Source organism: Podarcis melisellensis (genome assembly GCF_964234715.1).
Source record: "Podarcis melisellensis genome assembly, chromosome: 2".
In the NCBI taxonomy this organism is placed as follows: domain Eukaryota; kingdom Metazoa; phylum Chordata; class Lepidosauria; order Squamata; family Lacertidae; genus Podarcis; species Podarcis melisellensis.
The window spans coordinates 85,350,198-85,415,909 of NC_138529.1; the positions used below are offsets into that span (position 1 = coordinate 85,350,198).

The 65,712-nt window shown below is 43.0% G+C and overlaps 1 long non-coding RNA gene across 1 annotated transcript; it reads left to right on the forward strand.

The window, feature by feature from the left end:
* The first annotated feature begins 34,608 nt into the window (after positions 1–34,608).
* LOC309365411 lies at positions 34,609–36,160 on the forward strand. Its single transcript, XR_014166118.1, has 3 exons — positions 34,609–34,850; positions 35,899–35,990; positions 36,081–36,160. It is a non-coding gene; the product is annotated as an uncharacterized lncRNA (long non-coding RNA).
* The last annotated feature ends 29,552 nt before the right edge of the window (positions 36,161–65,712 follow it).

A 65,712-nucleotide genomic window follows, 5' to 3' on the forward strand; every position in this document is an offset into this window, starting at 1 on the left:
GGATCAGGCCAATGGCCCATCTAGGCCAGCATCCTGCTCTCACTTGCCTTCCCCTAGCTGATAATTGAAATAACACACAAGAGAAGACACACATTGGATTTGAAAATTTTTGTCTGGCTTGAAGACATCATTGACTTATGAGGACATAAATCCTGGTCCTCTTAGGTCCCTGCCAGGATGTTTTGGTATCTCATTTTGCAAGCAATTTAATTGACTAGCTGATCACAGGGTTGAAATGGTTTTCCAGAATGCCTTTGGGGGGGGCAAACCTTTGTTCAGTTTAAGACTGAACATAATGCTAGATGTGGTATGGTTTTATTTGTAAAGCATATTCTTTTATTAGATCTTTGCTCTCCTTCAGGCCCAGCGCATGAGATTGCGCCACCATCCCTTCCTCTCTGCTCCCGACCCCATGGCTGCATCCACTCGCTGCTCCACCACTTGTCCCCTGCTGCTGCTGTTGCTGCTGCCCCCATTCTGCTTACACACACGCCCCCAGCACTTCTGCCCTTCATCCCCAGCTCACGCTGAGGAACAGCAAAGGGGGTCCTTCTTCAGTGTGAGGCATTCTGGGTGAGGCGGCTGAGGAAGTGCCTGCGCTGCTGCCATTGCCACAGCAACTTTTTCCTAAATTTGAACTGTATTTCTAGACACTTTGTCAAAACACAGCGGTGGTGCAGGTTTCCGTCTGGCCACTTCACCCAGAATGTCTCACTTTGAGGAACAACCCCCTTGACCCTTCCTCTGGGGCTAGAGAAGGGCAAGGATGAGGTGGAGAGGGTGGTGGACAGCCTTTCTGGGAGATGGCAAAAATGGAAGCTGAGCAATAATGAGGCAAGTGAGTGGGGATCCTACGGGGTTCCAGTTTGCTGCTCCTGACCCCATGGCTGCTGCCTGAGAGAATTGTCACTACTTGCCTCACTATAGCACTAGACCTGCTGTCTCTTATAAGCATCATCACAAGCAACATTTGATACTTAACATTTTGGGAGAAAGAAACGTTCTTTTCCAGAAGCACTAGCCAGTAATTATAAAAAAACGAATTCTCCAAGGTTTGGAAAATTCACCTTCTCATTAGTGTCTAATTGTCTGCAAATGGGTTTAGGGCCAGTATCCATTGCATTGGCTGCCATAACTGGCAAGTTTCATATTTTGTTTCTTTTTATTGGTCTTGGGAATTGAAAACAGGGAAAGAAGTTGGAATAGTTCAGAACCCAAGTGGAAAAAATACCCACAGTCCGAGGACGAAACTAGACGTGATATTTTTCATGTAGTTTGCTCTTGCGTAGCTGATTTTCATTTAACAATTAACAGGATGGAGAGAGAGAGACCATGGCCTATGGGAAATGGGGCTTTAACCTTTCCCCCTGCCATAATCCTATTCGGAACAGTTCCTTGCTGAGTCTGCTATTTGCAATGGGAGAAAAATTGACCTCTGACTCAAGTCATTTCTATGTCAAGATGAAACTTCACTGAAATGAATGGGGATTCCGCAAGAGCATAGAAGTCTTGTGGATTTCAGCAAGTTATTTCTAGTGGATTGTGCAAATTCCACTTGAGGCCCCTTTTTGTGTGCTCCCCACAAGAGGTCTGGAGGGTGGCAACACAAGAATGGGCCTTTTCTGCAGCGGCTCCCCATTTGTGGAATGCTCTACTACCCAAGGAGGCTCACCTGGTGTTTTCATTAGGTGCCAGGTGAAAATGTTACTCTTTAACCAAGCCTTTCGCAAATTAACATCCTATACCCCTTTAAATGTGTTTGTGGGAGGCTAGGGGGTTATTGTTTTCTTTGCTATTGTTCTTGTTCTTAGTATGTACTTTGTGTTTTTAAGTTGTATTTTAATGCTGTGAACTTTGGATGAAGGGCAGGGAACAAATTTAATAAAAAATAAAATAAAAACAGAGCACTTTATAATGTTGCCATCTGCCTATAACTCTGCTTTCAGACATCATTGCCGCAACAGCCATAGAAATAAGCCCATTTAGCTTGGTGAGTGGGAAGCTGCTTAAAGGACACTGAATGGGATGCATTTCCAACAGTGAACATTTCAGAGGGAAGGCTTGGCAGGCACCTGCAACATGAGCGGTAAACTATACAGGAAAGCAAACGCACGAGACATAAACAGATAAAATTATTATTATTTTACTATTATTATTTAATGTAAAACGTGTTTTAACCACATTACTCTATAATGTACGTGTATAATATTTACCATCATTACCTTCATTTAAATTTTGGATTGTGTTGTGAACTGTAAGGGTCTGTAAACCACCCAGAGGTGAGTGGCATAAAAATCAAAAGCGTCATTTCTTTTGTTCCACTGCTTTCCCTGGGAAAACCCCTGTTTACTGCTGAATCAGAACAAACATCAATTGGCAAAACAAACAAACAAACAAACAAACAAACAAACAAAAAACCATGGTTGACATTAGCTCTGATTCAGCAGTAAACTGTGGGTAGGACCTGGGCTGTGTCTAGGAGTCATGAACCAAACAGAAGAGTGGATGAGCCCTAATTCAGCTGTGAGCCCTATAGTGATGGGAATTGTAGCTCTGTGAGAGGGAACTAACCTTTCCAGGATGCTTTTGGGAGGAAGGCATGTGCTCCAGAAGCACACTGAATGCACTTTAAATGCATGGTGTGGATCTGCCCCAGTGTCAAAGGGACAGGGTAAAGAGATATACGGTATCTTCAGCATTTGCCAAAAGCGATATAGTGAGAAGCAAGATGCACCTCTGTAGGGAGGACATTCCGCAACTTAGGAGCTGCCACAGAAAATGGGAATGGCAGCAATCCCACCTGGAAGTTACCAGAGCATGGAGTACCATGGCCAAATCATCGCTTCTCCAAAATGGTATGTTGCTGGCAAACCCATCAGAGATGGAAATAGGCATTCCTAGCCACCAAGGCCACTTGGGCCTCAAGTGACAATGTTGGATCCTGGAGGACCCACAAGATAGCAGGAGACAGCACAACTAGCGCAACAAGATAGCAGGAGACAGTCCCACTAGCGCAACAAGACTCTCCCTCTGTCCTTCTCCATGTGCCCCCACACCCCCATATTGCCTTGCAGGGGTTGAGAGAACCCCCAGAACTGCCTTGAGGAGGAGGAAGAGAGGAAATCATTCTGTTTGGCAAGTAGAGATGCTGATGTAATGATAAACTTAGGGCCACACTGAATTCTACCTATGTAATTTTACCCGCTTCCCCTGAGTCTGTCAGTCACAATGTATGAATCTGCCATCGCATTTCTCTAGAAGCCAGAGAACCCACTAGAGAAAGGCCAAACTCTGCTCTAGCACTTCTCTCACACATTTTTTGTCTCATTCTTACATACATACAAACAGAATAGAATGGGTTAAATGTTTAATAGAAAGAAAAACATGCACGCTACCTGTGACCACCTTGCAATGATAAGATAAGTTCATGAAGATACCAACAAAAGATCAAGTTCGAAGTTGTTCACAATACCAAGAGATGCTAGTGAAGTTGTAGATGGATGAGATGAGGGGAGAGACTTCATCAGGCAAGGCCTCCTTCCACCTGCCTTGCCCCACCCTCTGGCCCTGGGTCTCCTCATAAGGAAGCTATGCCTGGAGGAAGAACTGTGAGGGGAGAGACTCCATCAGGCAAGGCCTCCTTCCACCTGCCTTGCCCTACCCTCCAGTCTCTGCTTCTCATTTTGTATTGTATTATGTTGTGCACTGTGGTTTGCTGTTGTTTTATTGATTGGAGTTTAGAAATTACTTGTTGTAACTGTTGAGTAGATTTCTGTTTAATTTTGAAATGCTGATATTTAATATTATTCTATATTGTTTTAATGAATGTTGAACGTTATTTTATTTGCATATTGTATATTGTATTATGCATATTGTCTTATTTAGATGATGTTAGCCACTCTGAGCCTGGCTTTGGCTGGGGAGAGCGGGATACAAATAAAAATTTATTATTATTTATTATCCCAGTGCAAATGGGTCTCAGAATGAATGTAAGCGTGCTGGCTGCTCAACAAATTATTTGATTTGCTATGCATCAAGCAAGGCAGGAGCAACTTTCCCTTCCCGCTATTGTAGAACTAGCCCTGATCCGGCAGTGACAGCTTGCTAACTGTGCAACGTAATCGAGTTGTGGTTTCCTCTACACTGCTGGGAGAAAGCCGTACTACAAATTCCCAATTACAGCTGCTTCTGTTTATCCCATTCAAGTAAATTGAAGTGGTGAAATTAACTTAACTAGAGTACAAGGTCTTCTGTTCTAGTCAATTTCACAAGGAAGGGAAGATCTTGAGTGCACAGAGGGGAAGTGCACATTGTTTAATTTCTTAAAAACACAGAACTGAAAAATGAGAGCAAGCAGTCCTGCACTAGTTTTGTTTTCAGTTTAAAGGCCCATGTCAGTGATAGAGAAGCTGTGGTCCTCCAGATGTTGGATTCCAGCTCCCATCATCTCTGACCATTAGGTATGCTATAATAATTCAATAATAATAATAATAATAATAATAATAATAATAATAATAATAATAATAATTTATACCCTGCCCATCTGGCTGGGTTTTCCCAGCCACTCTGCTAGCTTTGGCTGATGAGAGTTTGCATTCAGCAACATGGATAGGGCCACAGGTTCCCCATTCTCGGCAGCACAGAACCAGTTACTTTGCCAGTTTTCTAGAATTAAAATAAAATCACTTGAGCTTCAATAGGTTTCTTACCCTCATGCCACCAGTTTTTAAACTGATGGCTCACAAAAAATCCTAGGGGGTAGGAACATGATTTCTATTTAACCCACCCCCAAATGCTAAGGCAGGAAAAGCACTACACCTATCATTTTGAAAGCCATCTGTAAATTGCATACAATTCGGGGGGGGGGGGATTAAGAGAATTTTTCCTTAGAAATAAACTTTAAAGATTCCCTGAATGAAAATCCCTGTATGGCTCTACCTATAGCGGCAGGCTTAATAAAATCTGGGTGCCTGCACATTTCATCCACTTATGTAAAAAAACCTGTTTTTAGATTCCCCAATATGAGGGAATCTGAATCCTCATAATGAGAATGAAACCGAACTTTGGATTTAACACATCAGGTCTGGACCCCAATTAAGGACTGAATAAAAACAACAACAACACAGAGCAGATCTGAAACAGACCAGGCTGCTTCCAAACATTACTAAAAAGGTGCAGCTTGTAGTCGCTGCTCACTCCTAGGGAATAATGACAGCACTATGCAATTGACTTCACTTCCCTGGGAATTTTCTACTCTGTATACTGCAAAGCCTGTGGCTAGGCTGTTTATTGAGAAGCATCCACTGCAACCGACTGTCCACTGGTGATTAGAAAGAGAGGTATGCTTTTCTCCACATTATGAGGACATTCGTTTTTTGTTTCTGGCTTCATTTTGTCAGCAACACTAGCCACTTTGAATGGTGATAGTAAAAATCCCATGTCCCCAAGGATGGAGGAAGTTGCCTACTTATTACTTTATAATTACCTGCAAATTTTGGATGAAGTTGCCTGGAGTCCACTGTCCGCTTTTTGTCCTGGCTGACAAACCTGGCAGAGGGATTTTTGTACCGGCAACAGAGAACGGGGAAATGTTGGAAAGCATGCTAAATCTGGAAAAGAAGCCTTTGAAACCACAGAGGAGCCTCTGATTAACTGGAGTCAGCCTTTGCCACTCCTGGTCTCTGTGAGCAATTCAGGTTTAGAGAAGTGAAACAAAAAGGCATTTCATTTGGGGACTTCTTGTGCCAAAGTGAATTAACATGAGGGAACTGTTCCTATTCTAACGGCGCCTGGGCAAACCAGGTTTTCCAAAGACAAAAGAGAAAATAAGTGCTAAATATACCAAAAAGCCTTAAGACACTGTGGGAAAATGAGAAAACAATTTTTTAAATAAAAAAAAAATTCCATCACTCTTGTGTACTGTATCTCTCTTTCCATCTTTTCCACATTGAGGCCTGGGTACCAATAATTCACGATTCTTATTGTCTGGAGAATATTCCCGTAACTCCAATGGATATCTTCCCAGGGTGTTGCCTTCTTTATATTTCTTTTTGGTCCTAGTTTTGCTTTCCATGCTAAAATTATGTTTTGATGAACTGAAATGAACCATTCCAGGTTAATAGTCAAGGACTTCTGATGCTCAAAAAGTGGATACAACATCTTTAAAAGATAACATACCGTATTTTTTGCTCTATAAGACTCACTTTTTCCCTCCAAAAAAGGGAGGGGAAATGTCTGTCTGTCTTGTGGAGCGAATGCAGGCTGTGCAGCTATCCCAGAAGCCAGAACAGCAAGAGGGATTGCTGCTTTCACTGCACAATGATCTCTCTTGCTGTTCTGGCTTCTGAGGTTCAGAATATTCTTTTTCTTGTTTTCCTCCTCCAAAAACTAGGTGCGTCTTGTGGTCTGGTGCGTCTTATAGAGCAAAAAATATGGTAAATATATTCCACTCCTTTTCTTTGTTTACGGGGTTATTATGCCCTCCTTTTTCTGCACTATGCCTCACTTCAAGCTTTTCAGAAAATAAAAAAGTGACCAATCAGTTTATCTACTATATATTTTCAAAAGTGGTTTGTCTGCTTGTTTTCAATATGTTTGGGCACCTCTTGAGATATCATTGCCAAACATGGCATGAGGGTTTCCAAGACAGGTGTGGCACTCGTCATTGATGTTTGGATGCTAGCCATCATTCTGATTCAAGTTGGTGGACCCAAACGTGACTTTGCCCCTTTTTTGACATATTTTTCACCACCTCTCAGGATATGGTTACCAAACGTGGCATGAGGGTTCTTGAGGTGGGGGCGGCAGTCTTTGGGTGCCATTTTGTATCAAGTCGGTGGTCCCAAACATGACTTTGGATTGACTTTACCTGATTTTTGGCCTGAGAGGTCCAAGCTCACAAGTTGCACTATCCATTTTAAAATCACAATATTTTTTTTGTTTCTAAAAATCCCCAGGCAGTGCTAGGCTCTCCCTGATAGTATATAAATAAAAGCAAAGTCAATAAAATTCAAATGCTCTTCTTCTTGTAACAGAATTTTTTTATTGCATTGTATGGACTTATACAAAGCTGGAGCTGTGGACTGGATTGGGTGGTGGTGTCCCTCTACCCAGCTTTCCTGGCTAAGATGGCTGCTGAATGTGCGAGTGGGTGGGAGTCTTGTTGGCAGGATAAGAACAAATGAAGAACCTCCTGGATCATGTCAATGGCCCATCTAGTCCAGTATCCTGTTCTCACAGTAGCCTCCCAGATTCCTGTCCATGTCCCCATTTCTGATGGGTGTTTTGTGAAGGCCATATCTAATACCAGCCAGTGTCAAGTAATAATAATAATAAATTGCAGCAATCCTCAACAATCCCAAACCTCTGTTGTGTTCCGAGGGGCCTTATTAGGGGTTGTGCAAGTTGTAAAAAGAAATTTATGAAACCCCAATTGAGCTAGGATTGCCCGCACACTGAGAAATATCAACACGTCTTTTCTCCGTGCAATTTATCATGGTCTTGATCCTCAGAATCCGAAATTAAACATTTTAAATGCCCTTTGCATGGAAATCTAAAAGCTGGAATCAAGCTATCCTTAACTGGCAATAATAGTGGAGTTTTATATTTTCCTAAACCAACCGGTGATGGCAATAATCAAAATAATGCAATGAGTCTGTTCCTTTTAGTGTTACCAGAATACCCCCCACAGGACGTTTCAACTTCTTACTGGCTGGTTTCCATTCCTCCATGTCCTAAGTGAAAACAGGCTTCCCATATGATATTAATTTATCTTCAAATTGAACACTTAACATTGCTGCTACAGAATATAGCTCCCACTGGAATCTTGGTGGAAAATAACCCAATACTTTATTAGAAGGATCCATTGTATTATGGCTAAGGACTCCCAGAATGTTATGAAATTTGATGATCTCTAAACAGAAGGTCTGGGAAGCATTTTCCCTCTGGGAAATATTTTTTTCCTCAGTTGTGCAAGGAAATAATTGCACACATTGTCCACTGATTTCTTTCTTTTTCTTTCTTTCTTTTTTTCTTTCTTTCTTTCTTCCTAAAAAGCAGCGTATCTTTTGAATTTGCTCCTATTGGTTTTAGAGAAGGGTCTGAGGAAGGCGTATAGGGTTTTGCTGGTGAGAACAAGAATGCCAATGGACAGTGCAGAAAGAAAGAACACTGTGTTAAGAAATGGGAGAGGCTATAATGAGCCTAACGAGTGTGATAAAAGAATCCAGTGCCCAGTTGTTCAAGAATGCATGTCTATCCAGTTGTAGTAAAAACAGATGAACTTGCTTCATGTTCTGTACTGGAATTCCACTCTTCGCCCCATTTCTGCACAAAATTGTTCATTAATCGGTTTCTCTGGATATTTCATTTCATGACGGTAGGTTTACATCTCAGGTCTGTACTCTCTCTCCCCCCCCCCTTGCCAGATCATGTTTTGCTATTTACATAATTTCCTTTCTTAGATAGTACAATGAGCCCCCTGTGTAGTGACGAAGTTTTCTTTCTCTGGAGATAGCTATGTCTTGAACAACTGAGGGAGAAGCAGCGGGGGTAGGAAGTGGACCAACAGCCAAATTGCAGATGACTCTGCTAGTACCTCAACACTTTACTACTTTACTAACAAAAAGAAACTACCACTTGCTCAGCAAGACTGATTCTTTCTAGAAAAAAAGCTATGGGGGAGAGGTGAATCTGTGCTGAATCCCTGGATATTTGAATAGGATTGTCACAATTTACTGAATGAATTATAAATCAAGTTTTAGAGTGAACAGCTAAGCAGATCTCTGATGACAGCGGAAGAATGTATTTATGTACTTTTTTAAAAAGAGGCTTTGACATGAAATTCAGGATTCAGTCTCTTCTTTTTGCTTGCGTCTTGAGAGGAGAACACAAAGATGTCAGCCCTTCACCCCCTCTGTTTGGTATCACACTATTCTAATTGTTCACAGAGAAGCAATCCTGATTCCAATTGTTCACAGAGAAGCAATCCGCTGATGAACCATCCCACAGCAAGAATGAAGCAAAAGGGCCATATGACAGAGACCAGAGGTCAGCAAACTTTTTCAGCAGAGGGCTGGTCCACTGGCAGACGACACATTCTACTCATGTAAAAACAAGCTGATTCCCGGACAGTCCACGAGTTGGATTGTCCCTGGGCCTTAGTTTGCCTACTCATGACAGAGACCTATGACATATCCTGGTGAAGATAATGGCATTAATACTTGTTTTACACCAGTGAAAACTCTGTTTACACCAGTGAAACTCCGTTTCAATTTTAATAGATTCCCTTTGGGTTTACCGGAAGAGCAAGCCCTGAACGCCATTGCTATTTGTTGAATTTCTGATTGCAATAGGATGCCAACATTGGCTAGTATCCCCCCCCCCCTTATGCTAGTGCATTCTTCTAATAGAAGAACAGCCCTTCAACCTTCACAATTTCACCAACTCCATGAATGATGAATTGGAGTGTTGTTTACCTCTCCTTCCTCCATTAATTCATCTGTGGTTTCATACATAGGCACGGAAGGAAGAGAATGTAGCCTGTCTAAGGTGTAAGCTTACACACACACACAAAATATACACTCGCTGATCAAAAGGAGGTCTTTTCCCTCAAGAAGCTATCTATCCTGGCATCAGCAGAAAGGAGGAGGGGGGCTGCTCAGGGAGACTTTGACAGAGAATTCCAAGGGGATGTCGACCACACAGAAGCTCTCCGGTCTGCAAAGGTTATGTACACTATAAATATGCAAACTGGACACGCTAATTTAGCATACCTCATTTGCGGTATGCTAAACCAACACTCCTATCCCCAACCCCTACCCCGCACACAAATATATAAAGAACGTGTTCTTGTGCACAAGCATCACTCAGATGTCTAACTTGATAAACCGGGTAGAAATGGGTAGATTGAATGCTCTTGGAGCTTGCTCCCTGTGGAAGGCAGCTAGTCCCTTCAATGATACTTAATTCTTCATTCTCCCGAGGCAAGCAAGAAGGTCTTCAGCACTGGGGTTCTTGTTGCCACCCACCAGGTGTTTCCAGGCTGCAGTCCCTTCTGACCTCCCTCACGAACTCAAATCAAGCGCGTAATCTCACAGTTTCATCATTGCATCATTTCAACGCTGCACCTTTTCACATTTTTCTTTAAAAACCAGGATAGCCCCTCCCCCCCACGGTGTGTTCTTACTTTTTAGTTTTACAATTATTATTATTTAATTTATTCAATTTGTATGCCACCCTTCATCTGAAGATCTCGGGGTTGTTCACAGCATAAAAAACCAAACAAGCCAATAACCTTAAAATGCCTCACCAGATTCCAGTCCAGAGAGATTGACGGAAATGCAGAACTCCAAAATCCAGGGCCGAATCTACTTCTGTAATCATCCCTGATTGAAACTCATGTCAGTCTCAATTTGCTCTTGTTACTTATTTATGTAGCTATCAGCCAGGATAAAAAATGCATAGTGACTGGCAGATAAAATCAGCCTAAAAAAACTATTGATTCTAACCCTGCTGTGGTTTCTTTAAATTGTGCCACTCACAATTATTTTTAAAAGCAAGTTTCTGACTGGAGATATGCTTGATAGCACCCAAACAATATGTTTATAGTGCTTATTTAATTTGTACATCTCTTTTTCATAGAAAAAAAATGAATGCTTTTCAAATCATGACTGTGCATGTGTTACTGTAATGGCTGCATACGCATCATACATTTAAAGGCTATGCCTCTCCCGCCCCCCATAAAACCCTGAGAGCTATAATTTGTTAATGGTGCTGAAAATTGTAGCTCTGTGAACTAACCAGGATTCCTCTTTTTTTGGATGGAAGGGGGGATGTGTTTAAAAATGTATTTTGTGGGATATACACTGTAGTCCTTAATACGCATTCTGAGTTGTCACATCCAATATAACTGATATTGGCGTATAGTTAAGGGAGAAGGAGGAAGAGTAAAGCAGCAGGGAAAGCGGATCTGAAAAGATTTGCACTCTAATAAGAGAATGGAAACCCTCGTGGAACACAATACAAGGTATCCAGCACTGGCCTTCTGCAAGTGTACATTGAAAGGCTTTAGCAACAAAAAGTCTTTGTTAGTCTACTTAGCGCTACATTCTGCATTTGAAGCAGACAGTGTTTGGAAGAGCTCCATGCTGCTTCTTTATGTTCCCAAGACCAGAATACTCTCTAACGCTCTAATTTCCAGCTCAGCTACCCCAGGGCCAACTGGAGACAATAGGGACAGATTAATAGCCTCAGGAAGTTGGAAGAGAAAAACGTGGAAGATCTTCCGACGAAGGAAAACCTGGGAAAACATCCCTAAATGTATAACTTTCAACACTGGGTGTGTACTAATGAATTGTACATGGAAAACAAGTGCGCGCACTGTTTTATCTCGGCTCCAAGTTCCCCAGACTTAAACTATTCCATAAGTTGCTTGGTTTAAAACAAAAAACCAACCCAAAACCATCAGTAGTTTTCATGGGGCAAAAAATGTCCGCTCTGATGATTTTCAACTGCACCAGTCTGAAGTAACATTGCTGGAATCATTTCAAATTTGTACTTGCTGTAACCGAGCAAGATTTGATCCCTTGTTTAGTTTCACAAGCGGCAAGAATCAGGTATGCCTGTGAAGATACCTTCTACTAAGTACAGTATAACCATTGGTCCATCTCAACCAGGATTGTTATCTCTTTGTGATAGCTGTTTTCTGAGATCTCAAGAAGAGACTCTTCCTAGCCTGGCAAGCAAAGATCATCTCACTCAACAGCCTGGGGGAGCCTGTGACCTTACACACACAACTTACGTGCGCCATCACTAAGCTTTAGGCCATTCCATTCCCTTTTCACTGTTGGCAGCACATTTAGAAAGTCTTCATATGTGAAAAAATAATAATCTTCTTATACCTATTTGGTGGTATATGGGATTTAGCCTTGATAAACAAATTAACTGAAAAATTCAGACATCGGAAAGACAGACACAGAGTTGTTTCTTGATAGATGGTTTGCGCTTCTTTCATATATAAATAATTCTTCAGTACAACATTTCTCAAGCAAGCATAGATCTTTATGACTTGACTGCTGCATGGATTTTGTGTGGTCGTTGATTCTATGAAGATTTGTCTTAATTAAGGACAATGTTCACGTTGAGTGATTGCATTTTTGTGGTCTTCTTTGAATTTATGCTTTCATTTTTGTTTGGTTTATCCGTACCATTTCTTTGAAAAAATGCAATGAAAATCATTTTTAAGATGAGGTTTTTTTAGCCATTTGTAAGAAAGCTTCTACAAAGAGGGATCAACATAGAATTCATCCCTCTCTGTGATTAAATTGGCCTTTTTTGGGTTGAGAGGAGCCAAAATGATTTGCTGTGTTGGCCAAATATTTCCTTGCTGTTTCTGCATTGCATTTATTGAAACACACAGCAGGGAGCTGCTAAGTCCCTTGTTTACACACACCTCCCACACTCATGAAATAATTGGGCATGTAACATGATGACCAAAGATAAGCAAAGAGCTGTAAGTTGCACAATATGCGCGCTTCCACTGTTGCAGTTGACAAAATGATTAACATTATATGAATAAGTGGCATGGCAAGGCATGCAACAGATCTAATCCAATGGAATACTTTGTGTACATTTGTTTATTAAGCATTGTTTATTATTATTATTTATTAGTCAGGAGCTAGAGGATGAGGGGAGGAGGGAAAAGAAGAAATCATTTATTATTGTTGTTGTTTTTATTTATTTAATTTATATGCCACCCTTCAAACAAAGATCTCAGGGCGGTTCACCAGATAAATATGCAAGATAAAAGCACAAGTAAATAGTTAGAACAAAAGAATAGCCCCCCTCCTAAAAGAACAATATTTATTATTATTATTATTTATTAACTTCAAAAAAATTGACTGTGTGGGTTGTGTAATGTTGAATACACAACCCTCTATGTTGTGCCACCAGTGACAAGGGAAGCTACTTCCTTCTCTGGGGGATTCTGGGTGTTAAATTGTGGTTGAACATATCAGACGACACAGCGATTCTTCAAACAGTTCTTGTTTATTCACAGGCTAGAACAGAACTGAACTGAAGGGTTTAGCCAGCCTGCTTATATAGAGCTCCACTACAATGCAACCGTAACAACTTTCTATAACTATCCAATCACTGAACGTCACTTTCAATTCCTTATTTGCATATATGGACCTGAGTGAAAACTATCTACAGTATCCCCCTGCTGGCCCAGGGTGAGAACTTCAGTACATAACACTGGGGAAAACAAAATGGTGGCCACCAAGAGTCAGGTTCTCCCAGCACTGTCATCAACAGGGGCAGCAAAACATACTTCCTGAAGACAAATGTGAGCACTGAACTGAAAAGTGAATGTCAAAACAAATGAACTTTTGCCAGATAAAACTTTAACTAAAAAGGATTTTGGAGTTTTTAAAAATAAAAATCTTGAAAGTAAAACCAACTCTTGCATACCACTCGTGTGACAGGGGAAGGCAATGAGATCTTTTGAAAGAGTGCAAGTCAAGAGCTCAGCATTCAAGAATGGTAAGCAGCCTCCATTCTTGTGGCATTCCTCAGCACAGGTCTCCTGAAGTTCTAAGAAATGGCAATAAAATGCTATGGCTGATTTATTACATCCAAGATGCTCAACATATTTTAGTCAGATGTGTTTATTGTCAGAGGGAAAAGCTGTTCAGTGTGAGAAACAAAGGGTTAGCTTATAGCAGGTGTAAGCAATATTTTGACCTGGAATTGAGAGGCCTTGTTGTCACCCAGTACAAACCTTTCCTTTCTTCAAAATAAATAGGCCTTATAAATAGTGGAATACTACAAAATGTGGCCAAACTGTTCTTCTGGAGGAATGATATGAGGTCCTTCCTTCCTTCCTTCCTTCCTTCCTTCCTTCCTTCCTTCCTTCCTTCCTTCCTTCCTATCCTCTGTTTTAAAGATGATCTTATTCAAGAGCATCCCCACTCCATACAACATAGTGTATGCACCTTGCATGCAGCAGAGAACTGGTAAAATTAATATTAGCTGTCTGCCACAGGAAACATCTTGCATGATTAAACATTCTATACCTATGAGTGTGTGCGTGTGCACACACTTCATGTGTTGGAAGACATTATGTTTTGTGTTAAGTATGAAAGAGCAGAATTGGAGACAGAAGAGAAGGAAATAGCAGAGATGTTAGGCATTTATTGTGCATCTGTCTTCAGAATGAAAAAAAAAGACGATTATGAAGCAAAATTAGACATCAGCTGTGAAGCAGAGTTGAAGCATGCCGGGTTGGGGGTAATGGAGAGAGAACATACTGCCAGCATCTGAAACTAATGTTCCAGTGTGTTCTAGGGAATTTTCCATTTTCTTTTCTTTTCTTTTCTTTTCTTTTCTTTTCTTTTCTTTTCTTTTCTTTTCTTTTCTTTTCTTTTCTTTTCCTTTCTTTCTTTCTTTCTTTCTTTCTTTCTTTCTTTCTTTCATAGAACCCATTAAAAGTGTGGGCATGTCACACAATGCACAATATCAAACAATAATTAGATATTTAAGAACACAAATGAAAAAGCCACCAATAGACCAGGACAGCCAGTACTTTGACAGAGAATCAAAACATTGGCCCTAATAGTTCTTTGTATTATCAGCCATCAATGTATTAACAGGGACGAAGACAACCGAAATGAACAAGGGGTTGGGAGCACCTTCTGTACCAGGAAGGGCAAAAACATTTGGGATAATTAAACTTAGAGGGGAACAGATAACTAAGGAATAGGAGAGGGATGGGGCAGAGTTTATAAAATTATGAATAGTATGGAGAATGCACAGAGAGAAAGAGAGCGAGAGAGGGGCAGGCAGTCAGGCAGGCAGATAAATTTTTCTAACCTCTTTACTAACTTGGGGTCACCAAATGAAATTAATTGCCAGTAGATTCAGTACATACAAAAGGAAGCATTGTTCCATACAATGTAGAAAACTAACTTATGGAATTCAGAGTGGCAAATAATCCATATGTCAATGAAAAATTCTGTCACCTGGTATATGTTTATCACATTCACTACCACAAGATGCCCACTGCCTTAGATAGTTGTTTAGAAATGATTAGAGAAACTCATGAAAGATATATGTATCAATGGCTATTGGCCTTTGGAACTGCCATTTCCAGAGGAACGATACCCCTGAATCGCAAATCCTGGGGAGAAATGACAGTGGAAGTCTCTTGTCATCATTCCCTGCTTCTATGATTCTCATAGCCTTCTGGCTGGTCATTACTGGAAGGAGAATGCTAGTCTAGAAGTACATTCGTAGCACATATGGAAAGCAGTATGATAACACGTTAAACGGTCTTGTCTTCCCCCAAAGAATTCTGGGTGGTTCTGTAGTTTGCTGTGGATGCTGAGAGTTGTTAGGCGACCCCTATTCCCCTCACAGATTTGCAATTCCCAAGTCAATCCCTCTTCACAGGTAACTGTGAAAATACATGGGGTAGATAGTTTAAAGGGTGCTGGGGAGCTAATACTTACCCGTATTACTTGTTAACATAAATGCATGCCTCAGAGAAATAATAGTTATTTGGATTTAGATGTGAATCAGAGGAGCAGGCAAGCAGAGGCGATTCAGTTCCTTGCGAGAGCAAACATTCCTACATTGTGTAAATGGCTCATCTTGAAAAGCCTGTGCCAAGTTGAACTTACTTAAACCAGGCTTTTACATCTAACAGTGTCCATTAAGTTTTTATTTGCTGTACCCAATTTAGCATGTCCTCCTCTCCCAGCTCTCCCCACCACACAGATAAACAGTGAATCAATGGAAAACTATGAATGGCATGGCTGCCGGGCCATGAGCCCACACTATGTGGGATACTAAGTATAAAAACCATATAATGTGTTGACAAATACCATCCCTTGATGCTGGGAATGTTCTATACAGTGCATAATGTTCCCAAGTTTACCTTTGGCCCAGCTCAGTAGAGTCTTTATGCGAGGAGTATCAAACGTGTTGTTCTTGCTTGAGACACAGAAAATGTATCACTTTCGAAAGGAGAATACTTGTTTTGCTATAGTACATTGTGGTTTCCTCCATACAGATGTCTCCCAAGGGGGCTCCCAAGGGGGCATTTAGTGGTTTGGGAGAAAAACTATCCCTATGCTGTAAAAAATATTTTTTATTATTTCTTCAACGCAAACGCTAAACCTTCACCACCCACCCTGGCCTATGTGTTCATGTGATGGACAGATTTTGGTGTTTGTTTGCTTTTCTTCTTTACTTTCAGTGAGTTTCACTGTCAAATGGAATTTCTACTTCAGCATTCATCAGTGGATATTGTCGTGCATTTTCTTGTACTTTGCTTGAACATAAGATCGCCATTGCAATTTCCTTAAACGAGGGGACGTGGTGAGAAATTTCATTGCCTGATACATTTTCCCTGTCGCCTGACCATACTTCTTTTTGTCATCTTTGTTTCCCTCAAAAAAATTCAGATGTTTCACACATGTGGGAACCAACAAATGCACCTCGATTTTTAAATTTTACTTTGGGCCAAACATGCGGAAATATTTGTCTTAATAACCCATGAACATTAATTTACTCCTAAGCTTATAAAGCAGCACTTACACAATGAAATATGATGCCATGCATTTAATCCTGTGAAGAGCTACCTTGTTTTGCTTTAGAAGAACAGGTGAAACTGACAAAACAGGTTCAGTTCCGATGGTCCAGATTATAAGCACAATAGTATCTGGGCTAGGTGAGCCCAGTTGGAACTTGAAGGCAAACATGTCAACTCTTTGTGCCAGCTTTTAAAACATTTACCTCAGAACTGCCTTCTTTTGCTGTGTCTCATGGGCTTGCTAAAGGGCCATACAGTGACATTCTCTGCCACTCTATTTGGTGTGTTTATGGGCAAATTTAATGCTTGCAGGATCTCTCCCCACCCCCACTAGATCCCCCCACTAGATCTGCCAGCTGGAGCCTGGTGCAAAAGGCATACTCAGAATTAAAGAAGTTTGAGCACAGGGGTTTGTTTTGAGAAGCAAAACTGACCTTTTTTGTGTCTTTCCACACAAAAAATCCAACCCTGGTCCCCCTCCCAGCTTCCTTCATGTCAGCTCCATAATAGAGCCAGAGTCATTTTGTCATTGCCTTGTTAAGAAATCATTACTGGTCTACAGCAAATCATCCAGTGATCTGTCAAATAGATCTACCTTCTGCCCACCCTGGTCCATAGGACTAAGTGTGACAGTGTAGAAATTTGCTATTATGTACGTATCTTAGAAGGCTGATTGGAAACTACAGCCAGTGCAGGACATTTTAGCCTAATTCTTTAATGGGGTGAATTACCAGAAACTCATCAATGCATTTTCATGTCACAAGAATGGCTATCATTACTTCAGTCTTGTATGCAATAGTCACCTATATATGCATAACCTCAAAGCGTCCCTATTTTCCAGGGACAGTCCTGGAATTATGAAAGCCATCGCAGTTTCTGATTTGATTCTGGAATGTTCTGAGAGATTTTTGCATGGGCTGGATTTTAACTGTAGAAGTTACCTTTGTACGTTTAGGTGTAGGAATTTGCATGTTTGATAGCAGTTTCATGTTTGATAATGCTTTAGTACAAATGCCTTTAAAAACAATTATTTAGATGCTATTTAGATATACATAATCAACAAATATCAGAATATCCCTTTACCAAAGAGAAAACCATACCCAGCACTGATGTTTTGCTTTTAGAAAAATAACTATGGGCAATAGTTAACACGGTGATCAGAAGCAGACAAGGGAACAGTACGTGTAGGAAGCTATAGCAAATAATTAAACATATTACCAAAGCACATGAGATTATTGGGTTAGCATGTGAAGTGACTACTGGAGGAAGGCATTGACCTCTGGAATGGCTTCATTTTCAACCTCAAGTTTAACTCAAGTTTGAAAAACAACATATTCAGCCATGACTATCCAGCATCTGTAAGAGTTTCATTGATCTGGGAGGGGTCCATACACAAAGGTCCAAGCAAAAATGCATAGAGGTTTGATACCTCTGTTCCAAACTGGCCCCCCAAGGCCCTCAAAATAATTATTTTTTCTTTTAAACAGGCAGTAACTTACCCTGCTCCTTCAGGATAGTTAAAAATAAATCTGAAGCAGATATATTCTTTAGTTTTCCCCATCCTATTATTACATTTGATTACTGAGTACTCTCTCAAGAACAAAGTCATGGGACATGTTAAACGCTAATAGAAAGAGATGGTGGCTTAAGCTTCTGTGGGCCAAAGCTTTAAATTCAAGGAGAAACTTTTTGCGTTCACAAAAGACCCTAATCCTGCTCAATTATCATGCAATGGAAAAGGTGCTTTGAAAACTGACCTGCTATTTTTTGAGATGAAGTGTGAACAGGGACTCCGCGATAAATCAAAACTCCTTGCTGGTTTTCAGGCAAGACACATTTCCTATCCTTTTGCCTGATGTTGTCTTGGTTCCTCCTCACTCCCCAGGCACTTGAGAAGAACAAAAGGAAGCCAAATCCTTGTTTTATTGCTTGGAAATGACTGAGATATGCATCCCCAGCCCTGTTCCAACTGTCTTAATTGACCCAAGAGCAACGTGTTTCTTTCGCTGTCGGGTTAAGTTTTTACAATGTGGCTCGGCGCAAAAGCCCTGGCATCTCCTGATGACAGCTTCTCTTTCCATGGGGCTGCCATTCAATTTGGACATATACCCAGGATAAATTTTCCCCACTCCAAACATCCCACCCCCTATTTTCACATTTGTGCAGGTTATCTTGCACCGTACTTTGTGTAAGTTACTCCCGGCTGGTTCTCCAGACAATCCCTTGGCAAGAGAGCTTCACAGAGCAGCTACTCAAGCTATGATTTCATTACTGGTCAACTAACTGAGTCGCATTTATAGTGGCATGCCAGAAGAACACAATGGTTTGTCTAGTCCAACAGCCTACTATCACAATGGCTGATCAGAAGTCAGAGCAAAACCTGCAAACTGGATATGAACACAGCAACACTCTGCCCACCGGCTAGTCCCAGCAACTGGTATGGCTCTGGCAATGGAGGGAGAACATAGTCATTGTAGACTAGCAACTGTTGATAGCATTGTTCCCTGTGAATTTGTCTAATCCCCTTTTAAGCTATTCCAAACCGGTGGCCATTACAGCCTCTTATCTAATGGGAAAGGTCCATAGCTCAGCGGTAGAGCACATATTTTGGATGCAAAAAGTCCCAGGGTTTGGTTTAGAAGTCACTGATCCCTCCCTCCCTTTTTATTTACAGAAGACAAATCACCCCCATCTCCAGATCCATCTGCAAGTTATTCAAGGGACTTCTCCAGAATGTAACATCGTTCCAATTGGAAACTCATACCAAGTACTTTATCAAACTGAGACAAGGTTTGGTGGGAGAATGAGAATTAAGTTGCCTCTAGACACAAGTCTATTTTATTTTGGGGATGTTATAGATTATATTTTAAGATGCGATGCCCATGGCCCACGATGGATGTGGAAACGTGGGAGAGCTTGCAGAGAGTTGCTTCCAGCTTCATTTGCCAGGTCACAAGTTTATAAACAATGGAAACTCACAATGGGGTCTGTTCTGGGCAGTGCTTTTTTCTGGGGAGACGCAGGGATACACCCCTAAACATTTTGTGAATCTTTGTACTTTTGTCCATTTACTGTATTTATTTTCCCTGATTTCAACTATTAAATGGTGATTTTCTTCAGTCAAAATGAGAGCACCCCTAAACATACATTTATTTTTAGGGGGAAACGCACTGGTTCTGGGTGTTTCAACAAGGGTAGAGAAATAGCCTTCTGAGGGGCACTTTAAGCATTACATTTTAACTACCTGGAAACAACTCCCACGTAGGAAGAAATATGAAATAGCTGATGAATTGTCTCACATAAACAGGATTATCACATAGGTATCTTTTTGCTGTGAGTGTATGCACAGGCAAGCCATGGCAAGCACATGTACACCTTTTATGCATACCTAGTGAAATAGGGGTCACATCTGCCCCCTTAAAGCACTTAAAGCACTCTTCTATACCACTTTCCCCAAAGAATCCTGGGAACTGGGAACTTCTGGTGAAGGGCAATATATAAATTAGACAAATAATATTAAATAGTACTGGGCTCTGCCAATAATTCTATTGTCATAGGACTCATTGGGTTCCAGAGCTTGACTGGCAATTGCCTCTGATTCCATCCTGAGCCCAACATGTGGCTGTTCCCCATTGCTCATGTCTCTATCCAATGTCAGCTCACGATTCAATTTATACATGCTCAGTAGCTTATGGTCCAGCACTGGCTCTAATCGTGTGAAATCATCACAGCTGGAGATCCGTGTGTCACTTTCATGCACTTAACTTTGCAAAAGTGCTTGGCATGTTGGAAAGGGTTTCTCTAAGAACATAGTAGCCTGCTGGATCAGGCCAATGGCCAGTCCAATCCATCATCCCGTTCTCACAGCGGCCAACCAAATGGCTGTCGGGAAACTGGCAAGCGGGACTCAAGCTTGAGGGCACTCTCCCCCCACTGAAGTTTCTAGCAACTGGTGCTCAGAACCCATAGTGCCTATGACAGGAGGCAAAGTATAGCCTCCATGGGTGGTAGCCAAGGATAGCCTTATCTTCCATGAATTTGTCTAATCCTCTTTTAAAGCCATCCAAGTTAGTGGCCATCAATGTCTTCTGTGTTCCATAGTTTAACTATGCACTGCGTGAGGAAGTGTTTTTTTTTTTTTTACCTGACCTCAATCTTCCTACAAGCAGCATCACTGAATGTTCATGAGTCTTAGTGTTGTGAGAAAGGGGAAAAAAGCTTTTCTCCACTTTCTCCATGGCATGCATAATTTTATAAACGACTATACAGTATTGTGGCATTCGTACGGTGCCCCCGGTCGTCTCACGGACTATCGTCTCACTAATCCGCTGCTACCATCCAGGTCCTCCCTGGTAAAATCACTTCAGTCTCAGTCAGCTTTTCAATTAATAAAGAAGAGTGTATTTTATTTCAGACACAAACAAACTTTTATGGCATTCCAAACGTTGTTGCTCTTTACTTTCTTAGTCTTATTTTCCTCTCTCTATCTCTTCTACCTCCCCACACTCAACAACCCACTGCCCTAACTGTCTCTCTATTACCAACTGCCTTTCCCAACCAGCCAACCCACTAAAACCCACCAACTACCCACCAACAACTCCCAACGAACTCCCCCCAGAACTTGTTTTATAGTCCCACTGACTCCACCCCCTGGGTCCTGACTGTGCAGCCTATTTAACTATTTTCCCTCCAGCACTCTCTCATATATGTTAAAGTCACAAGAATATACCCTCTTACTACAACTTATAATGCTACAACTTATAATAAACATCTTAGAGCTGTTGTAGAGTTAAACAGCCCTAAGATGTTTATTATAAGTTGTTGCATTTCCCCCACAATGTATATATGATTAGATATGAGAATCATGGTTCCAGGAGTCAGGAGTACTACTACTAACACAGTACTTTCAGCACAGGAATAGCTTTGTTCCTCCAAGGCAGCTGATTGATTCAAATATGGTCCCCTAATCTGATGGAGTGTGGCTCTGATTGCATCTTAGATAACCACTCTTTGGGGAATGCTAATGAAAATGCAACTAAATATGCACACCAGTGGAAAATAGTTGCCTCCTGCTACCATTTTCCAAGGGGTGAAATCAGAAAGGATTACAGAAGAGCTGGCCCATATGAAGAAACCCGTAATTAGTCTCATGGATGGGACTACAATTGGCAATAACTCCATTAAAATAAATGCACGCTGGAGAAAAGCTTGAGCCCCATAAAGAACTTGGCACCAATCTCCAATTTTCAGTTCTGTTACTAACAAGCTTTACTAAGCAAACATCAAGCCAAAGCTAGTGGAACATGCTGCACTTCACACCAGAGCACATTGAACACCCCTGGAATATAGAACATTTCAGTGGCACCCACTAATACTTCTGGCACAATATGTGCTTGGCACTGTGGACTAAGCAGGCAGTGCTGGGAAAGGGACTGTTTATTATCACCTTCAAAATTATGTTTGCATTATGTGGGAATTTCAGAAGGGTAGACATGGAATTGGATGCGAACAGCTTTGTAAGATTGGTTCCAAAAATGAAAGGGCTTGGGCTTAACAGATCTAGTTGTATCTCCGAGTTGGGTTCAGAGCCAGAAAGTTGATCCAGAAGGAGTTTCAAGATGGAACCCAGATTATAGGAAACACAGGCAGTGGCAAGGTGGTGGCTGGTCCCAGGGAGGTGCAAAAACTGTCCACTGCTATTTCCATTCTCCCTCCCTTTGGCATCATATATTTAGGATAGCTATCCCAAAAAACAGATACGTGATTTCCAATAGATGTGGCCAAATCACTGCTGCACACTGCAGGCATAATTCTCCGCAATATTTTGCAATGGAAAACAGAGACCATCCTGCAACTAATTGTTGCCAGTTACATGAGCAAGAGCTTGGGACGGACGACTTCCAAGGTGCCCTCTGACTCTTATGATTCAATTGATTTAAATTTCTTTCTTTCTTTTTTTGCATCAATGACCCCCCATTCTTGCGAAGGATAAGTTCTTATTGAACAACATCTTGTATGATTAAGCCACTGCTCCCTCCACTCTAACCTAACAATATTTGGAAACCCAGTTCTGGGATTTATTGCAATGGTGAATATGTGATCTTTGCCTTGGGAGCAGGAAATTGTGGCTATTCATAGCATCCCTAACAGGCTGCTTAGTTAAAGGATTCAGGGAATTACCTGGCAAGATATAAGGAGCCAGCCAGCCTCAACTAGTCAGGTGTGGGTTCCAAGAAACAAGTAATGAGTTTCTGGAGAGCAGAACTTAGTGATGGTTTCCCTAACCTAGGCCAGGGGTGGATAATCTTTGGTCCTCCGGGTGTTGCTGAAATACTTCCATCATGTCTTTGGCCATTGCCTGTGCTTGCAGGAGGCTAAGAAGTCACAGCTCTTTCCATCATTCCACATAGGACAGTCACTACATCCCTTGCATGGCTTTCAGCAGATTATACCCAACCCTTTTTGTACCTGACCATATGAACATCTTGCACATTTGATTTTTTTAATATGGAGACTTCCAATCTGGAAACAGATTTTGTGATGATCTGGTGTGTTATCACAGATGCACCAGTTTCTTTTTAACCCACCCCCCCACCTCGCTAATCTTTCTGTGGTGTGAACTGCACTGAAAACCTTAAAGCTTTGCATCAGGAACTGAAGAAAGTCAAGTTACTAAAAAATTCTCTTAGAACAACAAAGGAAGACAAAGATCTGGCTTGAGATGCCTAGGATGTTTTCAATTAAACTTGTTTTTCTTCTTAGAAGGCATCAGGATTACTTGTAAATCTCCTTCTAACAACAAGTGACTATGTTAAATATATAAGAATATATATATAGTAAAAACCCTGTCAATAATTTTAAAATCCCACTGAAAAGAAAATATTGTACCAGAATGGAGGGAAAGCTTGAAGCAATTAGCACTTATTTCATTTCATTGTTTTGCTGTTTGCAAAGCTGCTGAAAAGAATAGAGAAACACATTTGAAAATAATTTTTACTTCCATAAAAACATCAATGGACATTGACATAATTCATACCCTCTAACATTTCTCCGATGAAAATAGGGATGTCATATTCTATTGTTATTGTTGCTGTTGTTTCCTCATCCATCTGGCTGGGTTGCCCCAGAGCAAGGCACACTCTTGTCTGCCCATCAGATATTTAAAGGAGCAGCATGGAGCTGCCTACAAAGGGCTTTCAAGAAGCCGGACTCTGACCTTTGGTGTTCTGACAACTGGGGCTTCAAAGCGCAACTTCACCTGATGTCACTATTGTATCAGGCGATTGATAGGTGGCCAGCCCTATCCACCTATCAAATTTGGCCTGTTGAGGGTAGAGAGAGTACAATCTGGCCCATCAGTCAGAAAAGGTTCCCCACCCTTGCATAGTTGGGATAGTGTCACCTTCTAAGTAACCTGGATTAACTTTCAGGTAAAGGTAAAGGGACCCCTGACCATTAGGTCCAATCTGGCCAACTGTGGGGTTGTGGCGCTCATCTCGCTTTATTGGCCGAGGGAGCCAGCGTAGAGCTTCCGGGTCATATGGCAAGCATGACTAGGCCGCTTCTGGCGAACCAGAGCAGCGCACGGAAACGCCGTTTACCTTCCCACTGGAGTGGTACCTATTTATCTACTTGCACTTTGACATGCTTTCGAACTGCTAGGTTGGCAGGAGCAGGGACCGAACAACGGGAGCTCACCCCATCGCGGGGATTCGAAACACTGACCTTCTGATCAGCAAGCCCTAGGCTCTGTGGTTTTAACCCTCAGTGCCACCCGCATCCCTAACTTTCAAGTAAGATCATGTTATTTATTGTGTTTGAACACAGAGGTGATGCGATGTAACCATGACTGCATTTTTTTATTGACAAAAAGGACTGCTTTAACTGTCTTTATCACCAGCACATGCTGTTGGCATACCCAGTTTCCATCTAATGCTAATAGGTGTTCTCTATAACAAGCTTTGTTCCTTTATATAAAAAGAGTCTTAAAATAGCCTGTCATAACTCCCACTGTATGCTGGCAAACGCAACCTTTTGGCAGTCTCTCTAAGCTGACTGATGGCAAAAAGGGGGGTGGGGTGGAATCCCATAAGTCATCTGTTTGTCCATATTCTGTCAAAAACAATCATTTTCTCATCCGTAAAATCTGGAACTCCTCCAAGTAGATCTCTCTAATCACACATTACAATCCCAACCAGTCAATGATGTGGCAGAAATAAATTTGCATAGTGTTCTATAAATGACTAATTTAGAACTAATTGGAACAAGTTTAGATAAGCTTATAGGTGAGCCACAGGGCACATAAACCTTAACAGTGAAAGGTCTGTGGCTGTTTCCTCAAAAGTAAGCCCCACTGTGTTCAATAGACATTTTTCCCCAGGGATTTTGCAGAGGATGTGAACCCAAATATTTTCTCATAAGAGACCTACAGGTTCTGGTACATTAAAAAAAGATAACAGACATTCAAGCTGCTATTTTATGCATATGTACCTGAGAGTAAAGCAGTAAACATACATTGGATTGGGTTGTTAATGTCACAAGTAAGCATGGGTGTCTGCAGGAATAATTCAGGGTGTGGCAAGGACTGACTTGTAACTACAGGTTGTTAACTATCTGCAGTCTTTATACAACTGAACTCAATGAGTTAAAGAGGAACATTACAATGATAGGCATGGGTGTAGCTAAGGGGAGGCAGCTGCCCCCTCAATCCTCAAAAAGTGTTGAAAAGCATTAAAAATACCTAATTAACTGAGGTTATGCCCCTATAAGAAGCTCAACAACTTTTGGGGCAATCTCCCAAAAAAAGCTCAACAACATTTTGCCCCTCTCCCCCCCCAAAAAATCCTGACTACACCCATGATGACAGGCTGTGGCTGTTGGTGATTTTCTGCATTGTATGGGATTATGCGTTTCAGAATTAACGTCTAACAAATTACTTTGTTTGTTTAACAACAATACTGCAGGACTCTAAACCAAATTTAAAACCCAAGGCTAAGTTTCACACATCTTACACAGAATTTGCCCTGGCTGTGATATAAGCTGTGAAACCAGTCAGACTTCTTTTTGTTCACGCTTGTCTGTCCATGACATCAAGGAAACTATACTACAAAGAGGATTATTTTTTTTTAAGGAAATTGGTGCCTTCAAAAGTATTAGCCAAAATGGTCATTAGTTTCTTCTACAAATTTGGGATAAGTCCTCAGCTTTTCTCTACAGACACATAACTAACACAAGCCAGACAATTGATCTTCACTCATTGCCAAACATCACCATATATTCACCCTGAGCAAAGTGCTAAAGAATCATTCAATTATGCATGTTATAATTGGAAAAGTGCTGTCATTTTAATAGCACACCTCTTTGTGTGGCGAGGCCCCAGGGCCCAAAGTTCCCCTTATATAATAGACACACAGACACAATTTTTTGAGTTAATAGGATAAATAAGGCCACAACTTTATTGGTTACAGATGTGAGCGGTTTGGCTTAGGCATTGGGTGAAACCGACTATATCATGACTCCTGCACACCCGGAGGAAGTCTCTTAAGAGTCAACCACTGATAGGGGGTGCCCTATGATATACATTAATTAAGACAACCCCCAGGGTCCCCAGTGGGGTTGTGGCATGGCCCTATCCCATGCCCAGGCTTCGAACAGGATCCACAATCCGGATCCCGTTAACAGAATACCCTTAATGAGGATGCTGACGCAGAAACTTTTTAATGATGGTTTAATTGTGCCAACTCTATTATGCACACTTACAGTGAGATAAAGTTTATGGGATGAGCAGTGGGCAAAGGTTTCCTAAGGATAGGTTGTCCTGATTTGTACTTGAATCCCACCTGCCCTATAGTTGCACAACCACTGCATCTTTGTCCAACTAGCTTGGAGATCTAGTCCAAAATCAGAACAAGCAGATGAAATTTAGCCGGCTATGCCTACTGTAGTTTGGTCTGAGATTGAAACCAACCCAAAAATTCCTCCTGTGCATTCCCATCACTTTCTTCCATAAATCTTACACCTAGAGACAGTTGTTCTATGCCAGAAATACCTCCTATTTCATCTTCTAAAACTGAGGATCTTATGTAAGCGTTAGTCTTCACAACAACATCTTCCCTCAGAAACCAGCCACACTGTGCTATTACCTCATTCTGCATACTTTTAGGTGTGTACTTAGCATTCCCTGCCCCAGTTTCCTTTTTTTTTTAATTAAAAAGTTATTCCATCTCCTTCTTCAGCACAAAACTGTAAAAGGTTCTATCATGTTACCAGGAAGAGCAAGATCACCTGACCCACAACAATAGTTGATAGTACTGAGCACAGCTTCTGTTTATTTTCCTCTATAGCTCATACTTGTTTATTTTCCTCTATAGCTCATACTTGTTTATTTTCCTCTATAGCTCATGAGAGCCAGTGTGGTGTAGTGGTTAAGAGCGGTAGTCTCGTAATCTGGGGAACCGGCTTCGCGTCTCTGCTCCTCCACATGCAGCTGCAGGGTGACCTTGGGCTAGTCACACTTCTTTGAAGTCTCTCAGCCCCACTCACCTCACAGAGTGCTTGTTGTGGGGGAGGAAGGGAAAGGAGAATGTTAGCCGCTTTCAGACTCCTGAAGGGGAGTGAAAGGCGGGATATCAAATCCAAACTCTTCTTCTTCTTCTTCTTCTTGCTTGTGACTTACTAAGTTGTTGTCCAATTGACACCTTTTTCCTGTTCATGACAGAAAGGAAGGTAGAAACACTTTCATGTGAACCAGTCCATTTTGTGAGTGCTCTCTTGCAGCTTCACTGAAGGCTTTTCGCTCGGTGCAAATGTGGGTAATAAATACGCTATATTCCCCTCGTACTACTGGCTGGGAAAATAAAATGCAATAACAATATAAAGCTCCTTTCGTAACAGCGAAGTCAGCTAATTAAGCAGAACATTTAGAAAGTCAAGCATGGGGAAATATTCTTGGACCCAGACTATCATGCCTGGTCATCACTTTCTGCAGGGGTCCAGCATTGTGTAAGCAGGTCAAATGTTAACACATATGACAGAGGATTAGCTTTTTATATTTAGTTCCTTATATCCAGTTTTTCCTGTTATTCAAGATGCACAGTACTGGTAGCTGCCTCCACCTTTATTAGATTGCATTGTGCTGTATTTATGGAACAAAACTGGCTGGTTTGGGTGTGTTTTATTCAGAACTAACTCCTTTGAAATAAACAAGGTTCCTTTTATAATGTGAAAAAAAATGATAATATTGCTCTTCCCCTCATTTTCCATGCCCTTCAAACAGCCACTGCTGGTTTCCTTGTCATCACTGGGCTGTTGTTATTAATATACAGTATCCATAAAACAAAAAATTAAAGTGCAAAATGAATTGGCAAATAAAGCCATAACATCATCCAAGTTAAGATCCGTACAGAAACAGCAGTTCTTTCCCATAGATTGCTAGGGCCCCAATCCACACACAGTCTACCAGACCCAAGAAATTCTGTTGGCAACACTGCCTGTGGCCTTCAAAATGTTGCAGGACCAAAACTCACTTCAGGATCATGGAAGAAAACTTATTCTTGGCTCACAAATTTGCCTCTAATGTAAGACATTCTGTGTCTACAAAGTTCTTTCAAATTTACTTTTTTGGAACCTAGGAGTAGCTAGGACATCATTAAAAATGTCATCCCTGTGTGTGTTTTTATTTCTCAAAACAGGCAATTGCTTATTATTATTACTGGACGTATTGCGGATCTCATTCATTGTCTGGCAAAGACACAGGCGAGGGGCCGAAAGGCAGGATATAAATATTTTACTAATAGATGGATAGATAGTACAGTGGAGTAACTATCTTGGTCTCAAAACAATCTGAGACACCACAAATTGCACTCGGAATGGAGCCACCTTATTTATGATTTTGCTAAGCAATATATGTTTATGCTGCGGGCAGCATAACACAGGCATGCCCATAATATAAATCTAAGTCAGTTCCAGGCTGCTTAACTGTTATGGCTTTCAACCAAAGAATCCTTGTGGCTCAAATTCTACAAAAGGGCCAGGGAACTTTAAACACTGAAGTATCAGCCATCTAAGATGATAGTTTGCTCTAGGGGTGTGCACCAACTTCCAGCAAATCCCAAATCCTGAGATAAAGTGGGATTCTGGGCTTCTCCAAGGTGAAGCAGGATCTGGGCATGGCACCTTAGGTCAAAGTGGTGCACCTCTAAAGCACCTCTGGGTGCTTCAGTGATTTGGACACCAAAGCAGCTACAGGCAAGTGTCTACAAAGAACAGCACTGATATGTCCGACCTTACTGTGTAAGGAATTTTATGGGGAAGGTGGAGCAAATGCCAGGACAAGAGAGGGAGGAGGGAGAACTACATTGTGACTGACAGGTCAAGCTTGTATGCAGACTCCACTGATTTGGGGGAGCAAAGTGAATTCTCCTCTTCCAAATCGAATTTTAAAATGCCTAGCACGAAACCTGCTGGATCAATTGGTCAGCAATTTGGCAGATTTTTTTACTTAGGGACATCTCTTCCATATCTGCTACTTTCAGACCAAAGGCCCCAAAATCTCTAGAAAAGTTTATATGGTTCCTTTTTTACCCACCTCAACACTGGATGGAAACTGCTGCTCTGGCAGGATTTGTCACCACAGGAAGGGGCTACCATGCCTGCAAATTTTAATCAGTTTTGCCAAAAAGATAACATTATAGGCATTTCCTATTTTAAAAAGAAATTAAAATTTAAAGGCAACCAGCACATCACCTGCTGAACATATTTGTCTGGAATTTGGCAAGCTTAATGCACTTTGGAGAGGCCTGCAAATTATATCTGCCTCTGCCAAAGGGGGGGGGCTTTAAAAATGCCCATAATGAAGGGAAGAACTGAAACCCCTTTTCCAGTGCTATTTCTTGCTGCATAAGGATGAGCGTGTAGACTTCTCAGTTGGACAAGTTATTAGAAGCATAAAAATTGCAGAAGGCATGTAGTTAACAGATTGCTGTATCAGGCCTAAGGGGATTTGTGGTCTGATGGCTATTTAAATAGTTCGCACCCCATTTAAATTCCAGCATCTGCTTTCTAATGCAAGTCATTCACACACAGTAGGGGTTTCAACTGATTGATTGATCGATTTTGCTTTGTGGTCATGTTTGTCTTTGCCAAGAAACCTATGTCCTTCCTCATTCCTTAGAATCCGAGATGCACAGTCAGCGGCGTAGCGTGGGTAGTCAGCACCCGGGGCAAGGCAAGTAATTTGCGCCCCCTAACCCGGGGCAAGGCAAGTAATTTGCGCCCCTAACCCCTAACCATGGTCATTAATACTGACGGCTCTACTCTGGGGCAAACTTCGTAGTGACTACTGCCCTCCGTGGTGTTGTTTTTGCAATTAAAGGACCCCTGCCTCAAATAAAGCATCTTGGGGATTGGGCACTGGGATTTGCCAAGGGAGCTGGGAATTGCAGTTCAGTGGCGGGTCAGGGGGAGAGGGTCCCTTCCGCGTCTGGGTGCCGCGGGCCCCTTTGCGCCAAGACGCACGTCTTTGGGCGTCGCGGCGCAGCCTTCTCGGTCTCCCTCCCCGGCCCGGCTAGCCCCGACGCGGCTTCTTTCTGGCGCGGGGAGGGGGCGCCTCTGGGGCCAGTGGGTTGGCCAGCCTCCGGCGCGGGTGGGCGGGCCCCGTCGGGGCGGGTGGGTGGCGTGGCGCTTGGTGCCGAAGCCTCCGCCCGCACCACCCCATCGGGAGACCCAGCCGGAAGGAGCCTCGAGCCGGCTGTCGGACGCGGCTGAAGCAGCCAGGGCGGCATGGCAGGCGGCGGCGGCTCCCCGGCAACTCCATGCGGCCAGCCCTGCGCGCTGGCCGAGCCCCGCAGGTGAACGCTGCCCGTCGGTGAGGAGGGGCTGCCTGGCGCGCCTTCCGCAGCGAGCGCTGAGAGCCGCTGCCATGGGGCTCTGGGCGACTCCGGAGGCAGCGAGCGCGCCCCCCCAGAAGTTGCGCCCGGTGCGGCCGGCCCCCCTTGCACCCCCCACGCTACGCCACTGTGCACAGTCAACTATCTAACAAATATAGACATTGACAGGAAGTAGTTCTTTTATGCTGAAATATGCAATCCACATTATCTCTTCTTCTCAGCCAGAAAGCCACACAGACTTTTCAGTATATGCAGCTGGAGTCAGTATACAGTGGTACCTCGGGTTACATACGCTTCAGGTTACATAAGCTTCAGGTTACAGACTCCGCTAACCCGGAAATAGTGCTTCAGGTTAAGAACTTTGCTTCAGGATGAGAACAGAAATCATGCTCCGGCGGCGCGGCGGCAGCAGGAGGCCCCATTAGCTAAAGTGGTGCTTCAGGTTAAGAACAGTTTCAGGTTAAGTACGGACCTCCGGAACGAATTAAGTACTTAACCCAAGGTACCACAGTACATGGGATAAAATAAAGCAAAGGTTGGGGGGTTGGGGGGGAGTTTGGTTTGTGAATAATTTTCAACTTCATTCTTATGCTAGCTGTGCTGTTTTATAATCAACCTCCCTTAACTTTTCCAAACATTAATCTGCAAGTCATTCTTGTTGTAAAGAGTGCCAATTTGTCTGGATGGATCTGACCACCTCCTTTCATCTGACCATTAGTGAAGATCCATGAGGCATCCTATTTCAGATATAGCATCATTATTTATTACTACTACTACTACCATTTATTCCCCGCCCTTTCCCCTAAGGTCCCAGGTTATTACAATCAAAACACAATGTTGATATTAAAACAAAGATTACACAAGATTTTAAAGCAGCTTAAAACAACTACAGAGACTTCTTCAGCTTTGCCCTATTGTTTTCAGTTGTTGATACCCAATGCTGATAGTAATTGGAGCTGTGCTTTATAAATGGGATTAATGTCATCCTTTGTTTGAGTCTCATTCACAGGACGACTTTTCAGATTTTGCCCAGTTCTCTGGCCATTGCAGAGATCGTTTTATCCTAGATCTGTGAAATAAAACTGACATCTCTAGTAAAAGATGGGGTTTTGGTGCAATTGTTTCATTCATGCATTGATAATAATGTTAAAATCCTGCACCACTAAACAGACATACAGCAAGTCGCACATTCCAGAGGGTGTGCGTTAGAACAACATATAAAATAAAATACACTGTACACATCATTTTAAAAGCTTTTGATTATTCTGCTAATGCACACCAACAAATTCTGAAATGGCACACTTCTCGTATTCCCCCTCATCCTGCATGATATCAGCTGCTACCCAACATTCTAAGTGGGAGTCTGAGTTAATCTGTGGATACAAACCCCATTTTTTCATGTTTCAGTAAAAATAATACTGAGCACGGATAGTTCTTCTTGTTATAAGAAGCATATATGAGTCCTAAAAACATCTAAGATTAATTGCTGATGTTCCCACAGACATGGCTCCAGAAGCCATCTTTGACAGTAGCGTAAATCTAAAATTATCAATTCCGCTGAGTTCCATGAAGCTGCTCTGGATTTACTGCACCACAACCAAGGTCTGACTCTTCTCCAAGATGTATTGCTTTCAGCTAAATGTGCAGCACACTCTTGTTTAAATATTTTCTGAAACAGTATACTTAGCTTCAGAGGAATAATTACAGCATGGCTGTAATTTATGTGCAAAGGCAAACAGAAGCATCGATGGCCAACGCTGCCTTCCCGGCGTGCACATATTCCGCAAACCTGTCCTATAAAATGCTCCTTCGACAAAGCTGAAGATTTTCCCATCAAGTGGGAAAATGAATAGATGCTCTGTAATAACAAGGAATGGGCCTGGATGCGATTCAGATGTTCATTCCCGCTTCTCCCCCCTCTGACAAAACTGCATCAACATACACTGTTGCAGCTGTGCAAAATGATTTATATAGTCATCAGGCTTTAAAGTATTAATGCTGGAACTCCTGTCCAGTGGGATCCTCTTGACTGATTTACAATTAATATAGTTCATTTCTGCTGAAACTTGTACACCCCCTCCACCTCTTAACTATGGTCCACATTGGGGCTGTATAAGCAAGAGCAATGAGCAATGAACCCATCGCTGAACGCAACAGTGAAATTGGGTGGGGAATGGGAAGTGGGTTCACTCTGTACACACTAATTCAATTACAAGATTTTATAACTTTCCTGACGAACTGAAGGTCGGAAGTAGCCTCAAGGGCGGAATGAAGACAAAATCTTATAGATCGGCACTGGGAGGTTTATAAAACTAGCTTCGGTCCATGCAGCTGAGTAGGAGGAAGACTACAGGAATGCTGAAGAGCAGCAGTTAGGGCTCCAGAGGTAGACTTGAGGGGCTAGCTGTGCATTACATGCAAACTCGGGTAACAAAACCCTCCCCTTATTCTTTAAGCCCCCATATCATCTATCTCCACTTATTCTTTAAGCCCCCATATCATCTAAGGCAAGTTTCCTCAAACTTGGCCCTCCAGATGTTTTTGGCCTACAACTCCCATGATCCCTAGCTATAGCAGGACCAGTGGTCAGGGATGATGAGAATTATAGTCTCAAAACATCTGGAGGGCTGAGGTTGAGGAAACCTGGTCTAAGGGAACATGTTCAGCCTTCTACTGGATTAGTTTCAGCTACCCAGAATCAAAGAGGAAAGTCAAACATCCACACAACACTTCAGAACATGGGATGGGGCTCAGTGAGTTTGCAAGGGAAGGAAATTCCATCACTGCATCCACATCTTACATGCCCCACAGTTGCCAGGGAGGCAGAAAGCAATATGTCATAGAAGGCCTGGGGTGGTGGGCATGTGTGTGGCATTTGCAGCCCACAGGCCACATTCCTCCATGGGCAACATTCCAGGGGTTGCATGCCAGTGGTGGGCAGAGCAATGCATTTAACCATTGCAGAACATTTCATTCCAGCCGTGAGAAAGAGGTTTCTGCACACCCACTCACAGATCCCTCCCTCCTCAAACAAGCATGTGGGGCTTTTTAGTTTAGAGAAAACACAGGTAAGAAGTGACATGCTAGAAGTGATAGTGCATAGCACAAAGAAAGTGCATGAAGTAAAGTTGGCTTTTTAAGGAAAGCTGCTTCAATCCACGCAACCTGAACCTGAAATCTGCAAGCCCTCCTCTGAAATTCACACATCTCTGAATTTTGCGAAGTTGTTCTCCAACCCCAAAATGCACACAAGTGAAAAGACCATACCGGAACGAAGAATAGAATCATAGAGTTGGAAGGGATCCCAAGGGTAATCTAGCCCAATTCCTATGCATTCTCTTAGGGAAAATTTGCTTGCAAAAAACCCACAAAAAACCCACCTTGCGCTAGGCAAAACCGTATACAAAAGTCTGTTGTTGTTGTTTTTTTAAAAAAGGAGAAATGTGCATGGAATTGCATAAAGATTTTCATGTTCCTCACCCTTTTAAAATTGCACTGAGATGATTTACACACAACCCCCCCCCCCCCAAAAAAAAAACCCCTGAGATGAGGGGAACCGAAATCATCAGATATCCCCTATCCTAGTGGAACCAGGGCTGGAACTAGATGCCAGCCTTGAAGGCAGCAAGCCAAGTGGCATCTCAAACCCTGAACCAAAGGGACCTAAACCTCATAGACCCAGCAATCTTTTACTATTCCACTGGGACAAAGTGTAAAAAGTCTGTTAATCTTATTTAAAAATAGCACAGTGCAACCAAGTATTGAATGCCAGAGATTGCTATTCTGACTTCAGCAAAAACCAGTGTAAATCCAGAATAGCCTTAATGAAGCCAGTGAAGCTGAGATCACCATTTGGCTGAAAGTCAACAGTCTGATAGCATGCCAGATTCATTACTGCACTCTTTCCTTACGCGCCTGTGTGTTAAGAAAAGAACATGCATTTTTTTTCTTTTAAAGAGAGTGTAAATTTCAAGCAGTCTAAAAGTACATTCTGTGATTTTGAAAACAAACAAACAAACCCCTTTGACGTAAAGGAGCACCACGGATTCGACAATATTTTGATTGGGTATATGTGTTTAAAAGTGCCTGCGTACACACGCATACACACACACACTCAACAACTGAGCAAATATATTTGCTTCATGCGGGTGCAGTTTGTAATTATCTCAATGGCCCATTCAAAGCCTGTCAAGGATACCAGCAGGGAAAGCACACTGTAACGACACTTTTGCAATGTGTGTGTAGCCCTGTGGCCTCTTTACCAGATGGGTGGGGGGTAGTAGATACGAGACATGGTTAAGCTCGGGGAAAGCAACTGACACTAATTGTTGAAGACCTTGTAGATCAGCAAGCTGGCTCAAAATATTTGCGTGATCTTCTTCTCCAACATTTCACCAATGAAAATAGGGAAGGGGGAGGGAGGGAGGAGGAGGAGGAGGAGGAGGAGGAGACGACTATTTTCACCTCACGCCTGACGGGATTCCCGCAGCCACTCTGGGTGGCTTCCAACATTAATAACATGGCTCAGAGGGTCAGATAACTCCATAACCTCCAAAAAAATTACAATGAAAGTAGGAACATCCTACCATACTCTCCAACATTTCTCTGGTGAAAATAGGGACATTCTCTAAGGAAAAACAGGACATTCTGGGATCAAATCAGAAACTGGGACAGCTTCTGTAAATCCAGGACTGTTCCTGGAAAATAGAGACACTTGAAGGATCTGTTCTTCTGCAATTTCAGAAGTGCCCACTTCCAGTCACAAGCTTACAATGAACCACTTGGCTATAACAAGGCCTCCCACAACCATCTTGACATGTATGTCTAGAATGGTCTTGAGTGCCATTTGTTGTTTGAGATTCACACTGACGTAACAAAAATCATACGTCCTTGGTTGTCTAGGTGCCCACTTTTGAAGTCTTGAGTCATTTATACCAAGAACTTGTAGCCCAAGAAGCCTCCCTATCGGGGATAACTTACGATTCCAGGAAATAAAATGTGAGCTCTGGCTACCAGAGCAGCTTTAAAATGTAAATGAGCATTGAGCCTTAATAAAGTCTATTTATGCTCCTCTGTTTTAGCACATTACATGCTTATAGGATTTATTGGGCACTTAGCAGCATGAAAGAGAAGCGTTGGCTTGTTATTTCTGCCAGTCCTTATGGCTATCTGTGACTCAGTGGCCTCTTGGAAAACACAAATATTTTCCAGAAAACAAATAACTGGTTCAAGCTGCAGTTTGCTGAGGGGGAGCGAGCCAGCACAAGAGCCTTCATTTATAAAGAGAATGTGCTTTTTAAAAGAAAAAGGGGAAAGTATACAAAATCCATGACTACCCAGTGGCAGAAACATAATCAATGCCTCCAACCTACGCAACTAAAGTAACGGGATGATGCTTTTGGCTTCTTCACCAGGTAGGAACATTTCTCTGCAAGACTGAAAAGGCAGAATGCAGTGTCATCATTCTGTGCCTCTAGGGACTGGAGTAAGCCAATGACTATGGTGATAAAGTTTCATGTTCTGGACCTGGAATGCTGTGAATTTGCAAATGAAATCCAGCTATTTGACTTTACTGAATATTTTTATTTACTGTATCTAAGAAGCATTTGGCTCTGTATGTGGTTCCTTCTCCCATCTTATCCTCACAACAACCGTGAAGTGCAGGTGCGGTTGAGAGCTGGTTTCCCCCCCCCCCCATCTTTCAGTTTCCACATTTATTCAAAACTCATTGTTTTAATTAAAGCAGCATTAAAATCTAATAAATGGTGACAAAGAGGCAGAGGTAGTAAACAAAGACCACAAAGCATCTGTGTGCTGGTCTTCCCATGTGTCTTTCATTAAATTTGAATCTTTGTTCTCTTGTATGCTTGAGAAACCCCCAAAATCAGAATTTGCTTCGCTGGTCTGAAATAACTGCAACAGTGCTTGTGTTGATGAGCTTTGTACATTTTTTGTTTCTTCTGGAACAGGTAGTTCATCAGCCTGATGTAAACATAACTCCATTTTTTGTTTCTGATTTCCATTTTTATTTCTTCCTATGGAATGCATGGCTTTTCTGCTGAGTTTTATTGGTGAGCTTTGTATATTAATGTCCGTCAACTCATTGGCCTCTTTGTTTGAGGGAGGACTAATCAATGGCTTTTCTGGCTCTAGAAGGACTGTGAGTTCTCTCGGAAAACAGCTGCTCTCCACCCTAAGGTCAATTGCCGAACGAGTGTCTCGGTTGAGAGCTGTTGACTGACCCCAGGTCACCTACTCAGCTTCCTAGCTAAGCGGGGATTTGAACTCATGACTTGCCAGTCCTTGCTCAGCATTCTAACTACTACTCCGCACCTACTATGCACATGGGATTGTGGGCTGTGACAGGACCTCTTTCCCCTACCATGAGGTAAATCATGCTTTGCCAGAAGCTCTAAGAAGTACAGTGGTACCTTGGTTCTTGAACAGCTTGGCTCTTGAACAAATAGGCTCCCGAGCGCAGCAAACCTGAAAGTGAGTGTTCCGGTTTGCGAACATTTTTTGGAAGCTGAGCATCTGATGTGGCTTCTGCTTGAGTGCAGCAAGCTCCTGCAGCCAATCAGAAGCTGCACCTTGGTTTTGGGAGTTGAACGGACCCCCAGAACAGATTAAGTTCAACAACCAAGGTGCCACTGAAGTGTCCCCTTCATAAAAACAAAGTTTTCTATGATGAAGTAACCAAAAAAATAAAGAAATATATTTAAAATATTGAAAGGGGGTGAAAACTCAACTGTTTACCTTATTCCACTTGCAGACCTACAGTTCACATTGGGGTTTAACAATCAATTTCTCTTTCCTGGGCATTCAGAGAACTGGGAACCACTCTCAGCAGCCTCGGAGGACTACAGCTGAAACTCTGAAGTAGGGGGGAAATCAGTGCTATTGCTCTAAACGTAGCCTGGTGGTGATTCTGAAGATAGGCAGCTGTGCTGTAAGTTGAGAGGAATAAAAGTGTTTGGTGCTCACAATAACATTTTATGGTCCCCTTCTTCCACTTTTATTGTTAGCCCATTGGCGTGAAAGGAATGTGCCTCTTGTATATCCTAATCGGTTTGTTTATTGTGGGACCATGAAGTTTCCAGGCTCAAAACTCACATCACATTTCAATCCTGTCACTGGAAGCTGCCTTAAACTGAGTCAGGCCATCGGTCTGCCTAGCACCATATTGCGGATACTGGCCAGCAGCGGCTTTCCAGAATTTCAAGCAGGGGGCATCATCATGCTACTAGGAGATGCCAGGGTTGCAACCACAGACCTTTGCATGGGAAGAAAAAGCGGGTGCTCTTCTACCAGGGCCTAAGATGGTGTACAATACATGGAGTTATCTCCTTCCAGAAACACCATGTGAATTAGGGGAAAAGGAAGTGACCAGCTTGACCCCATTTTCACCTGTGTGGGTCTTCCACATCTCCAGCTGCCTGCTACATACTGCATTCTTCACATAATCATTCCCTTTAAGAGCAAACTTGTGTGACTGAGGGACTTTCAAGTCTGGAAGTGGAGAAAAAACACAAAGAAGACTGTGATTTCTACACCCTTAGGGAGGAACTACAGCCCACCCACTTGTTATGCAACGCAGAGTAACTTCTTTGATTGTGCTAATTGTGGTGCTCACCTAGTCAGCCAAAGTCATTACCTGGACAATGGTTTGGCAAGCTTGCTGTTATACGTTCTACGGCCACAGATACAGAAACCCCGAAACTGGAAGGGACTCAGGGCATCATCCATACTGATCCCCCCAACTCATGATGGTATGCTCTCCTTTTTAAAAATAAAACATAAACCCTGCTTTTAGTGTTGTTTGTACTGTTGCTTTTTAATTGTTGTATGTTGTTGTTTTTAACTTTTGCAAGCTGCTTTGTGTGTTTTTAAACGGAAAAGCATAGTAAGAAGGAAGAAATAAGCCCCAACGAGTGAGATATGTTAAAGCGAGCCATAGTGATTGGCTCCCAAAACACCCAGTGAGCTTTACAGTGCAGCAGGATTTGAACCCAGGTGCCACTGGTCTACATATTCCACTACATCATATTGGCTCTTACTTCCTGGGATTGCTGTAGGAGCATAATTGTTCCCTTCCAACAATTTTACTGATGTAGAACATTATTATTTATTATAGGATTGTTGCTTTTAAAAAAACTCACTTTAAATTATGGCTTATTTGCCTTTCGGACATTGCTCGTGCATATGATTTATAGTTTATAGAGGAACCTAGTAGTTTATAGGCAGCTCTCTTAATATTCTATTTGAGGGTTGTTCGGGATCATGTTTGAGAGTTTCAGTAAAGCTGCACTTAAATGTGATGTTCATTCTTTTGCATGGGACTACAATAGCTGAATGTGAAATTCTGAAATTCAATTTGAAAATTCAAAATTTCACAATACAAATGTTCTGCTTGATTTTGATTCTAATATTTGGATTTTGCCAATGTAATTGGAACTAAAATTTCAACCTGCATGGTTATTAAGATATCAAGATCAGGCCCTCCCAGTTGCACCACAGTCTGCTGAAGTCACAGAATCATAGACCTGTAGTGTTGGAAGGTACCCTGAGGATCATCTAGTCCAACCCCCTACCTCGCAGGAATCCCAACTAAAGCATCCATGACAGATGGCCATACAACCTCTGCCTTTAAACCTCCAATGAAGGAGAGTCTACCACCTTCTGAGGGAGTCTGTCTCTCAAGAACTTTTCTATTGTGGTGCCTAATCTGTGGAATCATCTCTCTCCTGAAAAAACACAGGCAACAACTCTATTAGGTTTTCAATGCCTCCTGAAAACCCTGTTTGTTTACACAGGCTTTTGCTGACAAGCCTTTGAAAAATTGCCTGACTTACTGTGGCTCTGCTGTATTTTATTGTACATATTTTAGTCTAATGCATGTGCCTTATTTGAAAGGGGTTTTTGAGTTGTATTGCCATTTTTTTTTTGTAGAAAACTATTTTAAATAAATAAACTTCCCCGTGCAATGCCCTGTGGTCAAGACTGTATGTTGGCCATTGAGTCCTGAGTTTTTCCCTAAGATTCTCTATCCAAAACAGAGTTCAATCATACTGTTGTAGGTTCAAAACATCTCCATATTTGAACACATATGATAACCAGTGTCTGGTTCTTCTTGCTTTTATGGTTCAGAATGATTTCAGCTTAAGAGACTGTGTGATGAAATACTTGGTCTAAAATCAGGGGGAGACTTGGGCTATTCAGCCATGAAGTTCATGGTATAATCTCAGGCCCGTTTCTATCAACCCCTACCGCACAAGGTGAAATTAAATGGGAGTGGAAGAAGCCCCATGTTCCCCACCCTGAGTTCTGTAGAGGAAAGTTGGGATATGAACAAAAGAAATAAATAAGAGCACAATTGTTTATAATAACATAGATATCTAAAGAACAAATAACATGGATATCTAAAGAAAAAATGTCAAATGTTCTTTGATAAATTTGATGTAGTATAGTGGTTAAGAGATGAATGAATCAGGAAGTCTCAGGTATAAACCTCACCTGTGCCATCAATTCCTGTTGGTGACCTGAACTGCTCCATCTGCAGTGCTGGAGTGAGGGATATAATACTTACAAGGTTTGTGTAAGGATTCCAACAATATAATTATGTGAAACATTTGCCAAGATGATGATAATGATTAGAAAAATGTCAAGACATACAACGAATGGTTGGTGGCTATAAAGTGTGATCCATTGTGTGGGAGTCAACCATGAGCACACACTTTGGACTTCTGTTCATGCAATTTTATGGGTTTAGCAACCCAATGCTGGCTTTGTAGTCAATAAGGGAAGCATTGTAATAATCCCAGCCTCCAAAGGATCACTCACGCTATAATAATACTGCACCTTTCATCTGACAATCTCACAGCCTTTCTCAAACTGTTCAGTGAAAATCATCCTGGTACCATCATAAACCATGTGGTGATATTTAGTGGGATTTCAGCATTCATTTCCACCCCAAAGAGAGAGAAAACTATGCCTAGGCACAATATGACCTATACCAAATTCTCCTATGTTTTGACTATGGGGCTAAAATCTGAGGTGGCATACTTCCATGGCAATATTATCACTTCCTAAGCTTACTTCCATTGATGGCACAGTCAGTTAATGGGCAGGTGACAACTAATCTGGCACCCAACTATTTCTTGATAGCTGCAATACTTGATTTATTTACTGCATTTATCTCTCACAATTCCACCAAGGAGCTAAAGATGACACACCAAGAACTTCCCCTCCCCATTTTATTTTATCCTGAGATCTCTTTCCATGTGAACTGGCCCTGTGATTACTCCTGTTCCAAATCTCATTCAGGAACCTCTTGGAGGGGGTTACTGTTGTCTGAACCATTAGTGAGTGGGCCCAAATTTTGAAGATGACTGAGGTGAACAAGCTTTAGAATAGGTGTAAGTGTGTCCTTGCCCTCTCCCACTCCTGCCGTGCCCCTGGAACACCCCTTTCCAGGGACTCAGACTAGTGTAAATTACATCAACTTAAGTTCTGTCAGGTGAACCAGAGTGAGGGACTTATGCTGGTGTCTCTCCAGCTCATCTGGGGTGAGGGATTATGCCAGCATAGGCCTGGGTAGCTGGGAAAGTCCAATGTCCACCACATCCCAACTCTTTTATCCTGGTGGATCTTGGGTTTGGATGATGATGGATTATGCTAAGGCAGTGTTCCCAGTTTATCTTCTTCAAAACCAGTTTAAACAGGTCATGTCCCTAAATTAATTGTGCAGAGAGCACCGAGAACAGAGTTATGCAAGGTAGCATTAAGACCAAACAATATATAGATTACTGTATGAAATCCTACATTACTGTATGAAATTAGGGTGGGTAGGGATTATTGTGTCATTTTGGGCTGATTATCCACCCACATCCTGACCTTTTTCCATTAGTTGCCTACCTGCTTTTTATTACCTTGACGCATAACAACTGCTTGTCCCAAATATGTTATTACGGACAAGCCGAATGGAACATGGAAACTTTGTGACATGGCTGAAAACAGGATTGCAGAGAAAGAGGTGGGAATGAAACCAAGTGACCTCAGTCTGCCGAAATGTGTACAATGCTTCACTTTCAACAGATCTCTCTCAAACGCAAGGTTAAGCAAATAGTTCCAAGGATTCCTGAACTTTTGTTTGCTAGTAGATGAAGGCCGTTTTTCTTTTCTGTCATGATCAATCAAGGTTACAGTGACTCTGTCTTCAAAAGCACAGCTTCTGCCACATTTACTTATGAATTCTGCTCTCAGCGAAGTGGCTTTTGTTCATATTGCCAATTACTGCATAATGGCCACTGGAATCCACACCTAAGTCTTCCCATAGATCTTCAAACCTATTGAAGACTGGCTCTATACAAGGGATGAGGAACCTATGGTCCTCCAGGTGTCACTGGACTCTACCTCCCATCACACCTCACCATTAGCCATGCTGCATGAGGCTGATCAAAGCTGGAGCCCAGAATACTTAGAGCAGAGCTTTCCAAACTTTTCATGTTGGTGACGCACTTTTTAGACATGCATCATTTTGCAGCACAGTAATTCAGTTTTGCTAGCAAACTAACCCTTTTCCAGGCCTGGGAGGAGCCTGGGGAGCATTTGCCTGATATACCTACAAACTGCAGCTGACACACTAACATGTCACGACACAGTTTGGAAAGCTCTGATCTAGAGGGCCACAGGTTTGTTACCCAGGGTCTACATTCATGCCCATGAATTCCTTTCCTATTATCACTCTCAGCTAAAGGCTCCTGGGCTCTCAAATGATGCCACTTTATTCAGGAGAAGAGCAATAAATCAATGGCCAAGCGTGTTTCCCACAAGGAAGCTTCCAAGTTCAAGCTCCAGCATCTCCAGGTAGGCTAAGAATGGCATCTGCTTAGCTAGATGGCTCAATAGTTTGCCTCATTATAATCTAATTTACGTTATACTGAGTCAGACCATTGAGTATATATAGCCCAGTACTGTCCACTGTGACTGACGATGGTTTCCCAAAGCAAAGTCTCAGGTGGAATTCTTTACCAGGACTGCAGTATGAGGTTGTTTCTACTAGAAATTATGAGGATTTCAATTCCGTGTGCAAAAAATATGCCCTATCACTGAGTTTATAATAGCCCCGTATGCCTCAAACTCTTCCCAGAAGATCTATGTGATGTCACCAATCTCTTTCTCCTCAAAAGCCACCTTCTCTATGAAACATTTGTACTAGGATCAACAAAAGTTTGCAATGTTGGTATAAAACGTTACACAGAATTCAGAAGTAAATTCTCAGGTGTCAAAAAAGGTTGTTTATGTATGCCACTACTGCAGCCCATTTCCTGTTAGCCCCCAAACGGAAAACGATCAAGGTCTCACCTGAAGAAAAATAGCAACTTAAACTGATGGAATATGCGCAGCTTGCAGACCTAACATATAGAAAAAGAGAACAAGAAGAACATACGTTTAAAGAAGACTGGAAAATGTTATTGAATATATGGGGGGGATTTGTGTACATTTGAAAACATTGGCAGTATTAAGATAAATTCAACAGTGTAAACAAGTTTTGATGGATGTAATAATGGAATACAGAATGGTTTAGTTTATGTAAAATATGCAGGGATTTGTGATATGCAAAATGAACCACGGAAAGAGAAGAAGGGAAGTCATTGACATTTTAAGGTTGTTTAAATGAATATTCTAAATTGTAAAACAGAAAAATTAATATAAATTATTCACACACAAAATAAAATAAAACCTTACACATACCCTTGTTTATGGGTAAGATCTTCAAACATGGTGAGATTAAGGACTGTCTGTGGTTTGTTTTATTGCCTGGATGCTTTGCATTAGGTTAGACAGCTAGACTGTCAGAGAAGCAAACAGAAGCTTTCCCTTTGAAAACACAGAAGCCAGAAGTCATCTGAATCTGCCGCTAGCTCTAATTGGATCTCACATTTCCCTTGTAAGGCAAATAAATTGAAGCACAGAAAAATGTAGTAGCCCTTATATGAGCAAAGCTAGAGAGTAATTTTAGAAACTTCGAAATTAGATGGTAAGTTATTGCTATGACTAGGCAAGGCATAATTTGTCAGTGTTGTAAATTGAAACCCACATCTTTTACCGTATATATCCTTTACTTTTAACCTATTAAAAAATAATCACTTTATCAATGAGCACTTCTGGCTCGTATTGCTTGTTTCATCACTGTCCCTATTAAATGGAATTGGATCCTGTCTTACGTAATAGCGAGTGTTTCCAAATCCATATGAAAAGCAGGTGATGATACCTTGTTTTAAATATATATTGTTTTCCAGTGCTATAGAGTAGAGATAGCATGGGAAGAAACTTAGGTGTCAACTGCCTCTCACATTTAGTCCATCCCACAATCCATTACTGTGGTTTTGGTAGCCTCAAGATTGGCCTTTCAGCTGGCACCATTTTCTGGCAGGGGTAGGTTCCTCAGTCCTCTCCTTGCAATATCCTGCCCTCAGTTGGGAAGACACACAACACACATCTGAACACTGCCAATGTGTTGGACAATTTTGCTCCTGACTCACTGCTTAGATTCCCAGTATGCTGGCTTGAGAGGGAGAATTATGAGCTGTCACATTAGCTTCTGATGATGATGTCATTGAAAAGTTGGTGTAAACATCCCTCAGAGAATGTTGGGTTTATACCTTAATACAGTCACAAGCTGAACTGTATTAAAGTAGCATTGCTGAGGTGAAAAAATATTTGGTGGGAGTGAGATGAGAGGAAACCCTTTAATTAGGTGTTAAATTCACCCCCAGCAAGCTTAATCAATGATCAGGAAGAGAAGAAGTTGTAGTCTGACAACATCTGGGGACCCAATGGTGCAGTGGAGGAACACTGCACTGGAACATATTTTCAATCCTTTCCTATTTACCTAGCAGTCCTTCCACAGCACCCATTTGCAGATTGGCCTTTTTCTCAAGTTGATTGAGGAAGCATATTCTCAAATCGTGGGGAGTCAGGGGGCAGAGTCAAATGCCCTCTGAACATTGAGGGGGCCCAGCCCCCTCAAAAAATTGAGGGGCCTGAAACTGCCTCAGCCCTACACTTCCCCACCAAAGGGTCTTCAAAGCACTTATCTGGCTAGAAACATGAAATAGAATTTTAGAATCTACCGGTACATTAAAAACAAGCAATAGGTAGACAAGCATTTTAGAAGGCAGAGCAGAAGAAGAAGCAAGTCACAGCAACTCAGCTATCTGTAGGTGTGTTGCATCAAATGAGTGTGCATTCTCTGTATCTCGGTAGTGGAGGCTGGTGCCATGGTAAATGAAACTTAGTCCACAAGATCTGCTCCTGGTTACCCACACTAAAGCTTTATTCATTTCAACACCATGATTTTTTTGGTGCTCAGAATAATTTCATTGTTTACTATTGTCAAACAAGTGGGAATAAGGAATCCTTGCCCCTCTAGTTCAAGCCACACAGAGATCTGGGTGATATGATTCTATGATTCTATGATCTACTTGTAGGTCAAGATCTATCTTCTGCCTCCCCCTAAACTATTGCATGTATACAAATACTAAGACAGAGGTGTGCAGGATGAGCCCATCCATTCTTCATAACTTTGATATGAATGGTCATAGTTAATACACAATCTAAGCTTCTATAGGTTTTCTTCACCCCACTGCTCTAGAGACTGTGCTGGCAGCACCAGGTCCAGCCTTTCCACTGATTCTTTTCCCCATCCAAGCCAAGGATATATTCCTCTGACCTTGCCAGGCAACAGCACTCCCCCAGTTAGAAAGACGCATGCCACATACACTCATGCCAGTAACTTGCACAACTTACTCTTGACAGTTCTGCTGACTTCTTGCCTATGTCCCCAGTACACTGTGCTTGATCCCCGGAGAGGAAGAAATATGAGCACTCACTTTAGCTCCATATTATGTAATTGTGAAAAGCTGATGATAGATCTACTTTAAAAAAGCTAACCCCGCTGAATGTAATGGGAATTACTTTTGTACATGCATGTATAAGATTGCATGGTCACTTCCCTAACCTGGTGCCCTCCAGATGTTTAGTGCTACTACTCCAAGAAGAGTAGTAAGAAGATCAAACCTATCCATTCTTAAGGAAATCAGCCCTGAGTGCTCAATGGAAGGACAAGTCCTGAAACTGAGGTTCCAATACTTTGGCCGCCTCATGAGAAGAAAAGACTCCCTGGAAAAGACCCTGATGTTGGGGAAGATTGAGGGCACAAGGAGAAGGGGATGACAGAGGATGAGATGGTTGGACAGTGTTCTCGAAGCTACCAGCATGAGTTTGACCAAACTGCGGGAGGCAGTGGAAGACAGGAGTGCCTGGCGTGCTCTGGTCCATGAAGAGCCGGACACGACTAAATGACTAAACAACAACAAGCATAAAATGTTTTGCATCAACATCAAAGGCTGGAGTTTGCCTTTTTCATAGCTGCCATGCACAGGGGCAACACGTTTCTTGAGCTCTCCATTATGACCTCAAGGCCTCATTGGCCAGTCACCACCACTTCAGATCCCATGAGCATATATGTGAAATAAAGGGGAAGGGGTTGACCTGAGATGCATCACTTTACACTTGTTTACATTGACTTTTCTGGTTTCTTTCTCCACAGATTTCTATATTTTATACAATCAGTTGCACAGTCAACGTACATCTCCCAGACAGCTTTTAAACCTACATTGTGTTCTGCTGTAATTTCCAGTAGCTCCTTACAGATTTTTGAGACCAGACCTTTCCCACTTGAATCTAGATTTAATGCTACAGTTTCAGACTGAGTAAGGGATTTGGTGCCCTATGCTTGAATCTGAGAGATCTGAGAGAAATCTGGATCTGAGAGAAAACGGTTTAATTGACCTATCTCTACTAAAGATTAAACCTTTTCTCCTTAAAACTCAGAGCTCCGTTGAAAAGTGCTACTCATGTCAATATGAGGGAGGTTCAAGGCTCTACAAGCCCACCTAGTTTTGTGTATGTAGTTCTTGGGTTTTGAGTGCTTTGTTGCTGGTTTCTGCTGGATCATGCATTTGAATATCACACGAGGTCATTTTGTTCAGAGGATATGTAGCTGAAGTTGCTATCTCAGCAAGAGGTGCCTTGAACTTCAATTACCCCTTGGCACAGAGGTTTAATTTGGCAATCACAATTGTTGATCTTTGATTTTTTTATATCTATATAAAAGAGCAGCTGTGTCATTTAAGCTTACTTTCAAAAAGTGGAGCAGATAAATAGCTCAGGAAGACACAGAAGGAGGAAGAGGGACTGAGAAGCCCCTTTAAGCATTCTTTGTTGGGGGCACTTTTCTGCCCAGGAAGTTGGAACTGTCACATAGCTAGGAGAACATATGTCCAGGTCATGTGCAAGGGGCAGGAGAGAACAGATCACACAGTTCCTTGACCACAGAATTGGCCTACTGCCATGAGATGGGAAAGATGCTTGTCACAAAAAAGCAAATAATCTAACATTCAGCATTGCTGTCTTTTTATTTTTTTAAAAGGTGAAAATTATTCAGTTTTCTTTTATGGTATATAGTTCTCTTTTATGATTTTGAATGACAAGCCTCTTATTCTGAGTCATGTTCATCTTTATTCCAGCTAAACTGGGATCTAATGGCTGGTTTCATTATAATGCAGAGTGGAATGATGTGAAAGAAGATAACAAATTTCTCTGGAGCAGTGGCGTAGTGTGGGGGGTCAGGGGGGGCCGGCCGCACCGGGCACAACATCTGGGGGTTAGGGTTAGGGGGCGCAAATCCATGGGTTAGGGGGCACGAATTACTTGCCTTGCCCCGAGTGCTGACAACCCACGCTACGCTACTACTCTGGAGGGTTAATTCACCAATTTGTTTGCATGCACAATATTTTCCAGATTAGAATTATCAATCCAATTGCAAATAAAACTAAGAATTAGCCATTGACAAGACCTCCATAAAACAGTAATAATTCATTGTGTGACAAGGTCCCAAACCCTCCCGGGAAGTGGAATAAAGACACATGAAACAGTATTTTAGGATATTGGGCGAAACAACTTTATTGGTTACAGAATGTGCGTGGTATTGGTTTAGGCATTGGTAACCACACGCCTATAGCTGACTCCTGCCTGTCTGCGGGAGTCTTGGAAGGGTAGGGGGAGCCCTGCTGATGCACATCAACTAAGAACTCCCCCAGGGTCACTGCTAGGGGTCGTGCCATGGTCCTAGCCCCCTGTCTGGGGCTTCGGACAGAGACCACGCCCCCCAGATTCCTTTAATGGAATAGTCATGAATTGGGAGGGGTAGGTGATGGCCACTACCTCCCCTCACCTTCAACCTAATACTCCAATGCCTAACCACCTAACCTTACAAAGTTGTGACGATTTGCTACGAGGTAGGTGAAAAACCAAATGGCCGGTGTCAATTTGCCAAGTGGGGAAAAATTCCTACCAGGCCCCTTGGGCAACCAAGGCAACCAACCTAGGTCCATAGCAAGTTTAAATAGCCTGCGCCACACCCCCGGACCACCCGGATTGGACGACCTAAGGATGCCATGGCCAAGGACCATCCAATGGCGCAGGGGCATGGGGAGGGCTTGCTCCCAGCCCACAACGTCATCTCCATGGGAATGGGAAATGGCTTTATCAATTAAATGAAACCTCCACCTGCAGCTACAGACCAGGTAGTCCAAGGTACCATCATACGTTTTGGGTTTAAATCAAGGAAGCAGAGGGAAAGTCATCCTGTGTGCTGTTCTCTAAAGCAGATGTCTATGAATTGTTTTATTTTTAGGTGGGAGAGTTTTAGTCCATTTAAAACTGGCATAAACCTGAATAGCAATGAGAGGAAATAAAATGGGCCATTAGATTTATAGGCATGCAGTTTCTTGGGTTCCTCCCTTTGAGATCATCAAGCACATGCCAGTGATCCAGAGATCGCCCCGCTCCATTGACTGTGCACCCCTGAAATGTGAGGGATGCCAAACGAGCTCTCTTTATGCTTGGGAAGGTTCAAACCTTTGACTTTGAGGAGGCTCATCGTGACAATACATTTGCCAATCAAGCGGCGGATGAGATATTTAAGCTGCAATTGGGGATTGGGGAAAACTGTAGCCTTCCAATGTTGTTGGACTCTAACTCCCATCATCCCTGACTATTGGCCATGCTGCCTTGGAATGATGAGAACTGGAGGCCAGCAACATCAGGACAGGTTTCCAATCCCTGCTTTACACACTTACTTAAGAGTAGGGATTGGAGAGAACTTCATTTCCCATTCAACGGCAAACCTGTCTAAAGTGCACTTTCCAAAACACTATGTGAACCAAAACACAGCCACACTTAGAAATTCACACTTCTTTGGATTTTGCAATGCAGTTCTCTAGCCAGGTAATGTGTACAAAATGGCCGCTCACCCGGTCAGAAGGTTGCGGTTGTGCAGCAGCCTCACGCAACCCCAGAGGGCCAAATGTCTTTGCCGTGTCAGCCAGCCGTTGGAACACCTCCCTGGCCAACCGCCATCCCGAAGTTCAAATGTGCCCTATCAGGGGCAAGCTGAGGGGTGGAGCCTGGAGGGAGATAAAGGCCAACTGCACAACCCTGCTTAACTGTCAGCCCTCCACCCTCCATCTGGAGGCTGAAAATGGATCTATACCCAGTGCTTGAGCCAAAGCCTACCTACATCTGTAATCAATAAAAGCTGCAGACAGAATGTTGCTGTTTAGGGGGGGGCGCTGTGGGTGTATATGCAAATGCATATACTAAGGTGAAGTGTTGGGGGGATATGCTTTGCAAAAATGTGTATCTCAGGCAAAACTGCCTAACAGAAATGTGTGCATTAGGAGAAACCCACACTAAGATGAATTTTTCTTCAAAAAAAGAATTTGCAAACTGATGTGGAAATGTGGAGAATGGAATTTAAGATTGAAAAAATAAGAAACAACCATTTTGTGCTGCAAGAAACAAGGAACTCATGTTAAAGTTGATTCATAAATGGTGCTGAACGCCACACAGAGTGTCTTACATGAGTCCTGGTTCCTTGCCGAAGTGTTGGTAGAGAATGACAAGCCCTCAGGATGGGCTTGCACATATGGTGGAAATGCCCAGATGCTTTGGGGATACAGTATGCCACAAAACTAGAACTTTTATAACATGCCAGCTGACACCTTCTCCACTCCTTGTGGCCTTTATAGAGGATGACACTACCATGTTGTATAGCAAGAAATTAGTTGGACCCTCTCTTATTGCAGCATGATTCACAGCTGCAAATTTCTGGAGGGATTTGGCAGAAGATAATCTGGATTATTGGTATGCTAAATAAGGTATGGAATATTGCATTACTTGAAAAATTGACAAATTAAGCATTACTTGAAAAACTGACAAATTAAGAGTCTTTAGCGGCCAAAGTGAAAGAGATAAATTAATTTTGGTATGATATGCTTTTGTGACATATTTTAATGTACAGGAACTTGGATGCTCCTCATCTTCAGCCTTAAAACAGATATGTATGAGCTGAATTCTGTCAGTGCTCACACCTCCTTTACAGTATTCTCTGTTTTGTTACTCCTATACCCTGAATTGGGGGGGAAATGAAAGGAAAAACCTTTTTAAAAAATGATGCAGATGTTTGTTTGATGTGGTTACCTGAGTAGATCACTTAATGAAGATATTTATTGTGCATCTACACAGAAATTCAACTTTAATTCAAATTTTATTTGTTGTGATTAAGCTTTTTTTTTATATGAAAATGTATCTTATTTTCCTGCATGTTAAAAATCAATAAAAAGTTATTTCAAATAAGAAAATATGAGAAACAGAGTGAAGCACCTTTGACAGAGTCTCCCATCCCTGCTCTGGAGCAGGCTCCATTGAACTCAAATCTGAATTGACACACACAGGAAAGATTGTGCTGTAACATGCTGATGCTTCCAAAGCCTGCCTGATAAATCCTGCCTCCATCTTCCTCAGTTGCAGTAATTTGTGCACACTGACAGACTTTCTTTATTCTCCTAATTTGCTTGTTGAGCTGATATTTCACAGAACCACAGATAACTCCTCCAAAATCTTTAACAGCTGGGGCGAAGATTCAGAGAAGGGGCCCTGTATTCCTACAGTGGGGCAGCCAAGGGCTTACGCAAGTTACTTTAAATGGCCTTCTGGGATTCTGCCTCGCCAGTTCAAGTGAAGTGGCAGACATCCCTCTACGTGTGAGGAGAATCAGCCCTTGCAAGAGGCTGTTTTGTTTTGTTTCCCTCCCTTGCGTCAAGTTCTTTTGAAATCCTTTATTGGTTGGCTGTCATACGTTGTGGAGTCCATGTTACATCCCTAGAGGTTGTGCTCCCTCAACATACAGAAGTTCTCCCAACCAGGGCTTGTATCCCCGAGTCTCCTGACATGGTCCCCCAGTCCTACAAAATATAATGCTTTGCTCTATTCTAGTTTTTGAGGCTGATGCTTTACCACATCGCCTCAGCTAGACACTGTGGCTACAAAAACACAAAATAATCTATACAAGGCCTTAGGGACTCCTCCTCTGGAACAGAAATATTATTATTTTTAGTTAAAGAAGGCTTAGGAGCAGCGTGATCAATCCTTTTCTGTGACCGGTTGCTACTGGGAAACCCTGGAGCCTCTTAAAGCAAACTGTTCATTGTCCATGTGAAACTGAAGTTCGTACATTAGGTAAGTGCTCTCTCACTGCAACAGCTGGTGCAGTGGAATCCTTGGTCAGCTATAAGACTGGAGGGAATTTTATTTAAGATATTGACAAACCTGTGAGACATGTTTTGTCAGGACAAGCTACACCTGCTGAAACTGCCCCTTCTGCATAATTGTTAGATGTGCATGAGCCTTCTCCTTTTTTACATCTGGCCACTCTAGTAGCATGGGTGGCACTGTGGGTTAAACCACAGAGCCTAGGACTTGCTGATCAGAAGGTTGGCAGTTCGAATCCCCACGACGGGGTGAGCTCCTGGTGCTTAGTCCCTGCTCCTGCCAACCTAGCAGTTTGAAAGCACATCAAAGTGCAAGTAGATAAATAGGTACCGCTCCGGTAGGAAGGTAAATGGTGTTTCCGTGCGCTGCTCTGGTTCGCCAGAGCGGCTTAGTCATGCTGGCCACATGACCCGGAAGCTGTACACCGGCTCCCTCGGCCAATAAAGTGAGATAAGTGCCGCAACCCCAGAGTCGGCCACGACTGGACCTAATGGTCAGGGGTCCCTTTACCTTTACCTTTACTCTAGTAGCAGGGATTGCTCTGCCACAGTCACCAGCCTGCAAACCCCTAGGCTGTTGCATACAATGACAATAACGTGCATTATGGTTTCTTCTGAAATGTTTTCTGTTCATCAACAATGCAGCAATCATTTTGAAACTATGAGGGTCTGGCTCTGTTCAGAATCTGAATGGGAGATTGCCTGAGAACCCTTCTTGAGCTCCTGTGAGAAAAGGTAATGATGCAAATACAATAGACAAACTACATACTACTTCAAGACCAAGGAAGAAAGTAATGCAGCTCAAAAGAGACATTCTGTCCATCACACTCTGTCCAAACCACACTCATGGGTTTTTTGGAATTTAGGTGTTCGTGTGGTGAGCTTCCTTCTCGTGGTCATCACACCATCCCAACATTGCATTTTAATATGTGACAATGGCCTTAAAATGAAGCCATTCAGATGTCAAAATGAAGACACGGCAACTGTATTGGGTTTTTTACATAGTCCTCCATTAGGTAGATGGTGAATTGCAACAGATGTACTGGGGGACAGGGCAAAAGGTTGTATTTAACATAGCACTAAGGTGAACGTTCCATCAGTGCAGGGATTTTTCCTTGTGCAACAGAATGTCCTCACTCTGTATACCCCCTAGATCTGTTCTAGGAGTTCCCCCAACCCTCTAGAACAGATTTGGGGGTGGTGTGGGACATGCTTGGGAGAGGGGGGAAATCACATTGCAGTAGTGAAAATCCTAGCACAATAATTTAGTTGAATATCACCCAAAGGCAACAACTGGTTTTATATAATCATGCTGTTGTATGGGACACACCAACATAAATAGAAAGCTGCCGTATATCAAGTCAGACCATTGGTCCATCCAGTTCCATGACTGTCAGTGGCTCTCTATAGTTTCAGGCATGGCGTCTTTCCCAGCCCAAATGGGAGATGCTGGCGATTGAAGCTGGGAACTTCTGCATGCAAAGCATATGTTCTTCCCCTGAATTACGACCCTTCCCTATGTGTTGTGCTCACAGACCTACAGCTGGCACCACAAGCGGAATAGCGTGGAAATGCTGGTAAATAATGTGGCCAAACTATGCCTTTGTTTCACCCGGAACATGTGGATTCCGCCTTGGAGAATGATGCTATACAGCGATCCGAAATGCAAATGCAGTAGACAAGATACATACAACTTCAGGACCAAGGAAGAAAAAATGCAACTCAAAAGAGACATTCAATATAGCCCACTGCTGTCACGAGCCTCAGAGCATGGATGAAATGCCAGAAAATGGTAAAGAGGTAATCCATAACACGAAGCAACCATAGCTTCCCAAGGCGCTGACAAAGAATGCTTTGAAGCCCCAGCAAAGTATTGAGAGCAAGAATTCTCAGTTCAGTGTTGATCATTAATCAGATGGTCCTGGTCCTGTTCCAATTGGATCTGTTTGCTCGATTTTCAACTTAACATGATCTGTTTATACCCACCATCCAATCATTTGCCACACTTGCAAAATTAAGCCAGACTCCTCATTAGCCAAGGACGGAACTTGGCCTTGTAGCCAAAATTTTGCATTTTCAAGACTCATGTCTTCTTTGCTCCAACCTTTGGGCTAGACGTCTAGCTGATATATTTAGAAGCAACTTTCCATGAACCCCGACTCAAATGAATCAGTGTGTCCAGTGTTAATGAACTTGGAGAATTACTGCTCTGCAGACAGTTCCACTGGCAATTGCAAAATGGCCTTTTCTTTTCGCTTTTGGAAATTTCACAATTGCCACTTTGACAAACGCCAAGCTAAGAGTCGGTATCTTGCAACACCGCTTATCAGGGCAACTGAAAAACACATCTGCCGCGTCATGCCCTTCATTGAGCCACCATGCTGGGTCGTGGCCCAGAGTTTGTCATGGAATAGCCAAGATAAACAAAGTGAAAGCAGTATCTCTGTATTACCTAGGACTCATCGTTGCGCTTTGAGAGCCACTTATAAGAATTTAGCAAAAACTTTGCTCTTTCAGCAATCTTTTAAGTTGGTGCTTAAGCTATTGAGTATTATTTATTGGCTGGTATTTAAATTCCCCATTCCCAGAGTGGCTTGTAGTTGCAATTGTACAGAGCTCCAAAGGTTTCTCTCCAAATTGGGTGAATGGGTGGTTCAGTGTATGTTTGAAGTGATGCACACTTGGGCAAAAATATCCTAACTGCACATGTACATTAATGGGGTGTGAATTGGCAGGGACTGACCAGAAAGGAGAATGTGCTCAAATAATGGCCAGCTCAATAAAAATGTTTGCCCAGTGTGCAGCAGCTGTGAAAGAAGGCAAATCATATATCATTAGCAGTGGGATGAAAAATAAATCTGTCAGTATCCTAATGCTGATATACAAATCTGGTCAATAATGGTCACCACACCTCAAAAAGGATGTTGTAAAGTTTGAAACACTTCAGAAATGGGCTGCCCAAATGATCAGTGGGATAGAGCAACTCCCCAGTGTGGAAAGGTAACAATATTTGGGGCATGTTTGTGGCAAAAAGGCAAGAAAGGTTGGACCTAAGGTATATGTGTTACAGATAACTTAGTTGGTCTTTAAGGTGCTACTGGAAGGAATTTTTTTATTTTGTTTTGAGCTATATGTGATTATGCATAATCTGGAGAAAGTGGATTGGGAGAAGTTTTCATCCCTCTCTCTTAATACTAGAATTAGGGGGTCATCCCATGAAGCTGAACATTGGAAGAGGAAGGTCAGACAAAAGCTGATCAGGCATATAGTTAAATGATGATGATTTTTCCCACTAGAGGTAGTGAACACCAACAACCTGGATGGCTTCAACAGAGGATTATGAGAATTAATGGGAGATGTAAGGCTGTCAATCCCAACAAAACCTCTGGAAAACCTCTGGGCAGCAAGGTCTCTCTCATGCCATTTTCAAGGCACTTAAACTTATCTGTCTACACAGCATAATGTTAAAGTCAATAAAGTTGTGCACCAAATCTGACTGCAAACCCAACCAAACTGAATGGATTCAGGTCAACCAGGGATATCTTCTGGAATGGCTCTCCCAACATGAACCCTTAGTCTCTTCTCTGGATCCTTCCTCTGAGGGAGACTTTGAGTTGATGACAAGGGAGAGGGCCTTTTTAGTTGTGGCTCCCCATCTATGGAATGCCCTCTGCACTGAGGTCCATCTGCTGCCTTCAGTGGCATATTTTCGGTGTCAGGTAAAGACTTCCCCCTCAGGGCTTTGACAGTCTGAGTGGAATTTGCCTTGCTATGTTGTTAGTGTGTTGCCAAAGAATCTTATCACAGTTATGGTGGGTGGCTGTTTTTATATCTAGATATATATAGATATAGATACACACACACACACACACGCACACACACACACACACACGTGTGTTCCAGGGGTGCCAACTTGAATAAAATGTTGTGGGGGCCCTGGTAAGCCCCGCCCTCCCTGCATAATTGATCACATGACGCAGTGCACACACAACATTTGAGTGGCAATGCCCATCAACTTTGTGGGGACCCAGCCCCCTCAAATATTTTATTGCGGGGGCCAAAGCACCCCCCCAGCCTCTAGGAGTTGGCTCCTGTGACAGGATGTATGAAATGCTAATGTTTTACATTGTTTTCTAAAAGGTGTGATCTAATTATACTAATATTTTAAATGTAAGTCACTCAGATACCTTTTGGGTAACAAGAAACGGATACTTTTAAAATAAATACGTCATTGTCTTCATCATAAATAATATAATTTGGGTGGACTCAGAACTAGAACTGTGCATCACCTCTGTACGCAGTCTGAATGACCAGGTGAGCAGGGAAGGTTTGGGTGAGATTTTCACATGCCTGAGTTAGGCTGCACTATTAACAGGAACAGCGATGCCCTAAAGTCCAAAGGCTAGCTCCAAGCACAGTGATTTGGAATATTTCGTGACAGTTTTGGAAGATATGGCTCCAAACGTGTGGGAACGTGAAATGCAGTTTGCTGCCATGAGCTTGGGACTCTCTGCCCCCTTTCTTGTGACACAGGGTTTTGAGAGAGCTACAGAATTAATACTCCAAAAGCTGAGAGACACTGAGACGCAATCGCAAGTGGCTGTGATCAACTTCTGTCAATCTAATAAACTGTATGCTTGTTTTATCTCTTTGTATCCATCCCTGCCAAGATATCTGGTAGATTTACAAAATGTTAAAATGAGGATAGCCTTTACACAGGCAAGACTAAACGTCCTTCCATTAGCAGACTGGATAGGCCAACAGAAAGCAGTTCCTAAGAAGGATAGAGTTTGTGGCTACAGCTCTGTATCAGTAGAATACACAGTTCATGTACTCCTTGAATGCCCTTTCTACGACGATCTCAAAAACAATTACATTCACCCATTGCTAAGATCGCAAAAGGGAAGGTTGTCTCTTGCAAAGACCTGTTTTTTGCTTTCCAATTTTGAGAGAAATATGTCCTTTAGAACATTTAAATTTCTTGTTAAGGCTTTACAGATTCATGTCATGAAACTTGAGGGGGGGACAGGAAATGATTCATTCACTAGGTGTCGGGGAGTAGAAATGTAGACCATTATTAGTAGCAGTATTCCTGTTATTATTGTTGTTTTATTTGCCTAATGGCTGCTTGCTAAATACAATAAGCCAAACTGAGCTGAATGGTGATTTGAGGGAGGGATGTTGACATAAATAAAAGCATTTGGTTTCCCCGTGATCATTCTGTGAGTGCTGCCTGGGAAAGCAAGGAACTTAGAAGAGCGGGAGGCTACTGGCATCCTTCCCAATCACTTCCCAAACAAGTAATTAAAACCAATACTTAATCCACTTCTTTTCATTCCTGTTTTTCCTCCCCCTCCCCCTCCCCCTCCCTGTCCCATTTGTGTTAGTTGGGTTTTTTATTTTGCAAATATTTAGGAGAGCTCAGTATAAGGTCACCCTACTTCTGTGCTTTCTTGGTTCACTTGCAGAGCTTTCTCTGTGATCGATTTGTTCCTTTCTGTTTTCCAACAAACAATAACCTGCTCCTGCTGCCAGTGGCAGAGCAGGCCGATCTGGCGCCTGGGGCAGCGTGCGTGCCCTGCTCCCTACAGCTGAGCGAGAGGCGGCGGGTGGGCGGACCGTTTGGGGCAGCGTGGAGCCTGTGGGTGCCCAAGCCACCATGTTACTCCCCACTGTGAGTGCCACCCAGCATTTTGTCACCACCTCAGTAGGAACACCCGGGGCGGTCCACACCTACTCGACACCCCTTGCAACACCTCTGGCTGCTGCATGTTACTTGTTATTCATTTCCAGTTGCTGTTTTTTCCTCTCCTGGCTTTCATTGGCTTGTTCGAAGTCTCAAACTCCTCTCTTCAGTTTAAAGATGCCAAAGATTTCATTACGCTCAATTCTTGCTGTCCAATATTATCAATATTTTTATTACAATTTTCTCTGCTTCGCCCCTCTAGGTTTGATTCTTCTCCTGCCCTTCAGATAAACCTGGTCCCTTTAGTAAGTTCCCAGTTGCATAACCAATTGCTACTCAGTTTACCAGAGGCACCTTCCTCAGGTTTCAGACTGAGTGCTCAGAAAGCACTTCGGGGGAGCTTCAGTGATTTCAGTTTAGCCCAGCCCAAAATGGCAACATCTGTCTTTGTGGGAGAACCACGGCACCTGTCATTCTGAAAGTTGGCAGGCGTCATCCCTTCAGAAGGGGCAACCATGCCTCCAAATAGCAGCCAATTCTGGAAGAAAATGCAGTTGCTCAGCTAAGTAATGTGCGCAAAAATGCATGTGCCGGGGTAAAGTGTGCCTATAAATGTGTATATTACAGAAAACAGCATACAAAATGCATTCTGTTAGGGGGAGTCACTTTGAGGGGAGATGCATATATCAGGGGGAAATGAATTAAAATGTGTATATTGGGAGAAATTCTCACTGAAATGCTTGTGAAGTGCATGAATTCTTTTAAAAAAAAAAATTGCAGACCAATGTGGAAATGTGGATAACTGAACTTAAGATTGGTAAAATGAGAAACTGAAGGAAACCAAGATTGACAGATTCACTCACCCCTGCTCTTGGCTCACCACAGTTTCAGTCCCCTTCATGCATACAGTGCAAAGAGGGTGTTGTCTACACCACAGTAAATCAGTCATCCAGCACATCTTTTCTTTATATTCCAGCACACATATATTCTTTATATGTGTGAGAGAATTAATCCTGCATTCAGAACCTAGAGAGATCCCACTATTGGTACAAAGTGTCTCTAACAACCACACTGGGAGCACTTCCTTCCTCTTAGTACATTTCAGGGATCTGGACTCGCTCCATAATCCAGAAATCACTTACTGTCAGAATGCGCAGTGGAGCATGAAGCACCGAGAGTTCCCACTTTATAGCAATAAAGCTGCAGTGTGCTCACAGCATATTTACTGCTGATTCTCTTTTTTTCTATCCTTCCTGCAGCTCCATCAATGACCCCTGAAACACTGACAGTCAAAGAGACAGGTCTCTAACAGGGTGGCCTTCCCTGAGCAAGCATAAGCAGCCACAAGCTTGCAGAGTCTGAGTGTGCCTGGAGAACTTTAACCCTTGGATTCCTGCAATTGTACCTGGTTTGCCCTCCATATCCTTCAGAAGCAGCGTGCTGTCAGTACTTAACAACTCAGTAGGTTTTAGCTCCACTTGACATTTCTACATACCATGTAGAACATTGTGTCTGTTGACATAGTGTCTGTTGACGGGGGGGGGGGGAGGCACTAACTTGCACTTGTTTTTGCATCCTATGAGCACATTTAAACATCCAGTTTTACAGTTCTGGGAAAGTGTGGGTTCTACATGGAAACATCTCAGCAAAAGGCAGTGGAAGCTCTTCCCAAGTACCCTGAGTCTATGGTAGAGCATGCGTGTTGCATGCAGAAGGTTTCAGGTTCAGTCCCTGCATCTTTCCTGGGGGCAAGGATCAGGTTGTACATGGCAGGTAAGACGTCTTCTCGAGACCCTAGAACAGGCATGTAGAACCTTTGGCTCTCCAAATGTGGTTGGACTACAACTTCCATCATCCCTGGCTGATGGGAGGTGGAGGGCCAGAGGAACCCCACAACTGCATTTGGAAGGTAGGAGGACCATTTTCAACGAGAAGGCTGCATTCCCTTCTCAACAAACTTCAGAAAGACACATGTCAGAAGTGCGCTGGTACAAAGGTTAAAAAGAAGGTGTAAAAATGGAGGTGACCTTTACCTTTGCATGCCAGCCATTCATACATTACAGCAGGGTTTCCCAGACTCCAGCTGTTTTTGGACTACAACCATCATCCCTGGCTAGCAGGACCAGTAGTCAGGGATGATGGGAACAGTAGTCCAAAAATAGCTGAAGACCTAAGTTTGGGAAACTGTGTTAGAGGTATCTGCGTCCACCCATCTCTCCATCCTGCATCCAGGCATGCAAGAGAATTGGCTTTGTACATGTAATGGTTATATGGGGTTGCTCGTGCGTAAGTTGCCGCCACTCCTGGCTAGGTAGCCTGGTTAAACCTTTCCTGGCTGGACAGCCCTTCACTTCGTGGCTGTTCAGTCGCTAGCAGAATCCGTCAGTGGGCGTTTATTGAACTTCTTCCAGCAAAGAAGTTCTTTGACGCCAAGTCTACGCCTACTTTCCCTGCGCGGAAGTCTTCTGCGCAGGGTGGTTGTGGGCAGCGGAGGACCTGTGCTCTCCCCGCTGGTCTCCAGCGAAGAGTCCTGGAGCCCCCTCTCCGATTCCCCAATCCGCCCCCCTTTATCCCTGGTGTTACGCTGATTTCCTTCCCCAGCTGATGAGTCTCCTCTCTCCCTGCTTGGCCCTTCTCTGGCATCGCTTGGGAGCCCTGCCTCCACTTCTGGCTCTGATGTCAGTTCCCTGACAGTACACACTATACCTTTAAGCACATTTGAAGCACATTTCACCCCTCAAAGAATTCTGGTTGCCCACCACAAAGATACAAGTCCTAGCAACCCTTAAGGAACAGCAGTACCCAGAATTCTTTGAGTGGGGGGGAATGGGTTTCCTGTGTGCTTTAAATACATAATATGTACACTATATGTTTTTATCCTGGACCCAGTATTCAGCAATGACAAATGTCCTTGAGCCAGCTTCAAATCCAAGACTCACGGCACAGAGAGGAGGTGCACATTTTTACTAGATTCTGCATTACTGCTTAGAAATCAGGCGGTTTCTGTGGTTTCTTTCCTTCCTCATATTGACACGATTGCTTGTTTTTCTAAGCAGGAACGGCCACTCCATGTGTCCCTTTTGGCACGATATGGCACAAGTTGTCCCTCGACTCGTGGCATTCTCTGAATTTGCTGCAAAACAAGGCCTCCCCCCCCCCAATTGTAAAAGAACGTTCAGAAACAAGGGCATTTTACATAACACCTTTTCTGCTAGAACAGGCTTTGAAAACTGCACAGGGATGATGTTTCAAGGGCTCTCTTATTAGGGTATATTGTGCTGAAGAAGAGGATGAAGCAGCACCTTCTCTTTCTGGAACCTCTTCCTCTTTTCCTAGAAATAAGCTAAGTCACATGCACTTGTTTTGCTGCTCTTCAGGAATTCCAGTTCCTACTTTGGATGGATTGTAAACAAGAAACCTGATCCCTCCAAGGACATAAACAGAGAGGGAACAAGATGTCCATAGAAAGATACTGGAGTGGTTTCAAACACCACACTGCTTTGTATTTGCATATGCCATAATTTCATACCCAGTTGCATTCCTAAATGCCTTGCAGAGAGGGGAGGGAGGGAGAGGCAGGGCTGGAGGAGAAAGAGCCTTCAAAGCAGAAGACAGAGATTGCTTTCCCAGGCACTGCAAATGAATGGTGTGTGTCTCCGCTTGTGCCTTTAAGAACATGTGTACATACATTTCCGCAGGCATAACATTTCTGTCAATGCTGCTGCAAAGGTTATGTATTTTATCTGAACAGTCCTTCCACAGTTGACAGTTCCAAAGCACTTGACAAAACAAGAAGCAAAGCAATAACGTACAACATCAAACCCAAATGTGGCAGAAAGAGGAACAGGTGAAAACACAGTAGGTACAAACAGATTACAAAGCAAGGGCAGGAAAATGAAAAGGTCTTTGTATGGAGTCAAAATGGCACCAGAGTAGGCACAAAGCTCCTTTGGAAGAGCCTTCTGTACCCAGACAAGCTAGTGAAACAGTTTCAGCAGGGGCACAATATGGCCCCTCACCCCCAATTCTTGTTAGCAGCATATGAGCACTGCTTTTTCCTGATTTTCACAGCAGGGAGTCCAACGATTGCATTTTTGTCGTTCAATTCCAGTTCAATTTCACCTGCACCTCAAGTAGAATAATAGAATTGTAGAGTTGGAAGGGACCCAGAGGATCATCTAGTCCAACCCCCCTGCCCAATGTGGGGTTCAAACCCACAACGCTGATATTAAGAGCCACATGCTCCACTTTCTTTCCGATTCAGGCCAATTAAGATTCAGTCACCAAGTCACATTGTACTGATCATTTGCACAAATCTTGACCTGGCCTTGACTAACAGAAAACAGACACAGAACTCACGCTAACTAGGTAAGCCTGTGTACCTAGATAAGAATTTACAGTGCTTAAATGTTGTTCCAAAATGGATTGTGTTCAGGTTAACATGTCTTCATTTACCTGTGCCTTTCTGCTCTTGACCTTCATTAGCAGGCCAATAATGTGAAGTCATGTTTTGATTCAACTTGTGGCCCTCTTCAGGCCGTAGACCTTCTAATGTGGCCCCCATGTGCCAGAAGGTTGGGGACCATCACAAATGTAGTACAGAATGATTTGATTCCAGCACTCTTCTAAACCTTTGGCATGTTATTTGGCTGTTGCTGATCATTTGCACATCAGAGCTTAGCTGACACACAACCAGTTTTTCAAAGGGTATCAGTCTGTGTAAAGACATTGCATAACTGACCTTGCAGCAGGTCCTCGCTGATGCAGAAACAAGGAATATTCTCTCTCTCTCTCTGGGATGAGTTTATAGCCATTCAAGTTCCAGGGGAAAACATATAGGCAGTTTGTACTAAATGCCTAGAAACCACAGGAATTCTGGGTGGGTCTTCTTGTTTTGGGAGCCCTGCCAATGTATTATGGTATGCAGTGCACTGTGCGGGATCAAATTTTCTAGACTACAGTCTGGTGGCAAGAGTCATATAACAACAAACAATTAACATCTAATGTTCCTGTAACTTCATATTGATAGTGGTTTTTTTACATGGATTTGTTGTACATGGGGGACAAGGGGGGCGCTGTGGGTAAAACCTCAGTGCCTAGGACTTGCTGATCATATGGTCGGTGGTTCGAATCCCCGCGGCGGGGTGAGCTCCCATCTTTTGGTCCCAGCTCCTGCCCACCTAGCAGTTCGAAAGCACCCCTAAGCGCAAGTAGATAAATAGGTACTGCTTTATAGCGGGAAGGTAAATGGCGTTTCCGTGTGCTGCGCTGGTGCTGGCTCGCCAGAGCAGCTTCGTCACACTGGCCACGTGACCCGGAAGTGTCTGCTGACAGCGCTGCCCCCGGCCTCTTAAGTGAGATGGGCGCACAACCCTAGAGTTGTGGCCCGTACGGGCAGGGGTACCTTTACCTTTTACCTTGTTGTACATGTTTTCGTTATAGAAACTTTAAATCATGGCTGAGAAGCTGAGAAGGCCTGGGAGAACAGTGAAATTTAGGGGCAAGAATGGAAAACTCTTTGGCACACCAAGCTTATGCAGATAAAATCGCTCAGATTCAGAAGGAGGTAGACTCCACCGTGGGAGCAGGGCCAGGGCGGGAGAGTGCTAGAGTTCTGTCTGGTCCTGTTATATGGGATCAATTCCAATCTGTTACCTCCGAGGATGTGGACAGGCTGCTTGGACGAGTGAAACCGACCACCTGTCTCCTTGATCCTTGCCCATCCTGGCTGATAAAAGCGAGCCGGGAAGCGCTGGGCGATGGGCTCTGCGGGGTGGTGAATGCTTCCCTCTGTGAGGGAGCCTTCCCAGACCCGCTGAAAGAGGCAGTCATTAAACCGCTTCTTAAAAAAACATCTTTAGACCCGGCCAATTTGGCCAACTATCGCCCAGTCTCAAATCTGCCATTCTTGGGCAAGGTGATTGAGCGGGTGGTTGCTGAACAACTCCAAGCACGCCTGGAGGAAACGGACCATTTGGATCCCTTCCAATCGGGATTCAGGCCTCACCATGGGACTGAAACTGCCTTGGTCGCGCTGGTTGATGATCTCCGGCGGGCTAGGGACAAAGGTGAGAGCTGTTTCCTAGTTCTGCTGGATCTCTCAGCGCCCTTTGACACCATCGACCATAACATCCTTCTGGACCGTCTAGAGGGGCTGGGAGCTGGGGGCACTGTCATACAGTGGTTCCGCTCCTTCCTCCTGGGCCGTGTCCAGAAAGTGGTGGTGGGGGGTGAGTGTTCAGACCCCTGGGCTCTCACTTGTGGGGTGCCTCAGGGTTCTGTCCTCTCCCCCATGCTTTTTAATATCTATATGAAGCCGCTGGGAGAGATCATCAGGGGGTTTGGACTGGGTGTTCATCAGTATGCAGATGACACCCAGCTCTACCTCTCCTTTAAATCAGAACCAGTGAAGGCAGTGAAGGTCATGTGTGAGTGCCTGGAGGCGGTTGGAGGTTGGATGGCGGCTAACAGATTGAGGTTGAATCCTGACAAGACAGAAGTACTGTTTTTTGGGGACAGGAGGCGGGCAGGTGTGGAGGATTCCCTGGTCCTGAATGGGGTAACTGTGCCCCTGAAGGACCAGGTGCGCAGCCTGGGAGTCATTTTGGACTCACAGCTGTCCATGGAGGCGCAGGTTAACTCTGTGTCCAGGGCAGCTGTCTACCAGCTCCACCTGGTACGCAGGCTAAGACCCTACCTCCCCGCGGACTGTCTCGCCAGAGTGGTGCATGCTCTAGTTATCTCACGCTTGGACTACTGCAACGCGCTCTACGTGGGGCTACCTTTGAAGGTGACCCGGAAACTGCAATTAATCCAGAATGCGGCAGCTAGACTGGTGACTGGGAGTGGCCGCCGGGACCACATAACACCGGTTCTGAGAGATCTGCACTGGCTCCCAGTACGTTTCCGAGCACGATTCAAAGTGTTGGTGCTGACCTTTAAAGCCCTAAACGGCCTCGGTCCTGTATACCTGAAGGAGCGTCTCCACCCCCATCGTTCAGCCCGGACACTGAGATCCAGCGCCGAGGGCCTTCTGGCGGTTCCCTCATTGCGAGAAGTGAGGCTACAGGGAACCAGACAGAGGGCCTTCTGGGTAGTGGCGCCCGCCCTGTGGAACGCCCTCCCATCAGATGTCAAAGAGATAAAGAATTACCTGACATTCAGAAAACATCTTAAGGCAGCCCTGTTCAGGGAAGTTTTTAATATGTAATGCTGTACTGTTTTTAACACTGATTGGGAGCCGCCCAGAGTGGCTGGGGAAACTCAGCCAGATGGGCGGGGTATAAATAATAAATTGTTATTATTATTATTATTATTATTATTATTATTATTATTATTATTATGAAATAATAGTGCTAGACAGAAGCTCTCATACAATTCTTGCATTGCTGTTGTGCCATGTTTATGTGGCAAAGCTTCCTGCCACAGGGGAAACATTTGTAACAATAATATATGGTTGAATGGACAGACAATGTGATTGTAAGGTAAAGGGACTCCTGACCATTAGGTCCAGTCGTGGCCGACTCTGGGGTTGCGGCGCTCATCTCGCTTTATTGGCCGAGGGAGCCAGCGTACAGCTTCCGGGGCATGTGACCAGCATGACTAAGCCGCTTCTGGCGAAACCAGAACAGAGCACGGAAACACCGTTTACCTTCCTGCATGAGTGGTACCTATTTATCTACTTGCACTTTGACGTGCTTTCGAACTGCTAGGTTGGCAGGAGCAGGGACCGAGCAACGGGAGCTCACTCCGTCGCGGGGATTCGAACCGCCGACCTTCTGATCGGCAAGCCCTGGGTTCTGTGGTTTAATGCTGCTAGTCCTCAAGTAGGTAAGGAAAGGAACCATATCATCTGCACATCTTACAGGGCCAACCCAAGATATTTTGCTGCTTGAGGCAAAGGACAAAATGCTCTTCCTGTTCCACATATAGAAGGCAACTGGATTGGCGGCTGAATCTCAGTTCAGCACTGGCATCTGAGGAGAGCAGGCTGGTTTAGGGGTTGCAGAACAACCTGGGGGGGGGGTGAGAGAAATCTGATTTAGTTTACACTGAAAAGCAAATCTTTCCAGTTTGCACTTTCTGAAACAAACCAAAACACAGCCATCCTTCTAAATTTGCAGCTACCCTAATTTTGCGATGCAGTTCTCCAACCAAACAATGTTTACAAAAAGGCATATGCATACTAGGAAAATGTGCACTAAAAACAGCATGCAAACTGCATTATATTAAGGGAAATTGCTTGCAAAAATGTGCAAATTAGTCAAAACTGCAAAAAATGTGTTTATAAGGCAAAAGTTCACACTAAAATGCTAATTCGTTTTTATGAGGATTTCTTATTTTTAAAAAACAAGATCACAGAACTGAAATTAAGATTAGAAAAATTGGAAACAGAGAGAACTGAAATGGACAGTTCCTTCCATCCCTAAGAGCAGGTCCTGTAGCACACCCAGTTCTATCTCCTCCAACACCTCACCATTGCTTTCTGTCCGCCTGAGGAGGTTGCCTTATATGTCTAATAGTAGGGCCAAGCGCTGTGCAACACCTCCTGGTATGAATTTAGCACAGCTTCAGCCCTATACTCTTGGCCACCCATGGTGGACTTTCGACCCTGAAGCAATGCTGCAGCAAAGATTCTAGCCTCCACAGAGGGTCAGTGGAAAGCTTTATGCTGGATATGCATTGTCCCATGCTGGTATGATCTCTCAATGATACAACTGTACACCTTTTGCTGGCACGCTCACATTTGCCCTTCAGAGCAGTGCTAGATCACTGGAGCTGATTGCGCCGATAAAGTTGTGATGGACGATGATGCAACACTGCTGAGTTAAGACATCTGGGAGTGGTTAATTGCCTCCCCTTCCCATC